This window comes from Carassius auratus, unplaced genomic scaffold (genome assembly GCF_003368295.1).
Source record: "Carassius auratus strain Wakin unplaced genomic scaffold, ASM336829v1 scaf_tig00030048, whole genome shotgun sequence".
In the NCBI taxonomy this organism is placed as follows: Eukaryota; Metazoa; Chordata; class Actinopteri; order Cypriniformes; family Cyprinidae; genus Carassius; species Carassius auratus.
This window is the reverse complement of record NW_020525822.1, coordinates 426-72,514: the sequence shown is the minus strand read 5'-3', so window position 1 is coordinate 72,514 and position 72,089 is coordinate 426. Positions and strand designations below refer to the sequence as shown.

Here is a 72,089-nt window from a genome sequence, read left to right as displayed (position 1 = left end):
TAAATGCAACAAATTAAATAATAAAATACACTTACCAGTTTTGGTCCATAAACAACACCTTCTCCAGACACAGAGGGAACTGCTCCATCTTTCAAGAATAATCTTTTTGTGAATCCGGCATTAAACTGATTGAGATTGAGGAAGTTGTCCTCAGCAAGCTGTCCTCAGCAGAAATGTGCTGCACATAGTTTTACATGTGGATTATAATTTTAGGAACCGAGTTAAACATAAATTGTAACCAATAATCTCCAAGTACAGCGTCCCTGGGAAGCCCAAACAAAGATGATTGGACCCCGAGATGAAAATAACAGCGTTTCAACGACATGGGAAACACAAACGCAGCTCTTCCTTATTCTCCGTCGGAGCGCAACAAGACCACGCCCCCTTTTTGTGAATTCATGTGGGCGGAGGCTAGTCAAAAAACTGTTTTAGTGACGTCATTACTGCAGGAACTAGAGGGCTGTAGTCCAAACGGGTCGTTTTTTGTAGGCGAATTCTGTTAAATCAAATATCTCGCTTGGCATTGAACTTTGAGCTTTAGAATTTTACAGATATTATTTATACTCTAACAACAACATTGCACACTAACTAAAGTTTAAAACATGGGATCACGAAGAAGGGGACCTTTAAGTGTACGGCAGATTTGTTTCTACAATTTGGTAAAAGAATGACTCATCCTACCATAAGTATGATAAAAATACAATTTTAATCCGAAAACATTATTTGCATTTTACTTTTCTGCAAAGTAAATGCTCAGTGAATATGTTAGGTATTCATACAGTATGCATGTCAGTTTGTATATTCCTGCCACTGCTACATTGTTGAGTCTAGATCTGTCACGGTTCATGAATGCACCGTCTCCTGCTCGTCTCTTGTTACGTCATGTTGATTGTTTCATGTGGGTTGCAGCTGCAGCTCATTCCACCTAGCCTACTTAATGCCCTGTCTTTCGTCTCTTGTTTGTCAGATCGTTGTTTGAGGTCCTCCGTGCTTCGTGTCTGTCTTCCACCTGTTCTAACTTCGTCGTGTTCTTTTTCCAGTTCGGTCAGCCTTTCATTACCAGTCATCGTCATGGATTATCACCACCACCACCTCCACCAGCGCACTCAAACACCTACTCATCTGTCTGTGCTGCCGTCGAGGTCCCTACGTCACCCACCATCATCTCCTTATCATTACTCAACCTAAATAAATATCCATTACTCGCATTTGCCTCCTGTCCTTACTCGCAGCCGTTACAGAATGATCTGACCTATGGAGCAGCGAGTAACCCATCATCTGCCTTGGAGGAATTGCACAGCACCATTGCTCGGAGGATGGACTCCCAGGAGAGGAATCTTAACGCGCGGTTCAGGCTTTGGTGGCGGAGGTGTCCGAGCTCACCCAACAATTACAGCTTCTACAAGTTCCCACTGCGCCGCTCATACCGCCCGTTCCTCCCACACAACCGGAAACCCCCTCCCAGCCGGAACCATGTCTCCCCATTCACCCTACTCGGGTGAGCCTAACTTTTGTAGAGCTTTCTTAACCCGATGCGATATGCATTTCTCTCTCCAACCTAGAACCTTCTCCAATGAACGAGCCAAGGTGGCTTTTGTTCTGACCCTGCTCACTGGGAGGGCAGCATTATGAGGAACGGCGGTGTGGGAAAATCAAGATTCATGCTGCGCCTCCTTCCATACACTCTCCGCCGAGATGAGGCGGGTCTTTGATCGGGCCGTCGCCGGAGGGAGGGGCGAGGATGCTAGCCAGAATTATGTCAGGGTGAAAGATCCATCTCAGACTATTCCATCGAGTTCCATACTCTGGCGGTGGAGTGTCATTGGAACGAGGAGGCGCAGTGGGACATGTTCCTGCATGGGCTGGCTGACCGCATCCAGAAGGAAATCTACACCCTGGACCTTCTCACTTCACTCAATGGGCTCATCGAAGTGGCGCTGAGGGTAGATGCACGTCTGACGCGAGTGGAGCGACGGAACCTACCCAGCTCCACACCTAAGGCCCAATCAGACGTGCGAGTCAGCGGCGGGGACACGGCCAGCCCCTCCTATGATCACGAGCCCATGCAGGTAGGGCGAGCTCGGCTTTCCCGGGAGGAGAAGGAGAGGCGGAGGTCCCTGGTCCTGTGCCTCTAGTGCGGGGGACCGGTCATCATGCCTACATCTGTCGGTAAAAGGGCCAAGCCCGGTAGTAAGTATGAGGCTACTATCGGGTGGGATCTCCGCCGAGAAGACCTCATCATCATCTATGCTCCTCCCGCTAAGACTAAGATGGCCAGCACAGATTCACAACTGTCAAGCACTACTGGACTCTTCATGGAAATTTCATGGACAAAACACTAGCACATAGACTTCACATTCCCCTCCGACCCCTCATGCACCACATCACGGTTCAAGCTCTAAATGGACAGAGACTACCGGTCATCTCTCACATCACTGAAGACATCGCCCTCATCTCATCAGGCAACCACTCGGAAACCATCTCCTTCTACATCCTCGACTCTCCTCTTGCCACCCCAACTTAAACTAGTCCTCGGTCACCCCTAGCTCCTCTTACACAACCCCAAGATAGACTGGCAATTAAATTCCATCGTGACCTGGAGTAACAAATGTCATGAGTCTTGTCTAGTGTCTGCTTGTTGTCTGTTTCTATGTCTGTGTTTCAGGAGGAGGCAGTGGATTTGTCTAACGTGCCCGCGGAGTACCTCCACCTGAAGGAAGTGTTCAGTAAGTCTCGTGCTGCTTCTCTCCCTCCGCATCGTCCCTATGACTGTGCCATAGATTTACTGTCAGGTAAGTCTCTGCCTAAAGGCGAATTATATTCACTTTCTGTTCCAGAAAGGGAGGCTATGGAGAAATATATTTCTGGTTCTCTAGCTTCTAAGTTCATCCGCCCTTCCTATTTTCCAGCGGGGGCGGGGTTCTTTTTTGTGGGGAAGAAAGACGGATCACTGCGACCTTGCATTGATTACCGGGGACTGAACAACATCACGGTAAAGAATACTTATCCTTTGCCGTTGATGTCTTCAGCCTTCGAGAGGTTGCAGGGAGCGTCGATTTTAACGAAATTGGACTTACGTAATGCTTATCATTTGGTCCAGCTTATCATTAGGGGCATCAGGGAGGGGGATGAATGGAAGACAACTTTTAACACCCCCCGGGGGCACTTTGAATACTTGGTCATGCCCTTTGGGCTCTCCAACTCCCCAGCGGTCTTCCAGGCATTTGTCAAATGACATGCTGCGAGATATGATTAATCAATTCGTATATGTCTACCTGGACGACATATTGATTTTTTCCTCTTCTCTCCCAGGAACACGTGCAGCACGTTCGACAAGTGCTTCAGAAGTTCCTAGAGAATGGGCTTTTTGTCAAGGCGGAGAAATGCGAGTTTCATGCACAGTCTGTTCTGTTTCTTGGGTATATCGTGTCGACTGAGGGAATACGCATGGATCCTGAGAAAGTTAAGGCTGTGGTAGAGTGGCCAAGTCCAGATTCCCGTAAGGCCCTAAAGAGGTTTCTGGGGTTCGCCAACTTCTACCGGGGTTTTATTCGCAACTCAGCCAACTAGCCGCACCTCTGACCGCCTTGACCTCCCCCAAAACTACGTTCAGGTCATCAGACACAACCGAGGCTGTGTTTGCCAAACTGAAGATCTGCTTCATTTCAGCCCCTATCCTGATCACCCCTGATCCATCACGTCAGTTTGTGGTGGAGGTCGACGCGTCGGAGGTTGGGGTAGGGGCGGTGTTATCTCAACATTCTCCCTCAGACGACAAGGTGCACCATGCGCGTTTTTTTCTTATCGATTATCCCCTGCCGAACGCAACTATGATATTGGTAACCGAGAGTTGTTGGCAGTCAAGATGGCATTGGAGGAGTGGTGTCACTGGTTAGAAAGAAGGATCGGGGGTTCCTTTTATAGTATGGACCGACCACAAGAATTTAGAATATATGAGTACTGCCAAAAGATTGAACTCCAGGCAGGCTCGGTGGGCACTTTTTTTTCGGACGTTTTGACTTTGCTCTCTCGTACCGCCCGGGTTCCAAAAATATTAAACCCGATTCTTTGTTCACATATTTTTGACCGTTCCGAACGCCTGTCCACTCCCGAGTGCATTTTTCCTGAGACATTAGTGGTCTCCACACTCACATGGGAGATCGAATCGAAGGTCAAGACAGCCTTAGAAGGGGTAACACCTCCGCCCGGGTGCCCACCGAAACGATTATTTGTGCTGGAGGGATTACGGTCCAACGTCATCCAGTGGGGGCATTGCTCTAATGTGGCTTGTCATCCAGGAGTTAACTGTACTAAATTCTTAGTCAAGCAACGATTCTGGTGGCCACTTATGGCTCCCGACATTCACAGTTTTGTTTTGGCTTGCTAGGTTTGTGCCACTGGTAAGACTTCCAATCGACCCCCTGATAGGTTAATTCAATTGCTGCCGGTTCCTTCGAGACCCTGGTCCCACATCGAACTAGATTTTATTACCGCCCTCCTGCCCTTCCAGGGCAACACGGTAGTTTTGACCGTGGTGGACAGGTTCTCAAAGGCTGCCCAATTTATTCCCTTGCCCAAATTACCCTCAGCCAAGGAGACAGTTTTGACCATTGTAGATCACGTCTTACGTTTACATGGCCTCCCGATAGAAGTGGTTTCCGGCAGGGGATCCCAATTTGTGTCCATATTTTGGCGTGAGTTTTGTAGATTACTGGGAGTGACTGTAAGTCTGTCCTCAGGGTTTCATCCCCAGAGCAATGGTCAAACCGAGAATGCCAACCAAGATTTGGAAAGGGTGTTGCTATGTTTGGTTTCCAAGAATCATTCCTCCTGGAGCCAACAATTGTCAATGGTGGAGTACGCCCACAATACCTTACCAATATCAGCTACGGGCCTATCTCTGTTTGAGAGTAGTGTAGGTTACCAGCAAACCTATTTTTCCCAGTCTGGAATCCGAAAGTCGCGGTCCCCTCTGTTCACACCTTCGTCCAGGAGTACAGGAGAATTCATCCCACTTTTCATGTATCTAAAATAAAGCCTGTATTTCATTCTCCTATTAATCTGCCTACCCCGGTTTCATGTCTGTCTTCCACCTGTTCTACTTCGTTGTGTTCTTGTTGCAGTTCGGTCAGCCTTGGATTACCAGTCATTGTCATGGATTATCACCTCCACCAGCGCACTCAAACACCTACTCATCTGTCTGTGCTGCCGTCAAGGTCCCTGCGTCACCCACCATCATCTCCTTATCATTACTTAACCTAAATAAATATCCATTACTCGCATTTGCCTCCTGTCCTTACTCGCAGCCGTTACAATATCAGCTGGAGATATATCTTAGATATCTGTTCAAATCCACAAAATCAAAATTGATTCAATTTTATTTAAAACAAAAGTTAAACCAAAATGAAAAATGATTTGCTTTGGTAACCCTCAATAAAATCTGAAAATAGATAAATAAATAAAAATCGCGGTGTAGAGATTTCAGTCTAATAAAGAGGAAGGAGAGTCGGCGTACGGGGCTCGTAGGATATTTTATTTACTTGACTAAAACAAAAATAAACAAACGTGGCAGGTGCACGCACTTCACGGACGTTTCAATCTGGCAGTCTTTGTTTCTCGCGCTCCCGTTGCAGACTTCGCTAAACCACGCCTCCCCCGCCACATACCCCAACCGCCCGACTCAGGCCGGGGAGCCATCTGGCCTGCAGCCCCCCCCCCCATTCCTGGAGAGGAAGTTGGCCACAGCCATCTCTGCCCCCGGCCTGTGAATCACCTTGAACTTAAATGGCTGTAAAGCTAGATACCAGCGGGTGATTCACACATTGGTATCCTTCATGCGGTGGAGCCACTGGAGGGGCGCGTGGTCTGAGCAAAGGGTGAACTCCCGTCCCAGGAGATAGTAGCGAAGGGTGAGAACCGCCCACCTGATGGCCAAACACTCCTTCTCTGTGGTGCTGTACTTAGTCTCTCTCTTCGAGAGCTTTCGACTAATGTACAGCACCGGACGGTCCTCCCCCCACCTCCTGGGACAGGACCGTGCCCATCCCCCTGTCCGACGCGTCAGTCTGCAAGAAAAAGGGGAGAGCAAAATTAGGAGAGTGCAGGAGCGGCCCGCCACACAGGGCAGCCTTAACTCGGGTAAAGGCCTGTTGGCACTGCTCAGTCCACTGGACCGTATCTGGCACCTCCTTTTTAGTGAGGTCAGTCAACGGGCTGGTGAGGTCCAAATAACGAGGAATAAACCTCCTGCAATATCCCGCCAGCCCCAAGAACTGCCTCACCTCCTTTTTGGTCTTGGGCACCTATCCACAAAATGGCTCGGATCCCCGTAACGCCAGCAGGCCGGCCCAGGCCTCCCCGCTGCCCTAGTGGCAGGAAGTGGGTCAGGGGATTGGCGTGGGGAGGCAGCAGAAGGCTCCTCACATCCCTCACGTTGAGGTGCAGCCATGGGGAAGAGAGAGAGAGAGAGAGACAGAAGGAAGGGGCTCGCCGACCCCGGAGCACGCCGCCAGCTGATCCTCCGCCAGTTGGATGGCCAGGTCCAGTTTTCTTTGGGAGACGGGAGATGAACTGTTCCAGCACCACCGTGTTGATGATGGTCTCGGTGTCGCTTCCTCCGGCCAACAGCCATTTGTGGCACGAGTCCCGGAGCTGCTGTGCCAAGACAAAGGGTCGGCCCGCTTCAGTCAGCTCCAGCGACCGGAAGCACTGACGATGTTGTTCGGGGCTGAGGCCGACCCTCTGGAGGATGGCTCTTCTAAGATCGGCATAGACCAGGAGGTTCGGGACAGGCAGTTGTTGGGCAGCCTCCTGGGCCTCCCCCAACAGCAGTGAGGTCACCCGGACCCGGACGGGTTTTCATGTCTGTCTTCCACCTGTTCTACTTCGTTGTGTTCTTGTTGCAGTTCGGTCAGCCTTGGATTACCAGTCATTGTCATGGATTATCACCTCCACCAGCGCACTCAAACACCTACTCATCTGTCTGTGCTGCCGTCAAGGTCCCTGCGTCACCCACCATCATCTCCTTATCATTACTCAACCTAAATAAATATCCATTACTCGCATTTGCCTCCTGTCCTTACTCGCAGCCGTTACAATATCAGCTGGAGATATATCTTAGATATCTGTTCAAATCCACAAAATCAAAATTGATTCAATTTTATTTAAAACAAAAGTTAAACCAAAATGAAAAATGATTTGCTTTGGTAACCCTCAATAAAATCTGAAAATAGATAAATAAATAAAAATCGCGGTGTAGAGATTTCAGTCTAATAAAGAGGAAGGAGAGTCGGCGTACGGGGCTCGTAGGATATTTTATTTACTTGACTAAAACAAAAATAAACAAACGTGGCAGGTGCACGCACTTCACGGACGTTTCAATCTGGCAGTCTTTGTTTCTCGCGCTCCCGTTGCAGACTTCGCTAAACACGCCTCCCCCGCCACATACCCCAACCGCCCGACTCAGGCCGGGGAGCCATCTGGCCTGCAGCCCCCCCCCCCATTCCTGGAGAGGAAGTTGGCCACAGCCATCTCTGCCCCCGGCCTGTGAATCACCTTGAACTTAAATGGCTGTAAAGCTAGATACCAGCGGGTGATTCACACATTGGTATCCTTCATGCGGTGGAGCCACTGGAGGGGCGCGTGGTCTGAGCAAAGGGTGAACTCCCGTCCCAGGAGATAGTAGCGAAGGGTGAGAACCGCCCACCTGATGGCCAAACACTCCTTCTCTGTGGTGCTGTACTTAGTCTCTCTCTTCGAGAGCTTTCGACTAATGTACAGCACGGACGGTCCTCCCCCCACCTCCTGGACAGGACCGTGCCCATCCCCCTGTCCGACGCGTCAGTCTGCAAGAAAAAGGGGAGAGCAAAATTAGGAGAGTGCAGGAGCGGCCCGCCACACAGGGCAGCCTTAACTCGGGTAAAGGCCTGTTGGCACTGCTCAGTCCACTGGACTGTATCTGGCACCTCCTTTTTAGTGAGGTCAGTCAACGGGCTGGTGAGGTCCAAATAACGAGGAATAAACCTCCTGCAATATCCCGCCAGCCCCAAGAACTGCCTCACCTCCTTTTTGGTCTTGGGCACCTATCCACAAAATGGCTCGGATCCCCGTAACGCCAGCAGGCCGGCCCAGGCCTCCCCGCTGCCCTAGTGGCAGGAAGTGGGTCAGGGGATTGGCGTGGGGAGGCAGCAGAAGGCTCCTCACATCCCTCACGTTGAGGTGCAGCCATGGGGAAGAGAGAGAGAGAGAGACAGAAGGAAGGGGCTCGCCGACCCCGGAGCACGCCGCCAGCTGATCCTCCGCCAGTTGGATGGCCAGGTCCAGTTTTCTTTGGGAGACGGGAGATGAACTGTTCCAGCACCACCGTGTTGATGATGGTCTCGGTGTCGCTTCCTCCGGCCAACAGCCATTTGTGGCACGAGTCCCGGAGCTGCTGTGCCAAGACAAAGGGTCGGCCCGCTTCAGTCAGCTCCAGCGACCGGAAGCACTGACGATGTTGTTCGGGGCTGAGGCCGACCCTCTGGAGGATGGCTCTTCTAAGATCGGCATAGACCAGGAGGTTCGGGACAGGCAGTTGTTGGGCAGCCTCCTGGGCCTCCCCCAACAGCAGTGAGGTCACCCGGACGGGCCAGCTGTCCATTGGCCACCCACATGCCTCCGCCGTCTTCTCAAAGTCTTCTCGCTGTCAGATTTTCCTGCCTCCCACTAAAACAGTGGGTAGTACAATTCCACAACGAAAAATGCTACTGTAAAGTTATGGTTTATTAACGTCTACACCTACCACAACCTTAATCATACTCTTACAGTACTGCAAATACAGTAATTATGTGTTATATTCGCGGTTGTAGCTAGAAGGGATACAGCCACAGGAAACCAACAATAAATATTATTTTCTACCAATTAGATTGCATTTTTATTAAAGTCTACACCTACCCCAACCCTAAACCTACCCTTACAGTAATGCAGATACATTAAATATCGTTGTTTAGCATGAGACAAAGGATGCGATATTGAAGTGCTCGTGCGCAGTAAACCCGGGTAGGAAAAAATGTCAGGACACCGGCACTGGGGGAGGCCGTCCTCATCCGCCCCTCCCGGTCCAGCAAGCTCCGGAACAGCTCACAGTCTTCCTGCTGGGCCTGCATCATGGCCTGAAACCGGCAGTCATGGTCGGCCCGGAGATCCAGCAGGGCTTTGTGTTCTTCCTGATGCAGGCCCGCGAGCGATGTTATGATGTCCGTGAATGGCGATGTTGATGATCCTGACGGAGTCTGCATGGCGGTATTGCTCTCCTTCCTCCCGGGTTTCGACACCAGTGTAGAGATTTCAGTATAATAAAGAGGAAGGAGACCGGAAGGCGTACGGGGCTCGTAGAATATTTTATTTACTTGACTAAAATAATAATAAACAAACGCGGCAGGTGCGCGCACTTCAAGGACGTTTCACTCTGGCAGTCTTTGTTTCTCGCGCTCGGCGGCTCTCCAGCTCGTCACTCCTATGAGTCCCCATCTCTCTCGTCTTCTGCCGGCTGTCGCACCGCTTAAATGATGGTTCCCCACACCAATCACTGCAACGAGATCCAGCTGTTAATAATTTCTCACCTGAACCACTTACCGCCGCTCGTCTCTTCACTCGCGCTCCCGTTGCAGACTTCGCTAAACCACGCCTCCCCCGCCACACGGGGGTGCAATGCTGTTTCATGCATTCGGAGTTGTTTAGACTGTTAAAGATTTGGATTCTCATGCTATCAAGGACAAAGTAAAAAAAAAAATGGACTTATGAAATTTCTTTACAAATCACCTTACTTTCTTGGGTTTGTATAAGTTTTGGTCGTGGCTCTTCATGATGTAGACAAGGGTGGTTTTGACTGTAAGGGAAATGTAACTTTGTTCAGCTTCCTAAAGAACCCAGCATTATGTAAAAAGTGGATACAGTTTGTTTTTCCAGGGCAGCAAAGGAGTTTCCCAAGTGTGTTTGTCAAAAAACATTTTATAAACAAGCCCCAGTTCAATAGTTGGATTTGCACATTGTTTGATACTGAAGGATGGAGCGGTCCCAGATATAAAAAATCATGGTCATGATTCAGAACTGCATACGGTAAGTGATACGTCATCAAATGTCTTTTTGTTGGCATTCTGTCACGCTGTCAGTCTCTGTTTTCCTGGGTGTTCCCTAGTGAGCTCACTTCTCCTTAGGCACTTCACCATAGGTACTTTAATTCCTCTAGTCTGGTTCTGTCTTCACAGTAATTGCATTCCAATTAGAATCGCACAGGTGCTGACAATCCTCTGTCATTAGTTACCCTATGTGTGAGTTGTCTTCGTCTCCCAAGTTTCCCTTTACCTTCTTGTTCCTCCGAGTTTCCTATCCGTTTCATCCGGTTCCCTCTTTTGTTTGGTTTGTCTCTCATGACTGTTTATTTTGTATTTTTACCCTTCTGTAAATAAAACCCATACTTGCAATTGGATCCTACCCTCTCCTTGTTTTTTCCCAAACCCAACCGTCACACATTCAGCGCTCAAGTGCTCGTTACTTTTTAGCTTTCCCCACAGCGTGCCTCCAGGAGCTTGGCTTTCTCCAGAGAGATTCGTAAAACTGTATCCTCTTTTATAAATATGATAAAACTAAAGACTTTTTGACATATGAAGGATGCAGTACTACTCTATAGGTACTCAAGATTACAATGAGTTTGGTTGAAACTGTGTTTGTTATGCTCCCTTTAACCATTCCCACTCAACCTTCCAAGCGAGAAATATGGAGAGGAGGATCAATAAAGTAAATCCTGGTCTATATTCAATATCCTGTTTCACTTGGAAATACGTCACAATACTTCAGTAAAGTTGGTAGGAACTTTTGGTTTGCACAGACTTTAAACAACACACAGTGTTTGTCAAAATGTTTTGATACCCTAATATTCAATATATATATATATATATATATATATATATATATATATATATATATATATATATATATATATATATATATATATATAAAACATATTTAATATGACATATTCCCACCTGCTGAAAAAAAAAATCTACAAGAAATGGAAAGAATTTGTTTTCATGACACAACATAATTTGGCCACTGGTGTTTCACAGGGCTCAGAACTCTGACCATTTACATTCTTCATTTACACCAAAACAAAGTAAAAAGTACCATCTATAACAGATTTCTCATTTCTACTTAGAAGATAAGTACAACAAGAGCTTATCATTTCTGCACTCTACACTCTGGATTATAATGTCTACCATATGTGATGTCTTAAATGTATATGGTGCAGTAAAAGTTATCGAAGATAAAAATAATTTGAATCAAACCATAGAGAAACATTTCTGATTGTTAAAATGTGTATATGGAATGAAGATAACCAAAGTAAGCCTTGATTAAAACCTCACACACCTCCTTAAAGCCCATATTTAGAAAATGAAGCAAATTTATTACCATGTAGGAACCCTGATATAAGGATTGACCAGACAGAACTAAAACTAGACAGTCACTGGATGTTTACATGTACTACAGTACATTCACCATTATGTCACATTATGTGTTGCCTTCGGCAGAGTTTTAATGGCATACGTATGTGTGTTTGATGTACGTGTATATGATAAAAATGCATACATACTTAGCTTGGCAAGCTGTATCCTGATTCTGGTTCTACATATGTGGTCTAAATGATCTTTAGGGAAGTGAGCCGCAATATAAAGTTTTTTTGAAGCAATTACATTTAGTGGTACTGGTTTTGAAAATCCAGACAAGGACAGGGACAGACAGTGTTACATAATGAGCAAAGATGTTTTGTTCATGAGTCAAGCAAAAATGGTTTTAATACCACCCATAAACTCTGTCCTTACGCAAGTGAAAATGATCAGGAAAGCCTTTAAAGAAAACATTTAGAGACTTTGAACAGTACATTTTAGTGTACATTTAAATGTTTTGTGGAGCCCCTTCACATCCCACACTTACCCCAAACAATAAGAACAGTTTTTCCTCTTCATCAACACTTAAGTTCTTCAGATGTTTGTACTAATGTTTATATTTTTATGCTTAGCAACAGATCTACATACCAATGAAGTGTCTTATTAAAAACTGGCAGTAAGCTATAACATTATAACAACAGTTATAACATAACTTTGTATTTCTTAACTGTTGGCCAAACTCCACCAACAATGTAATAAAATTGTGTGTTTCACACTAAGTCATCGTTGTGGTGATTAGAGTTCAACTGAAAACATAACCCTTATTTTCAATCCATTTACTCTAAACCAGTGTAAGAGTAATACAGAGCAAACGTATGTTTGTATATTTTAGAGGCACATACAAAAAAAAGAATTAATTTTAGTTATAATATAGTTTTCATTTCCCACTCGTGTCTCCCTAATCAGTTGTGTGACCACTCCCATATGTTCCAGACACACTGGCACTCCAGGAATACCACCCTTCTGTTTTTATGAATCAATGTACTTGTTCTTCAGTAGGAAATCTGTCATCCTTCTGGCTAGGATGCTAAAGAAGATTTTACTCTCCACACTTAGCAGTTCGAAACTGCTCCAACTTAGCTGAATTCTTCTCCTTGGGGATCCAGACTCCCTCTGCCTGCCTCCACTGTTCTGAGATAGTCCCTCTATGCCAAACCACTCTGAGTTACTTCCAAAGGATACGCCACAGCCCTGGGCAGCGTTTGTACTCCTTATAGGGTACTTGACTGGGCCCTTGAGTAGAACTGGCTCTGGCTGCTGTTACCACCTCCTGAACTTCCTTCCAGGTGGATTCTGAGATGTTAAAACCACTATGGGTTCTGGTACATCTAGGAGAGCTGTCTGCGGTCCTAGCTCTTGCTCTCTGTCTGGATCATTCAGGGTGTTTTGCAGGAAGTGATCTACTTCTACCTTAAATCAGCCCAGACGACTGCTGTGCTTCTCCCCTAATTGCTGCTTCATAAAGCCAAAGGGGTTGGCTAAAAAAAGGAGGTCTGCCTCCTAGCTCTCTCAATTCAAGGCGAGCGTGATTTCACCAAGCACAACATGGTCCTGGATCAACATCCTTGTTAATCCTGGAACAATATTGCAATCAACAAATCAGAATTGAGATAACTTTTCAGAAAATATCTGTTTCTAGGCTTACAACCCGAGTTAGGTGCTTCTAGACCCTTGTCAATCAGATATCATTTCCCACTAATTTTAGGAAAAAAATAAAGGGTATGGTTAGGTTTAGGGGTAGAGATTGGTTTAAGTCTATATTTTTGGACAATAATGTTGATCCAGGATAATCAGAAGATGTTGAACAAGGAACATGTCTTACTTGGCAAAATCACAGCAACCCTCAATCCTACATCTCCTGTGCCATTCAGCTCTTTGGAGGGTCATTAGCTTCTTCCTGATGGTATATCAAAGCTCAGCGAGAGTAGTATTCTTCTCTTCAGCTGCTGCCTTGAGCTGCTTCATCAGCATCAGCATCAGCATCAGCAGCTCTTTCCCATATTGCTGGATCTTATCTGCCCTACTATTCTTGGTGTAGGTAGACTTTAATCTATACAGATACAGGAAAGGTAATAGCTCAAGGTGACAGAAACATATGTGTTTCTAAAGAATAACTGACAGAAAACTGAACAGAAAGGAGACATTACATAGGGCATCTAATGAGGAGCAAACAGGTGATGGAAAATAAAACTAATAAACTTAAACTGAACGGGAACAAATCCATATTAAAAAAGGAAGAGCCAGATGTAACAGAAAAAACAACAACACTAGAGTTCATAACCCTAACAATAGTACACTAAATGTTTATTCGCTCTATAAAGAATATAACGTTTTTATAAATAATTTACAGAAATTAGTATTTCCAAAATTACTGGGATGAAGTCATCACTCAGCATACAAAACTCAACAATGCAATTAGTTTGAGTATTTTGCAATCATCAAACTGAATTTTAGTTAAATAAGAAGCAACTTAAAGTGGATGAAACAGCAACAGCAAAATAAAAAAACAAACAAAAAAAAACATTTATGCCAAAGTGCATGTTGGGAAATGTAGACATGGATAATCTTCTACAGTACAATGTTGTTACAATATAGTATTAGCCTGGCCCTGTGAAGGCTGGATACTATTTGGAACTACTTGTGTAAATAAAATTTGTATGATTTTGAAATGCTTTATGAGAACATCATGCAATGTCAATAGCAATAAATTTACTGCTTTATTTTTTGTGAACATTGTCATTCTTAAATATTTTTCAATAAATTATAATATAATGTGTGTTATCATGTTAACTAATTACAGTGTTCTGCAATAATTTCAGTTTGAAGAGAATTAATATAACAGTATGAAATTTATTCATATTACACCTATTAATCAAACATTAAATAGCTTTTTTAACAAGTACAGTTAAGGTCCTTTTGCGGTGAAACTAATGAGGTTGTTTCTTTAATGATAGTGTTGACTTAATGTTGGCATGAATGGGATTAAATGTTGGCCTGGCTGGACAAACTCACATTTCACAAGTCATTAAACTGAACCATTACTTTCAGATGACCACAGCAATGGCGCCTCAAAAATGAGTCCAACACTTAAATCAAAGTAGTCAGAAGGTTTTAAGCAAATATACTTTAGTAATACCTTTATCTAAAAGCATTTTCCGAATACTGACACTAATCTACTTCAAGGGTACTTGCAAACTGATACCCAAGGTCTTAAATTTGAATTATAGGCATTCCATCTAGTTCTATTGTAAAATGTTGCTTCAAGTTCCATTTAAATCTGTTAGTTTACAAGGTTCAGTTCTATTTGTTAACACATATTTTTCTGGTAGTAACACCCATGAAAATTATTGTAACAAACAAAAAGCAATGTATAAAAGTGTACTACTAACCTTATTCCATTAGTGTCAATTAAAAATAGTAGCTTCTTATGATTGGTAAATAAAACACAAGAGTGATCCTTATGACTGAAATGCTATATGGAGGAATGATTGGACTTAGGGACACAAAAAATTAAGGGATAATTCACCCAAAAATTAAAATTCTGTCATTAATTACTCACCCTCATGTCGTTCCAAACCTGTAAGAAGTTTGTTCATCTTCAGAGCAAAAATTACACACACAAATTAAGAGCCCTCTGACCCTCCCATAGACACCAAGGAAATGCTATGAAGGCTCAGAAATGTAGCAAGGACATCATTAAAATAATCGATGTGACATTAGTGGTTCAATCATAATTTTTACAAAGCTACGAGAATACTTTTTGTGCACAAAGAAAACAAAAATAATGACTTCATTCAACAATTCGTCTTCTCCACGTCACCCTATAGCGCCATTTTGTAGAGTATCACATGTGCAATGTATGTACACGGATATGCTGTTTACGCTTTGATCTTAACTGCAAACATACGTTTCATGCATTGTTTATGTATGTGATACTCTCCAAAATGGCTCTATAGGGGGACACGGAGGTTCCACATGGATTATTTTAACAATCTTCTTGCTATATTCAAATAGAAACAAGCTATTTTATAGTGAAAAAATGTTTCACAATACTGCTTTTGCTGTATTTTGGACCAAATAAATGCAGGCTTAATGAGCAGAAGAGGATTCTTTAAAAAACATTAAAAATCTGTTAAAATCTTTTTTGGATTGGTAGTGTATATTCAGTATGTTACAGTAAGTTCAAGACTTTGGAAGTGGGAACTTGCAAACTTAACTTTAATAACTAAATAAACATAACATTGTTACCAATCACAAACATAACCTATCACTTGATTTCTGTAACCCAGTGGCCAATCAGAGGAATTTCGCTAGCCAGATAGCGATAGTCAGTTAGCCAGAAACCACTCACCGCTCAAAACACCAGAGTTTTTGTTCAATCCTGAGTTCCTGAAGCCTGCGAATCCTCTCATTATAATGAGCAAAGTGTCGAAGTGATGTAAAAAGAGATTAATTGTGCCACGTTAAGAGATTAATTGATTATAATGGAATTTTCTGAGATTGCGATCAACTGAAAATAGTAACAGTTCTTTGCGTTTAGTGGGTCAAATCACTTTAGAAAGAAAAAATAGGGTCGCTTCTAAAAAAAGTTTGAAAACCTATGGTTAAGAATAACACTAAAATTTTCATTTTTCACAAACACATAGGCCTACTTATAAAAAAAGTACAAAAAAGAGATTAATTTTGCTGTGAACCTTTCTTATATACCTGACAAATATCTATCAGACTTTAGGTAACTATATATAGGTTATATAATATACTGTATATAATTATACAGTATAGTGATATTCTTAATTTCTGAGGTGCCATCTTCTTCAATGGATTTAACACACTTTCTTTTCCATGGAGAGGATGTGTACATTTTTAAACGTGCCTGGTTCCTACTGTTTCTTAGCCATATGCGGATGCCTCAAATCTGGACTAGTCAAATCTCATGAGAGAAGAATTGTTTTATTTAGTTTCCTTCAATTTAATTGCTGCAGTGCAAATAAAAACATAATAAAGATTTTTTTCTGAAGCTTTAATAAAGCAGAAAGCTGTAGAAGAAACATGAAGCTGTAGCCCAAATAGCAGGGTCTAGTCACACCCTTGTTCACCCCTTTAAGGAGAACACAAACTAATAACAATAAGTCTACAGGAAACAATTTATGCATTTTGAGGTGCAACATTAAACACAACTGAATCCAATTATGCTTGGAGTACTGTTTCCGGAACACTTGATTGTTTTGTACAGTTTTGTGCGAGTACAGCATTGAGTCATTCACTGTATGATAACAATTAAATAACATTTAAAACATGTGCTTCGTATTGCACATCCATTAGTAAAAATACGTTTTCCATTTTTTCCTTTTTTTTAGGATTAGGTACTTTTAAGAATGATGCATGAATCATTTTCACTAAACGGTTAATTTGGGATGTGCAAAAATTACTCCCTTTCAACATCTTATTCATGGTTACTCATCGTGTCTAATTATAAACTAAGCATTTGAGCAAGACACCATCCAAAAGAATCTTACCAGACAGGAAATGTACCTTCAATTATAGCCTATTTTCATCCTGGGTATGAAATGGTACAGACTGCGTAGGCGATACTTATGTCACTATTACTAACTTCCAGACACATAAGTTCAAAGGTTCTCTACATTCACAGTGTTTCTAAATGCAGATTTGTAGTATGTCAAACAAACCAGTGACATGTAGATCTTCAGCCTGAAGTCAGTGTAGTTCATTGAAACAGGAAGTATGGTTCTTCAGTCATGGTGGAAAATGGGGGTGGAAATCAAAATACAGCAGACGGTATAACATCCGTGCATACACGACCTGAGTACAGACATGTGGGATGAGAAAAACAACGGCTTCATGAAAGACATGTGCCATGTCACGTCGTTTTGACCAAAACACAGCGATTTACTGTAAATGATTTGGTTTTGAAAAGTTGTGGCTCACAAGGCTGACATAGCTATAGAGTTAAAATACAGCATTACAGACTTTTTACAGAATCTATCATACAGAACGTTTGCCTATTTAATATTACATATTTTATTATATTAATTATTCAATAAAGTTTTTAAAATATTGCCACAAATATATTCTTAAACTTAGGTAGTTAAAAAAAAGAAAGAAAGTAAAAAAGAAAATAATAATAATAATAATAATAATCAGAAAGGCTTTTTTGTCAAGTTAAAGGTAAACTATAAAACTGATAACATAAATGTAATTTGCAGGAAAATGCTTTTATGTCAGATGTGCTTTGACACTGCTGTTTGTTACAGATCACTGTGCTTAATCACCATAGAATACTGTAAAGTGTTCCTGTAGCTCAACTGGTAAAGCACTGCGCTAGCAAGCAAGCAAGCGCAAGGATGGGGGTTCGATTCCCCGGGAACACATGATATGTAAAAATTGATAGCCTGAATGCACTGTAAGTCGTTTTCATATTACCCATAGGAATTTTAAAAACTTCTTCAGTAACGAGGATCAAACCAACCAGTTACAATGTGTTTCAAAGCTTTGATTTGAATCAACTGAAAATTGGATAAAAATAAAAACCTACAAGGTGAAAAGATTGGTTTGTTGAGATTTTTTGATTGTTGGAGGTTTTCCAAAGTCATGGTTGTTGTGTTCTTCGACTAGGAATTCTGCAGTCGAAAAGTAGGAATTTTGCGTCGCAAAAACGCATGCTGATGGTTTCAACAAAAGCATAAACCATTGATTTATGTCTTAGAAGCTCTTCTGGGATGCATTGCACAGTATTTAAGAGCAGATCTTTCATGCTACAACATGCCCCACTGATAACTGATTTTCAGCCAAGTTTTGCATTTGACTCTTTTTATCCATTTTGATTAGCTGCTGTTTTTTTGTTTTTTTTGACATCTGTTGATTTCTCAGAGCTCAGCCAGAGTTGCGCTTAGAGCTGTCAATGCTATAGTAAAATCTAACTAGCTAAGTAGACCAATTTCCAAACAAAATTGTAGCTACACTCCACAAATGAGCCAGACCTTGTTTTCTTTATTTCTAGACATGACGTAAACATCCAAGAACAAATGCCTTAAGCTTGGTACAGTATTTTCCCACATAATCTGACCTGACCTGACAGCTACAAATAATAAATAAAGTACTACATAGAGAATCAGGTATATTCAAGGCAAGTATATCAAATTGAACAGGTACGTTTTTAATATACTGGCTCAGGCTTCGAATAATGCTCCTGGAAGGTCAATGTCCTGCAGAGTTTCGCTCCAACTTGTCCCACCATACTTGCCCTGAAGTTCCTGTCCTGAAGACCTTAGTTATCTTGGTTTAGATGTGTTTTAATTAAATAGAAGAGCTGAAGTCTGCAGGAAAGAGGCTCTCCAGGAACAGAGCTGTACACCTCTGTACTAGCTCAGTGATAGAATTTTGTTAATGTTTAAGCAAAAGGTTTTCTTTTTAAAACAATCTAAGAATAGAATGAATCTAAAACAAAAGAAAAGATGCATTTAATGTAGCCCAAGCATCATCAACTCACATCTTTATGTAAACACCACTTGAACTTTTTAGCGGTATATTTTTGTTCCTGAAGGTGTAAGTTGTTGGAAAAGGTAAACCAAAAATAATAAGAATAAGAATATTGTTTGTTCAGATTACTAAAGTTAATTTTCTGAAATGTTCAAAAAAACAACAACAACAACAACAACAACAACAAAAAAACAACTACAGAAAAACAACCCAGAATTCAATGCATTGATGTTCTCCTTGCCCCAGTTTTTGTCATCAAACAGAGCAACGTTGTTTTGTTGATGGAAGAAGTTCCTTTTTTAAGAGGTTTCCACAAGATTAATTTATTATTCTTATTGTGTTACTGTTGGATCTAGACAGTAAAAACTTTTGGGTGTTTTATATTTAAGCTGCATCCAAAGTGGGAAAACCAAGGATATAAATTATTTTTCCCTTTCCAGGCCCCAAATAACATTACATAATATACAGAACCAACTGAAAAGCTCTTTCAAAGCTTTGTCAATCTACAGTCTATACAGTATAATACTGTATGACCTTTAACATATTCTACTATGTCACTGTTTCCACATACTGTGTTCTTATTATTCTGTTTGCAGACTATGTATGACAACACTGTTGTTTTCGATATACCAATTATATGTATTTCAGTTTGAGTCAGAAGGCTGCTCCACAGTATGCTATGCTCTTACAGAAAGTTGTTGTATAACTTCCTGTTTGTGTTTTCCCATTACCTTCTCCCAATCCTTCCAAGAATTCCCAAAATGTTTCATGCCTAATTCGATCCAGGGGAAATTTAACGGAAGCCGCATGTACATTTGACATTTCTGCTGAAACTTGGGGCTTAAGAACCTACCACTTAAACCCACACACTTGGTGGTTAACATAACATGGCATTTTTTTAATGACTTTCACATATGGATATATATTGCCTAACATATAGCTGATGACTATGAAGTGCAGGCCAAAGTTTCCCATATTGACTGGCTTATATGGATATTTTATTGTCATAACCATAAAAGTGTCCAAATGGTTTGTAGGACTTGATCATGTTATTCCCCAGTTGTAAAACTGTAACGTGCAATCTAGACCACATCTGATATTAATGGCTTAATATAGTTTTAACAGTTCAGAAGCTGATACAGTATTTCAATTCAACAGTCCTTTAAAAACATGCCTGGGTATGTATAATCCATATAGGTAATGTGTTCCTGCAGAAACTTTCCAAACTAACTGACCTCAAAGATTAATGGTTTGGGGCCTATTTAATGGCATACAACATGGAACTACATTGGTTTAAGTCTTGTAAAGGGTGACATCAACTTCATAAACTAATGTTGTGGATCAGGACTGAATTGGAAGCCATGTGGCCTTTTTTTTAACTTAATTTCCAAAGCCACCAAACCACAGTACAGAGGCAAAGACTAGGCTGATTAGAATGCAGTCCTGGTGCATGCTTCACTAAGTTCATAAAGTCCAACCTGCATAAAACACAGACATTGTGGAAAGAAAATCACCACACACAGACTTTGTGGTAATACTGAAATGTCACTGAACAGTCACGATTTATGTCTTGTGTCAGTGATGGTTTCATCAGTTGAAGCAGGGTTTAGTTTAGTATGTAAACCTATTCTAATGTTTGCCTTGGCCCTGTTAGTAAATATTCACTCACATAGTGACAGTGACTTATTGGGATTAAAGTTTAGTCGAATTAAAGAAAAACAATTATGCGACAGTCAAACGTGCAAACTCAAAATGTTCACAAAATACTAACATAAAATGACATAGCCTTGCTCATGGTTCAAGCAAAAACACCTAAACAACTTGGCTTACAATGTGCTAGTCACTCAGATGGGTTTTGCAAAAGCTACACTTCTACACTTTAAGTCACCAGATCGTCCTGTCTACCAACTCTGCAAGTGTCATCACAGCGCTCAACTTAGAGTAGTCTCACCTCAAAGGTCAAAGTTACTTCAATCAAGGGGGTACCTCAGGGTTCAGTACTTGGCCCCCTCCAATTGAATGTACACAACACAACTAGGACCCATTATCTAGGGACATTAATTCCTCACTACTGTTATATAAGCAAGTATCTTGTTTCAGACACACCCTCCCCTAAACAAAAGCCAAGACAGATCTCCTTGCATTTCCACACAGCTAAGACATTCATCACATCTTCAAAATTGTCGGGATCACCTGTCACCTTGCCTATCACCTCTGCACACTATGTCTCCCATAATCCATTCACCTGTTAGTAAATAAACTGTTTCATCAAAGATACTCACCTTTGCCATTTGAGCCTGTGTTCACTGTCAACTATGAAGCTTTGTTTGTTAATGATAACAGCATCCAGGAAAGCCCATAATTCACAACTTGTCCTCTTTTCAATAATGCAGAGCATTCTTAAAAAGAAAAAAGGTTATTTATTGACATTGTTAGTTTCAAGAAAAACATTAAAAGGGATGGTTCACCCAAAAATGAAAATTATGTTATTAATTGCTTACCCTCATATCGTTCCAAACCCGTATGACCTCCATTCATCTTCATAACATCTTCTATCTTCTACCTTGATACCTGGACCTTGATCGTGGTAGTAGCATTGCTGTCTATGGGAGGGTCAGAGAGCTTTCAGATTTGATCAAAAATATCTTAATTTGTCTTATCGGTTTGGAACGACATGAAGGTGAGTAATTAGTGACATAATTTTCATTTTTTTTTTAGGGGTATGAACTATCCCTTTAAAATCGATTGAAACTTTCAATTGTACAAAAGTTTTTTTTAAAGTTTAAAAAGCCTCTATAGATTTTTCAGTAGTATTTTACACTTCTAATTTTTTTTTCTTTTACTTTTAAGAACTTAAATTTGTTTTGGGAATGGGAATACCATTTGGGAATACCACCACTTTCAACTCTCCCTCAAAAACTTTCTCTGTAAAATTACACTCCAAAACGCATAAGTGGATAAAATATTCTGATAAAATATGCTCTGATTTGCTGTATGTATTGTAGTATTTTCCTTTTCAGTGTAGACTGACAAAGTACTTATCAATTTGACACCTGTAGCATTAATGCCTTGCTAGGAAAAAAAGAAAACTCAATAATAAAGGACTCATTTATCACAAAATCAAAACACAGCCTTGACTGTGAATTATTACGTTGGGTGAAAGCACACCAGTCTGCGTGATTATTTCTTACAGAAATGAGAAAGTTTCTGTAATCTTGTGGCGTTGTGGTGGTGTCTCTGAGTTTTTTTGTTAATCCATCCGTGAGCCACAGGCAGTTTGGCCACCATGCATGACAGCAAAGCGCTTATTTTTACATTAAAGAAAATTCCAGACATAAACCATAGACTTCTTTTGTTCTTACAACTTCTGTCTGAGTGAAGAAATGAAAAACATTTCACTTCTTATATGAATGGTGGTTCAGTGCTGCATGTCTTAGCACGTGTTCTCAAGCTTTCTAGATGACAACCTACGATTAGCATGTCTGATGTAGCTTTATGTTTTATGATGTTTTCCCAATTTACTTCTACCTTTAAAGTCCCTATGACTATTTTGTCTCCACTCTCTATATAAGAATCATTCTACCAACTACTGTAAGTGATGTATAGTGCTTCAAGTCTATACACTGCCTGTCAATCATTAGCACTGATATTCACTCTCTTTAATTGCTGCCTGGAGGTACATCTCACAATCATGAATCATGAACACTAACTATCCTTTTCAGGGGTTTATTTATGTTCATGTGCTGTTTGTTAATGGTGAATAATTGTATAGTAAAAGTTATGGAATGCTAAATTGTCTGGTCTCCCATACAATATACAAGATAGCTGAACACTGTTAATGCACAGAATGACATGAAAGGCCCCGGAGAGGCACACACTTTTAAAATACTGTTGACTGCAGATTCTGAGCATCTGACTGCAATGTTACAAACAGACTGTGAATCATACAGACTGAGGGGAAATTCATGTGATTCTGGTATGACACACCATTATTCTACACAAATAAACTTTACAATGTTCTTCTACTTTTTTTTATGTGAAAAACACATGAAGATATACATATATCTTACCTAAATATCAGTGTGATTAACTATTAGACCTAGAGCTTATTTGTTATCTATTAGTTTAAACTGAAATTGGCAATACAAAAATAAGAACCTAGATGAATTTCTGAGTGGTGCTTGCCACAGATTTTATTTGTACATCTGGCTCTCAACCACTAACCCACAAACTCACATGCACACACTCACACACACAGAGGCATGTGGGCACACGCACACACATGCACGCACAGTATTAATATTGGCTTGTAACATGTTATTAATAATATACAGTGACTGGCTATTCAGTACAATTCATTCTATGAGAGCATGTTTATTTACAGTGCAGATATATGACTTATTCAGACTAATTCAGTTTTTTATTAATTTCAAAATTCCACTCATTTCTTCAACAAGACATACAATTTGAGGTTACCAATCATGTTTGTAGCACAAATGGAATTTTAATACCTAACCTTAAGTTTGCACAAAATTTTAAAGTAATTATGCCCAGCAAACACTACTATAGACTATATTTTAATATTTGTAACATAAACTGGACATTTTGTGATTTTGTGACACACTGTTCAAGTTTGAACCAATTATACACTTTACACTTCATTCCACTTTGCAGCCAAAGGCATTAAACCCCTGAATTGAAGCCATTAAATATTTATTTGCCCTGTTTTACAATATAATAACAATTAAAGAGGACATTGAGTCTTTCCATTGTAAATACATAATATTTTATAGATAATAAGCATGACAACATTATATCTAGGATTCTAATACAGGATGTTTAATTTTTTTCGGCTTGTCATGCATGTTGGTGAATGTTTGCTTTCCCTGGCCATATAAACCACAGGAAGAGTGGGAGCAAAAAGGTGGGACAGCAGCGGTAAACCTCATGACATCACGAGCTCCTCTGCCATTGGCTGTTTCCAGAGGGAACAGGGTTTAAAAAGCCAACCAGCAGCCATCTCTCACTAGCATCAAAACATAGCAAGATCTCAACTGCTAAACGGACCTCAGTCTATCCTCCAACTTAAGTCAAAGAACTTCAGATTTCTCAAAGAAAGAGAAAGAGGTAAGTCACAACTCTCATTAATTAGTATGTATTTTTTAGAATGTTGATGTTAAAAAACAATTGGTTTTAAGTATGCAGATGTTGGAATAAGCTTCGAGTAACTCATGCATTGTATTTACTTGATTGCAGTTTTTATCATTTTAGGAGTAGTATTGATTTGAGATCATGTAGCTACAGCCATCAAATGCAATTCTTGTAGAATAAGCATCAAAGTTCTGAAAATGCAGTCAATGTAAGTACAAGACTGATGTTATGAAGGCTTTTAATGATTCTGACCACAGTTTATTATAGGCAGAGATGATTAACATGAACTTGACAGACGGAAGAGGAAGTTGCGGCTATGGCACATAAAGGCCTTACTAATTTGTCAACTGACTCATTTATTCCAGCGACATAACCACTAAATTAAAGTTGCATACAAAAGAATAATAATACTGGCTGACTGACAGATGCCACCATTACTTCTGCAGGCAGCCCCAACAAAACATTTCCACACTTGTTGTGTTTTGCGCTGCACTTCACATTTCCTTTGACGCCACAAATTTTAGGCCTTGGCTTGCGAACAGTGAAGATTCTAATGAGAAACTAAGTCTGGAGCCAGAGGCGTGCTATTTCTCGGGATTGTGGCTGCTATATAGTCTACATATAACCTCTGGAATTATACACCAGAGGAGTTCATTATAGCTATAGCTAAACACGCACTACCTCAACTTATACTTTATGCAATTGCAGCTGAAAACAAACGAGATGTTTCATGGTGAGGATCGGCAGGAAGTCTTTTGGCATTTGCCAACATGTTTCAGAGCGCCCTCAAAAGGCATGCTTCCTTCCGAGTCTGTAAATGCGTTAATTCCAAAAATACAGACTAGAGGCATTTTATAGTTAGAACATTAAAGTAGAAGAGCACAGGCAATCCTCTCTGTAAAACTTTTCTTGTAACTGGTGTAGGCTGCATCAGCCTTACATTTATAAGGTCAAAACTGATGCTCTCTATAACTGTGTTGTTTTTCTTCTTTTTTTTAGAATACTTTACACAAAAATGAAGACTGTCATCATTTTAATGCTCCTCATCGCCACAGTTTTCTGTCTACCTGTAAGTTCACTGTCATTTTAATGGGCTTTAAAGTTGTACACTCCCATTTTTTTTTACTTTTTGTACACTCACATTTTCATTTATTTCTCAGGTGAAGCGCTCGGCTAGCAGTTCAGAGAGCTCTGAAGAACTTGTGGCTGCTCAACGGGCAAGTATCTTGTTTAATGTGGACAGAATGGACACTGCTTTGAAATTAATACTGCGCAGAAAACAATATTGTGATTTTAACAAAACATCTGTCTTATACAGCCACCTCCTATTATACGAAAAGCTGCTGCTGTTATGTTCAAGGCAGAAACTACAGAGGTAAAACACGTCCACTAGCCTGTATTTCATCTATAATTGAACAGTTCACCCCATACATGAAAGTTCTGTCAGTATTTATTCACCCTTTCTTTCATTTGTGGAGAAAAAAAAATGTTTTTTTTTTAAAGAAAATAAGGACTGGTGCTGTTAAGCTGCAAAATAAAAAAATAATATTTTTATGGTTCTTTTCAATTTCATTGCATTGAAAAAAAAATTACAAGTACATATTTAAATTGTTTTCCTTTTAGTATTCCACTGAAAAAAGGAAGTTGCACAGGTTTGGGTAAATGCAAGGGTGAATAAATGATAGATGAACTCTAGTAAACTGGATTGAACTTTTCCTTTAATCTCAAAATACTGATATAAGCTTGCACCTATGAGCTAATTAAATTCAAGGACGTGGTAAATGGCATGTAAATGAGAAATACAGTGAGTATTGTTATATTTATGCCAAGACATTTGATTGTGTTTCAGACCACGCCAGCAGAATCCAATGAAAGCACAGACAGTGCAGATGACAGTGAGGTAAATGAAAACTCATCTTCTAACCACATCACACGTCACTGCACTCCCACTATAGCCAATAAAATACAACAAGCTCTAAAAATACCCTTCTGCTGGTCTAGACGCACTGTAAGTGATCATTCTGCGAATCTCAATACTGTTCCTTTCATTTTCAGGATGCAGATGAGGAATCTGAAACAGATGGAAATGAAAAGGAGAATGTGAGTCACTCTGATCATACTAAAATACTTATGTTTTCTGTCATGTAGAACCATTGCACACAACTGCCAAACAATGGACTAAACCAGTAGTTTTTAACTGGTTGTGGTTCAAAACCCAGAATTGATCACTGGTACCAAGTGCTGGATTCCAGTAGTAAAGCATGTTTGCTAGCAACACCAAAAGTTATGGTTTTGAGTTCCACAGAAAGCAAGAACTCTGACTTAAATTAAAATAAAATTAAATTAAAAATATGATTGGATCTAAGCATCTGCCATATGCATTCATGTAAAATACAAAAGCAAACAAAGTACCAAAACTATTTATCATACAGCAGTAAAGAAAATTTTACTAAAAATAAAAGTAAAAGTGAAAGTACTGTGGCCGTTATAAGGAATAGGAAGTTTCTCCTAAAATGTATTTCTTTTAAGATCCTAATTATTGCATGGTTACATTTTATGATGTGCATTTGCCATATTTCATGCTGTTTTGGGTCTTAACTCATCTGTTGACACTGTATTCAAAGGTGCTGTATGTGTTTTTGACTCTATTAAAGCATAAAAATGTTTGCAGGTATTTAAGAAACATGCTAAGTTAACATACTTGTTTATCTGAAAAACAATGCTACAGTCAGTTGTTCTCCTTTGAAAATGTGCCTTACAGGCTGGAATTTGGTTTGTGAAACCCGCCCACTGCCAGTTTACCCAATTGTAGTTTGGCACCCCTGGTTGCCAGTTGGAGAAAAAAAAGCATATTTAATTTAATTCATTACCATATCTGCCCGTTCCTGTTGGTGTCATCAATCTGGCAACCAGCATGTGTCAAGTCTGAGGAGGAGGGGCCGAGTGAACAAAACCCCCCTCCAATGTTTTTCAACTGGACTGCAAGACCTAGTTCAAACACTCAGTGTCAATCCTACATTCAGAACCTTTAACAGAAGAATTTTCCATTACCAAACAATTAGCCTGTCAAAACTGAGTGCAAAACTGCTGTAGGATGAGAAACAGTCTCAGTGCTATTTGATGTTTAACAAACAATTAGAAGAAAAAGGATTTTGGACCAGTGAAATTTCATTGTGTTACCCAGCTTGACGCCGCAGCAACTGTGACCACCATGCCAATTAAATCGACAAATATTGTGTGAATCTTGAATCTTGAATATTATCCATTTAGGACACTGACTCCAGTGAGAGTGAATCTGGAGAATCTGCGACCACCGTTGTCCCATCCACAGTGGAACCGTCGCTGGTCCCCATCATCAACACAGGCCGGGGAGACAGCATGGGCTATCCCAGCGACTACAAAAAAACCATCATCTACGTGGACGCTAACGATTTGGAAAAAATACCTTCCCCATACAAGTCCTACAGCAGTGACAAGTTGGGCGGCTTGACATTCGTGAGCAAGAAGTCCTCTGCCTATGATGACCAGAGCATCAGTGATGTGGAGAAAGAGATTAAACTGTTCAAGGTACATACATAGGTTACTTTTAAGTCTGTAAAGTTTGACGATTAATAGAAAAGAATAGGAAAACATACATGTACAAATGTTAAGAACACTTACCGTACAAGAATACTGTGGCAGAACATGTTATCAAATGGTACTTATTTAATGGGGCTGAGTGGTCGGTTGTGATCAAGAAACTTTGTTTCAGTACCGTGCAAGAAGTTCAGCTGTTTATGTTAACAAGCTTCATTTCAGGGAATAATCAAAAGCAACCACCTGAACAGTCCTCTCTTTCTCTCTCTCTCTCTCTCCTCTGTCTTATAGTGTAAGGAATGTGTGAATCAATTATTAAATCGATTAATCTTAAATGGTTCACTGCCATACTGTATGTAGAATTAGCATTGGGAAGTCCGATTTGTTCTAGTAATGTTGGAAATCTCAATTTTCCTCAATGTTCTAGGGAATAGACTGATCCTAAACTTGGCTCTTTGCTATATAATATTGGAAAATCTGATTCATTCCAGCGAATCGAGTCACTTAAGATTCCACGGTTTTATGCGATATTCCAAACTATTTCCAAAGTTTAACTTTGGATGGAAACATAGCTAGTGTATCTGAGATCTTCTTTTTGTTTCTCAGGCTCTGCAGGTGCATGATACTCCTCTGGAGGAGGACGACACCAGCACCCCAGAGATGGAGAACATGGAGCCAAACGACCGCCAGGCTGCTCTGGGAACCCACGAGATCGTTCCCACCGGAAACCAGGACGCTACAGCAGAGACAGACAGCGAGGGGGCAAGTGCTGGCGACACACCCAGCAACAGCGAGAGCGCCAGTGCCAGTCAGGAGCAAAATGAAGAGGAGTCAGACAGCAGCCCGGGCAGCGAGGAGACCTCAGCCACACCTGGAGCTGCAGACAGCGAGGAGAGCACAGAGAGCCAGGAGAGCGAGGAGAGTGAGGAGACCACCCAGACCACCGACGCCACTGTTATCACAGCAAAGTAAACACACCCGAGCACAAACCCTCAGCGGGCTGTCGACAGAAACGAATGCAAATGTATTAATTGCATGGTGCTTGGTGACTCACTCCACCTGACGTTAGTGTGAGTTAGACGAACAGCAGAACACAAAGATACGATTCATACAAGTCCTTGAACTGCTGCCGAACCTGTTTGAGATGCAGTTTCATCTCAACAATCTCTTCCTGTTCATTGCACAATTATTTACGAACTTAATGTAAATGTAATTTTGTACTGCTTTATGTATGTAATGACTGATCATTTATGAATAAATTTTGACCTATATCAGTTTTGCAGTGTTTCCTCATGCAGTAAACCATTCACATTATCAGTTTGTCTCCTGGAAATGTGCAGCTTCTTACAACGAAATAAATCTATGAGCTAAAATCCTCATAGATTTATGCTATAGAAATGCCTTGATGCAAAATAAATAAATAAATAATACCAACAAAACAATTCTTACCCTGGCTAAACTGGTTTGCTGGGCTAAGTTCCCTTGGTATGTTGAGTGATTTTTAGAGGGGTTTTGGCTACTTTTCAGATGATCGCATTGGGAGGTCAGATTAAACCAGCTAAGACCAGCAAACCCGCATACGTTTTTTTTCACCAACCCAGCCATATTATCAAGATCCAGCACAATATCTAAAGGCTTCCATATTGGCTAAGATGGTATTTCTGCAATAACTATGACAGACTAACTGAAACAGGGAGTGCTGATTTATTGAAATAATTACATATGATTAATTTTGTGATTTCAGATTCCAGCATTCAATTCTGTATGTTCTTCTCTAAAACAACAGTTATTGGGGGGAAAGTGTTTTTGTGTGTGTGTGTGTGTGTAATATAATCATCAACACTTTAGCGTCTACACCTGTAAGAAACGTTACGATCTAGAACACTCTAAACCACATATACACTGTAACCACTTTTGTCAAATTTACTTTGATATAATATATTAATTATTATTGAAATTCCTTTCAACTAGTTAGAGCAATACGAGTGTCTAAATCACAAGACTTACCTTTAGATATATCAAAACCCTTTTGATTTCTGAAAGTGAACCTTCTTTTGCCAGTGTCTTGATGTGCAGGCTCCAGACAAATATTTGTCAAACTTTGAAGTTTGGAGGAGTCTAGTGCTCTGTAATTAGCCTAATGTGGGTGTGTAGATTGTCTGGGACATTTTTTATGAATATAAACACTATACTAAATAAAATGTTTAATTCTTTACCACAAATGACATTGGTGTTGACAAAGTAACAGCATGGTGCACATTAGTTCTGCTTCACTAATCTGATGCTCTTCGCGGCATATAATTTGTTTAATTAAGTCTGGTAATCACAGAGCTATCAAACCAAACCAAACTACTGTGTTCCTCCACCGTCTGGTAATGGTTTGCAGACACTTTTCATATATAATTAAACTAACAACAAAAATAGACATTTCGATTCGAGTATGATGTAAAATCAAGCAGTCTACTTGCTACTAAAAACCAACCAAACAAACAAGCAAAAATGGTAAGAAACAAAGTCCAATACTGGCAAAATTGTTTATGATTCCTTTAAAAGCCATTTCACATTTTTTCAATTTCAAAGATTTCACATTTTAATTATGAATATTAATAATTAATAAGTAGAGTTATAATTTCAGCTAATACTGTTCATTCAGATCATGCTAAACTAATCTATTGTGATGTAAATTGTTGAGACAAAACTTTTCATAGGATGGTCTTACTTTTTTATCAACATTCAGTTGAGTGGTTTACCTCATATTTAAGTCTAAGAGATCAGTGTGTTAAAATTGAGGATACAAAATCATTGTCTATGAGAAATAAAATGGGGTTACCACAAGGCTCAATCTTAGGCCCCTTGCTTTTTAGTTTGTTTATAAATTATGCTGATGACACAGTAATTTATACATTGGCTAAGTCATCTGCCAAGGTTGCTGCAGTTTTAAATAAACAAATGGAAAGGATATCTATATGGCTCCAGGAAAATCATCTTACTCTGAATGTTAACAAAACTGTCTTTATGTGATTTTCTAATAGAAAGCAAAAAGAAAAAGGAATAATTCAAGTAAATAATTAAGAAACAGAGGAGGTAGATGAGCTTAATTTTTTAGGTACTGTTTTAGACTCACAACTTAAATTTGATAAAAAAGCTATCAAAAATGGTAAGGAGTAACCTAAACTGTTTTAGACTTATTAGAAAATATATCTCAAATGAGGAAGCTCATCTTTTTATGCATACAATAATCTTGTCCCGCATCTCATACTGTATAACAGTTTGGACTCAAACAAGTGACTCCTTAATCAAAAAAATTGAAATGTTGTATAATCATGCTCTAAAAATAATGGATAAAAAGCCAAATCGATGGCATCATTGCAACGTCTTAATCAAATGTAATATGTTAAGTTTCACAAATTTTAAAAAGCTGTCATATATAAAATTTATTTTTAAATGTTTGCATAATAAGGTACCATCATCTGTTCTATGTAAATTGATAAAGAGACCGGATGATACAAGTAGAATTATTAGGAGCTCGGCAGGTGGGAATTGTAGGATACATTTTTGTAGAACTACACAAGGGCAAAGAGCCTTTTCTTTTGAGGTCTCCAAACTCTGGAACCTGTTGCCAAATGAGTTTAAGGCAATACTTGAAATAAAGTCCTTTACATTGAAGGTAAAGCGGTGGTTTGAAATAAACCAGAATTGCACACATATTTAAATGTAAGAATTTTTGTGTAAAGTGTAATGTAATGTAAAGTTTTAGTTTTTTTCTTATATGTATAATTCAGGGAGGTATTTGAATGTCTGTAAGGGAAATATTGTGGTAGTTTTATTCTATGAGTAGTAGTATTATTCTTTGTTTCTATTTAACTTTTTTTTTTTTTTTTTTTTTTTTTTTGAAAAGCCTTTCTAGAGACCTGAGATGCAAATTTGCTTATGCTATACTCTCTATGTGCAATACATATTTTCCAGTTTTGACTGGGATAATGCTTCTTTTGTACTGTCCCTATACAAATAAACTTATATTAAAAAAGTCATTAAAACTAATGCTATAATTAATGATAATAATAATAATAATTATTATTATTATTAGAAAACGAGGGCTTATTTCTTCTTTCATTATACTGAAAGATTTGAAATCATAAAATTTTTATGACAATTGCACTTGAAAGATTTTTATTCTGAATGAACATTTAAAACCATAATGGGGACATGCAATTTAAAAGTAATTTTACATCACATTTACATCAAGTTACATCATTCAGTATCAAGACCTTTATTATCAGTACATAAATATGACTTTATACTGTAAAATACAGTACACCATTCAACTTTTGTTTGTTTTGCAAGAAAAGATGATTAAATAGTATTACTGCAAGGTATTATATTGACATTATCATTATCACCCCTTCTTACAGTTGTCAGATCCACAGTAACACAGTGTGTGATGTCTTGTGTTGCGGTAGCTGATGTTGTGCTTGACACAACTCTGATAACTTCTTCCGAAGATTCAGATTCACTTGATTTAGACTCATTTGATTCAGAACTCTCATCGGACTGTGAATCCTTCCTGTCTTCTCTGCTTGAATCATTTTCCTCTGAACTGAAACTAGATCGCACAGAGTCCGATGAATCAAATCTTCTGCGCAAATCAAACTGAGGATTTAAACATTTGATCATTTAATTTAATAATAATACACTGTATGTTATTAACAGTAACACTTTATTTAAAACAAACAAATAAACCATATTACTTGATACTTACCGCTTTTGAAAAGACTGATGCAACAAACAGCATCAGAAGCATTGCATGTAATGTCTTCATCCTGAAAAAATAAATGTTATACATTATATATAGTGTTTGCTACAGATTAAAAATGGTTTTAATAAGTTCTGCTTGCTTGTATTCATTGTTTATTCAGTTTTTACCAGTAAAGATACATTTAAAAGCCATAAACATTACATAACATAACATAACATGATTACAACATGATTATAACATAACATAACATAACATAACATAACATAACATAAAAAAGAGATTACCTTGTGTAGATGTTCGTGTCCAGTTGCTGGAATGTCACAGTCTGTATTTATTCTGGCATCAGTGATACCGTTTCTTAAATACTGGATGGATGTGAGTAAACCAGGGCTTGGTCCAGTAAATTCCCATGATCATGACATGACAAGTAATCATTAGTGCAACTTCCAGGTCTCTACCAAACCTTTCACAATGCCTTGCAAAATCATAACAAGCTTGTAAATCACACAACACAACTGCCTCACTGCATTGTTTAGAAAAACCACACACTGCTATTTGTTTAGTTTGGTAACAGTGAAAGGCTCAGAATTTAAACATAATCTGTATAAACATATGTACAGCATTTACTATACAGAATTGTCAGATCCACAAATGTGAAAGTATGGCCTGTGACTGTATTTTTAAATTTTGGACACACTCCAGTGCTCTAACAACAGCTTGAGAGAACTCAGTGGACCACAGGTTTTATACTTTAAAGTATGACGCATGCTCACAACTGAAATGCAATATAAAATCAGATGTAAATAAGCCAATTAATGGTTAACACGTCGGTCAATGACACATAAGAGAGTCCCTGATCAAGAAAAGGAAAAAACTCTATGTTCAGATATCCTGTTTTTGATGTCGGGTAACAGCTCATATGCCCAGAGCAAACAAGTTTAGCTGCTCAGACAGATATTTCACCAAACCCAAAGACGTCAGTGATGACTGAGGATGTGAAACAGTCAGAATTGTAATTTTCCAAATGGATCATCTGATAATCTGACATCATCCTATATACCAGCCTCTACATGAATGGCAGAAGTTATGAATGCATAACAATGAACTATAAGCTCCATTTAAAATAAGTTCTATAAAAACAAAATTCATGCTTACATACTGTAAGTATAAAAATATGCATATTTTTTGTCCACTCATTATATATTTTACATGCAACATCATTTGGCTAATAAAATGGTGAATTTTCTAAATGCACATAGTACAGTACATATGCTATGTACTACAGAAGCTAACTATGACAGATTAAATTCACATTCAGTAGTTGTTGAGCTAGTGTTAGCATCTCTGTTCTTTACTTTAACAACAATATATTAATGGTTAGATGCTGCATTGTCATCTGTGATTTATGTAAATTACTCTGATACCAGTGAGTTTTAGAGAGCAGTCTACGCAATAATTATTTCTCTTATCTGAACCACATCAAAGAAGCGACTCGAGTGTTACTACTTAGCATTTTTTTTCCATCACCAAATCTTCCCACCTTGTTTGTGTTGTATTGTGACTATTATGAGTAAAGTATTCTTCTGATGAATCATATAGCATTCAGATGACTATTCACAGACCCGGCAGCTCAGCGGCAGTACAGCAACCATGGCGACGGGACGTGGCGTCTCCGTTCCCTCCTTCGGGGAACGAGGGTTACCATAGGTAACCAAGACGTTCCCTTTCAGTCGATCACTCTCGACGCCACGTCGGTGACCGACGCAAAATGGGATCTACCAAAGTGGCATGGGTGCTGACTCTTCCAGTGCCCTGTGCGAGTCACCTGGGTCCCTATTAGGTGTAGGCTGGAGCTCAGAACAAGTAATTCCACTCACCATTGTCAAAGCACTACCTCACTGGGTGAGATTGGATAACACTGGGAAAACGTACCCGTTCTGCTTCAAACAGGGAAGCTGCAGAATCCCCATCCTTCCCTAAGGAGGTCTCGGGGACAAATACATATATAGCATCTGTCTAGGAGTATATAGAGAAATTTGAGGTGATTAAAACCCTCTTCGGAAGGCAGAAGTCGACTGGGGAAACACAGGCTCTAGGGCAATACCGTGGACTATACACATATGAGTAACGCTTAGGTCTCAATATGGAACCCACCCTTCCATGGTTCTCACGGATACATCATGAAGGCCTGGCACCGGATGTTCTGCCACGTCCAGCTGCTTAGGGTGATGGAGGATCTCAACAGGGTCTACAGTACGGACACTCTGGAGCAGTTTAAGCAAGCCGACACTAACCAGGGCCTCTCGGTGCCACTGCCCTTTCGAGGTGAGAACACAGGAGGATACTGGCTCTACACAAAGGCTATATAACCTAGCGAACGTGTTAGGGGCCGCCCAGCCTGCAGCTCTACAAATATCTGTCAGCGAGGTGCCACGAGCCAGCGCCCAAGAGGATGCAACACTTTTAGTTGAGTGAGCTCGCAACCTGAACGGGCAGGGTACACCCTGAGCCTGATAAGCCAGGGTTATGGCATCCACAATCCAGTGGGCCATCCTCTGCTTAGAGACGGCACTCCCCTTCTGCCAGCCTCTGTAACAGACAAAGAGCTGGTCTGAGGTCCTGAAGCTTTGTGTCTGATCTACGTTGCACCTTAATGCTCGGACGGGACAGAGCAAAGCCAGGGCTGGGTCTGCCTCCTCCAGAGGCAGCACTTGCAGGTTCACCACTTGGTCTTTGAAGGGTGTTGTGGGAACATTGGACACGTAGCCAGGCCGGGGCCTCAGAATTACCTGGGAGTCAGCCGGCCCAAACTCTAGGCACAATTCGTCGACCAAAAATGCACGCAGGTCCCCTACCCTCTTGATGGAGACCAGTGCAAGCAGGAGCAGAGTTTTCAATGTAAGAAACTTCAGTTCAACTGAATGCAAAGGCTTGAATGGGCCCTGGTATAGTGATTTAAGCACTGTCGCGAGGAGCACTAGTTCGGGGAACCACGTCCGAGTGGGCCAATACAGTGGCACTAGACAGACTTGCTCCTCATCGTTCCCAGACTTTGCACATTGTCTGTGCGAGAAGGCTCACTGGGGGAATACTTGTGTAGGCCCCGTGGCCAGCTGTGTGCCAGTGCATCTGTACAGAGAGTTCCTTCGGTCAGCGAGTAGAACATCTGGCAGTGATAGGTCTCTGGAGAAGCAAACAGGTCTACCTGAGCAGCTCCAAATCATCTCCAAATCAGTTGGACCATCAGGGGATGGAGTCGCCATTCTCCCGGGAGCATTGCTCGAGACAGCACATGGATTTATATTATATTGAGTACTTTTGTTGAATTAAGATTAATCAAATGTTTATTCCTTTTGGAATAAGTTTTATGTAGATTTTGCTGTTATTTGTAGCTTGTGTAGAAGTGTTGTTGTTAGTCTTCCCCTGTGTGTTAAAATTGGTCTGATCAGCCAATATATAAGTCCCCGTTGTTTCTTTGTAAGAAGTCAGTTGTATTTTTTGTTTAGAGCTTTAGTTAATGTTTGTTTATTTGACTTTTGTTTTTGGGCCCAACTCTTTATTTTTCATTTTGTTGTCATGATTTTTGGGTAATAAAAATCCTTATTTTTGAACTCCCCTTGTGACTCCTCTTGCTTAACTGCATGGTCCCTGACATCATTAAACGGCATCTTAAAGGGTGCTCGTCTGCCATTTTTTGCCAAAACCTACATGACCCTCTGAAATAGCTTTTATATACATATTAATGGTGGGGAAAGCCTTCCCTTTATCTACAAAATGTTAGAGAAAGCATAAAATGTCCCTCTTTGAGCTTTGAAATAGGACAATATAAGGGCTGGATTGGTAATCTGGAATACCGGGCATTTTCCTGGTGGGCCGACGCACTTAACGGGGCCGACAGAATGTTTTTTGATTTTTCACTCACAGACAGCGAGCAGCCAGTGGCCCACTGGTTTGTCTCCTGTATTGACAGTGTAAACATCCAATCACAATGCGTTATAGGCAGAGCGTTGAGGTATTTTGCTCCGCCCATATAAAGAATTCGCTTCACCCCAACTACTTCTTTGTTGGCTTTTCCCACGTTTTCTGTGGCTTGCTGTGCGGTGAGTGATGCAGGCAAAGAGCCAGGCAGGAGGAAAAGAGAATAGTTGAATCAGTAAAGTGCTTGATAGGGACTTGTGTATTTATTTATTTTTGTACCTTATTGGAATAAAAATTAGGACTTGACAAGAATCTCGGAGTCATGAAAATTCTAACAATGACCAAACTTACACAAACTTACAGATACCTCACATACCTCACATACCCAAAATTACACATACCGCAGGGATAGGTAGTATGTTCGCTTAACATAGCTTCAAACATGACTATTTATGAGACTAATATCATGCTTTGATCCAAAATCAGCATATATCATCAGTCATGTTGCTTCGTATCAGAGTTTGTAAAACATTATTTATAAAAATCTTTACTGTGATAAAAGTTATTTCAGTTAGTGTTACATTGCAATTATACAATTTAATTTAAATTAAAACTACTTTTATTTAGCAAAGAGGCTTTAAAGACATTTATAATGTTACAAAAAATATATATTTCAGATAAATGCTGTTCTTCTGAACTTTCCATTCATCAAAGAAACCTGAAGAATTCTAACTCTATCTGTTTTCAACATAATAATAATAATACATGATTTTGAGCAGCAAATCCGAATATTTGAATGATTTCTGGAGGTTCATGTGACTGGAGTCATGATGAAAAAATCAGCTTTGAAATTGCAGGAATACATTTTATTTTAAAATAAATTCTAATAGAAAATAGTTATTTTAAATAGTAAAATATTTCACAATATTACTGCTTTTGCTGTATTTTGGATCAAATAAATCCAGGCTTGGTGAGCAGAAGAGTATTCTTAAAAAAACATTAAAAATATTGATGTTCAAAAACTTTTGACTTTTCTTTTTGGTATATATATACATATATATCGATATATTGAAGTGGTGGAGGGCCGCCTGGATCAAAAAATGCCAGGTTCGATTTTTTGTCCCAGTCCAGTCCAGCGGACAATGCATTCAAATTCCACTTATCCTATCTGGGTGAGGATGGTGCGATAAAGCATTCTTAGTCAATTCATCCAAAGTGAAATGTGTTTGAAAACACTGTTTGAAAACACTTACAAGTAATACATAAAAAAATCTGTCCTTCCGATTTGACATATTTAGCCATAGAATCTCTCACCTGACACCGCTAAGTCCATCCCATGGCCAAGGCCCTGAACCATGTTGCGGGAAGAGTGCATAATCAAATTCATCATCACACAGATTTTGTCCTAGAGTTTTGGGTTTGGCGCTCCCAAATCTAGCTGTCCCCATCTCCACAAAAATGTCTGCTTGGTATGCTGACAGTAAAGTCACTGCATTCAGTGAGCACAAGGACTGCCCAGTATATTTATACATCCTCTGATTGTCTGATGCAATCAGCCATTCCATTTTTCTTGACAGCAAAATCTGAAAGGAGGCAGTTACAGAGTGGGCCACTGAAGACTATACCCAACCCCAACTCTCCCATACCTTGAATCTCCAAAATGGAATACCCCTTGGTAAGGAGCTTGCTCTTAAAGCTACAAGACTTCCTGTTTGTTGCTGCCGTGTGCTTTGAGTTTGTGCTCTGTCAAGTTAATTCTAATTTTTTTAATCTTAAAATCAATTTTCTACACCATCATTCTCATCTCTATAACGTGTGAATATATCCTCTATCATATTCTACCACAAAAACAATCTGAGGGTTCCTTGTTATCACTAGTTTAATATTGATTTCCCGTGTCACCTTTTAGCTCAAAGCATCGTCAGCTTGGTTGCTGCTTACCTTGTGTTCATCACTAGTACTCTATTCACACACTTTACCATTGTTTTACTCACTGTTACTTTTAACTTGTGTTCTTCACCGGCAGCTGTTTGCGCCACTTTACCCCTATTTACTCAAACAGCGTGAGTCGTTTGCTGCGTGAGGAAAGTGATCCGTTCGCCGAGGAAAATGAGTCGTTCGATGCACGGCCTGTCAGTGGTAAACTCAGTGGCTACTGGCAACTGTACAGTGAATTCCCTCGACAAATCAGAAGCCTTATTTTTGGACTGGATGGCACGCCATACTCAAGAAGAATATGCCTTGATGTGTCCACTGTTTACAGTAACTTACTACTGACGTGTCAGTATTATGGTTTACACATGTTAATGTTCATGTTGTTTTGTAATGTTCATGCACTTTTATCTGTCTAGATGTACAGTGTTTACATTTAAGACCAGGAGGCAGTGAGTTATTATGCAAATGCATATTTCTTTGCACAATGTTGGAAATGTTGGCATTAATAAATGCATAAAATTTTCTTATTTCCTTATTCCTTCTATTTCTTTTCAGTCACATATATCGTGATATATCGTTGATGAAATTTCTCCCAATATATTCAATATCGTAGATATCGCGAATCGTGATATTATCATATCGTGGACCACATATCGCCACAGAATTGAATCGTGAGGTACCTGTATCGTCCCACCCCTAGTGTGAAGAACAGAAACAGCTCTTTGTCAATAATTGGAACCTTTTCTGGGAGTGTCCTAGGCTTTTTTGCGCTGATGGCATGCACCCCATCAGAGCCGGAGCAGAACTCCTGTTGGACAACATCTCCAGGACGCCACGCTCCATATGACCTAGTAGGCCAATTCTCAAACAACTGCTATGATGGCTTTTGACCTACCTGCTTTAATGATAGAAGCACTTGCACTGTCCAATCTATTAAGAAGATATAAATTTAATGCAGGATCTAGAAAAGATCTGATCGTAATTAGCCAGAAAAATGTAAATTAAACGAAAAAAAAAAAAGTTTTTACGTTTGGGCTCATAAACATTAGATCACTCACACCCAAAGCAGTTACTGTAAATTAAATGATTACAGATAATAGTTTGGATATACTCTGCTTGACTGAAACCCGGCTAAAACCAAATGATTATATTGGTCTAAATATGTCTACTCCACCAAACTACTATTATAAGCATGAGCCCCATCAGACTGGTCGTGGCGGAGGTGTTGCAATAATATATAGTGATATTCTCAATGTTACCCAGAAAACAGGATACAAGTTTAACTTATTCAAAATACTTCTACTTAATGTTACACTTTCAGAAATGCATAATAAATCTATCGTATCTCTTGCTCTAACTACTGTATGTAGACCATCAGGGCTGTATATAGAATTCCTAAAAAAAATTACAGATTTCTTCTCAGACCCTTTGGTTAACATTGATAAAACGCTAATTGTCAGAGATTTTAACATTCTCGTTGATAATACAAATGATGCATAAGGACTTGTGTTTACTGACCTAATAAACTCTTTTGGAGTCAAGCAAAATGTCACCGTGCCCACTCACCATTTTAATCATATGCTAGACTTAATTATATTGCATGGAATCAATCTTACTGATATAGATTTTGTACCTCAAAGTGATGATGTTACTGACTATTTCCTTGTATTGTGCATGCTGCGTATTACTGATATTAACTATATGGCTCCCCGTTTTTGGAACTATTGTTCCTGCCACGAAAGACATATTCACAAATAATCTGTCTGGGTTTTCTCAAATGCTCTGTGTACCCATAAACACATATGAACTCAATGAAATGATTAGCAACATGGGAAGGCTCTAAAAACTGCCAGGGCTGAACATATCCACAAACTCATAGAAAATAACCAAAAAAATCCAAGGTTTTTATTTGGCAAATAACCATTCACCACCCGATCTAAATATTTCCTCACAGTTTTTATCCGAAGCAACTTACAATTGCTAATTATGTCAGAGGTCGCACACCTCTGGAGCAACTAGGGGTTAAGTGTCTTGCTCAGGGACACATTGGTGTCGCATCACACCAAAGTCTCTCACACCAAAGGCATGTGTCTTATCGACTGGGCCTACACCACTATAAGTTTATCCCAACTCCATTTCCCATAATCCCGTTCTCAGGGCTAATCACAACCAGGTGTTCCCCATTACCACTCCCCTATATAAACTCTGTTTGGGCTCTCAATCATTGCAAAGTCTTGTTTAGCCTGTCTGACATTTCCGAGCATTTTTCATTGTGTTTGTTCCTTCCGTGTCTGACCTTTGGATTGTTTATACCGACTGTGATTCTCTGCTGCCTGCCCTGATCTCCACTTATTATTGTTATTACTGACATACCTGACGCCGTTCTGGATTACTGCCTGTCTGACCATTCCTATCATAAAAGTTCTGCATATGGATCTGAACGTCTTTGTCTCCTTGTTGCAGAAGACTTCGCCAAACCAGGATACAGCAGCTTTATTAAGCACCAGACCAGGTATGGAGCCAGCTAAAAGTACATTCAACCCCGCAAGTGTGCTTTGCTCCATTTTTCAAGATGGCCAACCCATTGAGCTTTATGTGGAGAGTCAGGTCAGTTCCCCATTGATCTTTCAGAGTCAGGTCAGTTCCACGTTGATCCTTCAGAGTCCTGTCAGGTCCCCGTTGATCCTTCAGAGTCCAGTCAGGTCCCCTTTGACTTTCCAGAGTCCGCTCAAGTCACCATTAACATCCATGAGTCAAGTAACACCACAGTTAAACTCCATGAGTCAAGTTACCAATGATTTCCATGAACAAAGTCAAGTCACCAATGATCTTTGTGAATCAAGCCAAGTCACCATTAATCTCCATGAGTCAAGTCAAGCCACAGTTGATCTTCATGAGTCAAGTCAAGCCACAGTTGATATTTGTGAACAAAGTCAAGTTACCAATGATCTTTGTGAATCAAGCCAAGTCACCATTAATCTCCATAAGTCAAGTAAAGCCAAAGATAAACTTCATGAGTCAAATCAAGTCACCGTTGGTCTTCATGAGCAAAGTCAAATCACCACCGACCTTCCAGAGCTTTGTCATGTCTCATCAGCTCTCCCAGAAATTCAACCCATCTCAGCAGGTCTTCCAGAGCTTCATCGTACCACCACAGATCATCCAGAGCCTCGTCACATCTCAGCTGAACTTCCAGAGCCTCGTCACATCTCAGCTGAACTTCCAGAGCCTCCTCACATCCTGTCTGCTGCACCCAGCAATGTTCTCTCATTCTGTTGTGTTCCTGTCAAGGAGACTGTTACTTCTGTGGAACCTCCAGAGGTACCAGCAACTTCTGCAGAACCTTCGGAGGTGTCAGTAGCAGCCATCAATGAACTCTTGTCCTGCTCTGTCACGGCTAAGGAGGCCGTCTATGAACTCATTGCCTGCCCTATCAGGGCCACAGAGGCCATCCAAGAACTCTCGTCATGTCCTGTCATGGCTATGGAGGCCATCTACCAACTCACTGTCTGTCCCGTCACGGCCACGGAGGCCATCCATGAACTCACCGCCTGCCCTGTCATGGCCACGGAAGCCTTCTACCATATCATCATGGCCACGGAGGCCACCATTAACCTGTTTATGCTCTCTGTCTATGTCACGATCATCAGCTGGAGTGCCCATGAACTCCTATAGAGGGCACTTCACTCAGGACTCTGGCATCTTCTATTTCCAATCCCATACCTTTTCAATATAATTTAGCAGTCACCCCTCTTGACTCAGTGTTACCATGTGAGAACTATGCCACACAAGACGTACATTTTTTAAATTAATTGAAGTTATTTTGAAATGTTATAGAATGGTGATGTTAATCTTATTTATATTGATCTCATAATAATAATAATAATATTAATAAATGTAAATTATTTTGCTGAATTAGAAAAATAGATTATAGTGGGTTCCATGCCATTTACACAAATGTTATAATAATAATTATACCCATTATAATTCATTTGGTTGCTGAAAAAAGTTGCAAAAAATGTATTGAACTCTCATTTCAGTATGCTGGTAAGTAGTATTTTATTGCTTCAGACAAAGTATAACCAATAATAAATCCCATCGGAAAACAGTGTGTTAAAGGGTGTTAAATCATAAAACCGTTGTGACAATTGTATTTGAAAGATTTAAAACCATAATAGTGACATGAAGTTTAAAAGTAAATCATTTTAAAAGTTACATCATTCAGTGCCAAGACCTTCATTATCAGTACATAAACATGACTATATTGTAAATTGTAATGAACTGTACATCTTTAAACATTCAACTGATGATTATGGAGAAGTACTACAAGATATTATAACAACACTATTATCACCCCTTCTTTCAGTAACACATTGTGTGATGGCTTGTGTTGTGGTAGCTGGTGGTGTTGTTGTTGTCTTGCCAGCAGTCAATGGACTTGTTGTGCTAGCTGGAGGGAATGTGCTTGACACAACGCTGATAACTTCCTCCGAAGATTCAGAATCACTTGATTTACACCCGTTTGATTCAGAATTCTCATCGGACTGTGAATCATTTCCCTCTGAACTGAATCTAGATCGCACAGAGTCCGATGAATCAAATCTTCTGCGCAAACCAAACTGAGGATTTAAACAGTTATAATTACAATTATTAATAGATAATTGCATTAATAATAGTACTGCATGCTATATGTGATCAACAGTAACAGTATTTAAAAAAAAAAAAAACGTACTGGTTTTGAAAAGACTGATGCAACAAACAGCATCAGTAGCATTGCACGTAATGTCTTCATCCTGAAAAAAAAGAACCTAATGTAAAATTATTATTCTCTGGTTAACTGAAATTATGTTTACCATAGATTAAAACTGTATTTAGAAGCTTGCTTTTATTAATTGATTATTAAGTTACCTCTAATAAAGATACAGATACAAAGAGATACAAAGTCATAAAAATAACATAACATAATATAAAACGGAGATGAATGGTTTACCTTGAATAGATGTCTTGTCCAGTTATTACAATGTCACAGTCTGTATTTACTAAGGCATCTGTGGTACCGTCTCTTAAATACTGGATGGATGTAAGTAAACCGGCTTGGTCCAGTAAATTCCCATGATGACGATGTGACAAGTAAACATTTATGCAACTTCCTGAATCTACCAAACCTTGCACAATGCCTAGCAAATTCCCTACTACAATCAGTGCATAGTAATCCAAACAAGAGTTTAAATCACGCAATACAACTGTCTCACTGTATTATTTAGACAAACCACACTGCTATTTGTTTAGTTTGGTAACAGTGAAAGGCTCAGAACTTAAACATAATCTATGCATACTTATTTACAGGATTTACTATATTGTACTTGACAGATCTGTGACTGTATTTATTTATAAAAAAAATTTTGGACACGCTCCAGTGCTCTAAAAACAGTTTTAGGGAACTTGATGGACCACTGTTTTTTAAGCTGGTTAGGGTTAGGGGAAGGGGACAGAAAATACTGGTCGTACATTGTAAAAACTATTACGTTTATGGAATGTCCCCAGAAAATCTGGAAACCCAACCTGAGTATCTGTGTTTTCAAAGTAAAAAAAATAAATAAAAATAATACAGATACTATGAATTGCATTATCCATTGCATTTTTTAGAAGTTGTACCTTTATAACATTTTGTAACAGTATACAACCTGAATCTTGTCTTGTCATAAAATGCATAAACACTTATAAGATTCACAAGGGCCTATGAAATCATTTACCAAAGTTAAAGACATGCTCATAGATTTTAGACATATACTTCTTTCCCCTTTGATTTTGTCTTGCAACAAAATCAGTATAAATCACTAACCTACATGACCATCGGTGTGTAAAACATACTTAAATGGAAACAAATGTGAACAGAATTTCATTGTTCTTTATTGTTGATTGCAAATCTGATGATGAATACGCACATTTTTCTGTGAGATTTCCTGTTTTTGATGTCGCGTAACAGCTCATATGCCCAGAGCAAACAAGATTAGCTGCTCAGACAGACATTTCACCAACCCCAAAGACGTCAGTGATGACTGAGGATGTGAAACAGTCAGAATTGTAATTTTCCAAATGGATGATATAATCTGACATCATCCTATATACTGTCCTCTACATGAATGGCAGAAGTTATTAATGCATAACAATTAACTATAAGCTCCGTTTATAATGTAAAGTTTTATAGATACAAAATTCATGCTTATTTAAGAATAAAAAAGGCCACTCATAATAATACATTTCACATCCAACATACAGGCAAATAAAACACATAGTAGTACATATATGCTATGTATTACAGATGCTAATTATGGCAGATTAAATGCGCATTCATTAGTTGTTGAGCTAATGATAGCTTCTCTGTTCTTTACTGTACATTAGTAGCACAATGACTATTATGATTATAGTATTCATTTGATGAATTGTATACGATTTAGATGACTGTTCACAAAAAAACTATGTTCCCCCAGTTTGTAAACTTTTCTCCTGAATGCACATTTGAGGAAAAATTAATTCAAATTTACAGCTCTAGGACCATTGACTGTACTGTCAGCTCAATTCGTCTAACCAAATAAGGTTTGACTTTGTATGTTATCTCTCCCCTCTTGCCATGAGAGATTTAAGCCAAAACGTATGACAAATATGTGGCAGTTTTTGTCTGCTTGCCAGGTTTGGCATGAACTTTGAATAGTTACTAGCCCTAGGAATGATCTCAGCTGGCTTACGTTCTTTGGAAATGGTGCATCCACAATAGTGTTTACCTTTGATGGTGCTTTGTGGAGACCAGCACTTTCAATTACATGTCCAAGATATTCAGTAGTGGGTTGGAAGAATTCACATTTGTCTTTCTTTACCCAAAAGCCAAACTCTTTTAGCCACTGCATTGTTGCATTAAGATTCCTGAGATGATCCTCATCATCTTTTCCTGTGATTAACAGGTCATTGAGATAACACTGTGCTCCATTCAAGCCACTCAGGATCTTGTCCACTGCATGCTGGAACAATGCTGGAGCCTAAATTATTTCGAAAGGTAGCCACTGATATCTACAGTATATACTGGAGGCCCTTGTGTGTCATGATGTTCAACAGCTCTTGGGCAACAGGATCAGCTAGTATTTAGAGGTAAGTTTGATGTAAATCTATTTTGTTGAATTTCCGTCCTCTGGTTAATCCAACAAAAAGATTTAAATAACAGAAAGAGGTACTATTCCACAGTTAAAATGGCATTGACTATAACATTTAAACTGCAGAATGTTGGTACTAACAGTTTATTTTTTGCTTCATTATTTTTGACAAAATAATTAAGACACTCATTATACAAGCACCAATGCTGAACGGTTGATTTGACCTGCTATTTTGGTCTGTTTCTACTCTTTTACTGTTTATACTAGTTGTCTCTTTCCTCCCACAGTGTTTTGTTTCATCTTCTGTCAGGAATCATATGACAGAATCCAGTAGCGAGTAGTAATAAGGTTTAATGAAACAGTCAGTAGACCAAATAGAATTGCTGGCAGACAACGGGCACCAAGCAGGTCCTAGGAAATACGACAACTGCAGTGTAGACTCCAAGCAGGGCAGACGAGAAATGTGATGTGTTGCGACTATCCTCAAACATAGGCAGACCACAGTTCAAGCAGACATACAAGCTGGATCTCCGTGTAAACCAAGAGCAGGACCAGAACTGCACAGAACAGAGATCAGAACAGAGACAGCAAACCAAACGATCTGACACTGAACCTGACTGACACAGCCCTACATACAGTATAGGGCTAATAAATGAGACACACCTGCGACTGATCTAATTGCTTGTTAGCGCAGCTGGCGCTGATAGGCAATAAGATCAGTGCAGTACACACAAAATGAGCAAGCAAACCTGCGAACCATGACATTACCCAACCCTCTAGGAGCGTCACCTGACGCTCTCAGAGGGTCCTACCTGGAGATTGTAAGCATCGATAAGGGAATGATCCAATATGTCCCGGGCAGGAACCCAACTCCTCTCCTCCGGACCGTAACCCTCCCAGTCCACTAAGTACTGGAATCCACGTCCCCTCCACCTTGAGTCCAGGATATGATTAACCGAATAGGCTGGTTCCCCATCTATGATTCGCGTCGGTGGGGGAATTGGGACAGGCGGATTAATAGTCAAACGAAAAACTGGCTTGATTTTAGATACATGTAAGGCGGGGTGAATCCTCCGGAAAGCCGGAGAGAGTTTAAGGCAGACCGTCACTGGACTAAGCATCTTGGTGATGGCAAACAGGCCAATTAATTTAGGAGCTAATTTTCTACAAAAGGAGCGGAGAGGAATATCAGCAGATGAAAGCCACACTTTTTGACCAGCAATGTAGGCTGCAGGTTTCGACCGGTGGCGATCGGCCTGGACCTTAGTGCGCAAACCCACCTGGAGAAAGGTCTCCCTGGCCATTCTCCAGATGTCTTTGCACCCCTGGTCGAATTCGTGAGCAGAGGGGACCGTGACTTCAGATGCCAGACTAGGAAAAATTGGTGGCTGGTACCCTAAACTACACTCAAACAGAGAAAGGCCCGTGGACAACACTGGTAATGAGTTATGCGCATACTCAACCCATGAGATATGCTGACTCCAAGAGGATGGATTCTGTGATGCTAAACATCGCAACCCTTGTTCCAAATCTTGGTTGGCCCGCTCTGTCTGACCGTTGCTCTGGGGATGAAACCCAGAAGAAAGACTGACATTCTCCCCCAGCAATCGACAAAACTCTCTCCAAAATTTGGATATAATTTGGGTCCCTGTCAGAGACCACGTCTGTCGGGAGGCCATGGATACGAAACACATGGTCTATGACAGCAACTGCTGTCTCTCTGGCTGATGATAATTTGGGCAGAGAGATAAAACTGTGCAGTCTTTGAGAACCTGTCCACCACAGTTAAAACCACTGTGTTACCCTGTGAGGCAGGGAGGCCCTGTAATGAAATCTAGCACAATATGTGACCATGGTCTCGAGGGAACTGACAACGGTTGAAGGAGCCCAGCAGGAAAGCAAGTGGAAGACTTACAACTAGCACAGACCGATCAGGCCAATACAAAACAACGAGTGTCGCGAGCCATGGTTTGCCATCAGAACAGTTGCTTAATAAGAAAAATGGTACGATTGACTCCTGGATGACACGCCACCTTGGAACAATGACCCCACCGAATGACATTGGACCTCAATTTCTCTGGCACAAATAAACGACCCGGTGGACATCCGGGCAGAGGCACTAACCCATCTAAGGCCATGCAGACCTTCAACTCGATCTCCCAGGTCAACATTGAAACCACACAATTATGTGGAACGATGGACTCGGGAGAAACCGGGCGTTCAGATTGGTAAAAAATGCGGGGCAATGCATCAGGTTTGAAGTTCTTGGAACCTGGACGAAAGGAAATGAAAAAAAAAAATCGAACTGACCGAAAAAAAGTGCCCACCCAGCCTGCCTAGAGTTAAGTCGTTTTGCGGATCTGATGTATTCAAGGTTCTTGTGGTCAGTACAAACAATGAAAGGTACCCCCGAACCCTCCAACCAATGACGCCATTCCTCCAAGGCTTACTTGACTGCCAACAACTCTCTATTACCAATGTCGTAATTATGTTCAGTGGAAGACAAACGATAAGCGCACGGATGAACCTTGCCATCCACAGAGGAGCGCTGGGAGAGAACCGCACCTACCCCCACCTCTGAAGCGTTGACCTCCACCACAAACTGACGAGAGGAATCAAGAGCAACAAGAATGGGGGGTGAAACAAAGCAGTTCTTAAGTTTAGAGAGTGCAACATCAGCTGCACTAGACCACCTGAAAGTAGTCATGGTGGAGGTCAAGGCTGTCAGAGGCGCGGCTAGTTGGCTATAGTTGCCAATAAAACGCTGGTAAAAATTGGCAAAGCCCAGAAACCTCTGCAGTGCCTTGCGGGAATCTGGAGTTGGCCAATTATCCAGAAGGACCGAAAGGCAAAACCAAGTATTCAATGTGCCCCCTCTGGGAATTAAAAGTATTCTTTACCGTGATCCTGTTCAACCCTCGGTAATCAATACAAGGATGCAGGGAACCGTCCTTCTTGCCCACAAAGAAGAATCCCACCCCTGCAGGAGAAGAGGAAGGACGGATGAGTTTGGCTGCAAGAGAATCAGAAATATATTTCTCCATGGCCTCCCTCTCCGTAGTGGAAAGAGAATATAATCTGCCCTTAGGCAGAGACGTACCTGGCAATAAGTCTATAGCACAGTCATAAGGACGGTGCGGAGGAAGAGAAGCAGCCCGGGACTTACTGAACACTTCCTTCAGGTCGAGGTACTCCCCGGGCACGTTAGACAGATCCACCTGCTCCTCCTGCAACACAGAACAAGACACAGAAGAACACGCAGACACCAAACAAAATGCATGACAGTTCTCACTCCAAGACATGACAGAGTTCTGACGCCAGTTTATGTGAGGGTTGTGCAGTGTGAGCTAGGGGTGTCCTAACACCACAGGAGCCAATGCGGAGTCAATGAGGAGAAAGTGTATCTCCTCAACGTGGTTACCAGATGTGATCAGACTCACCGGTCTGGTGAAATGTGGGTGACCGATGACAGGAGTTGTCCACCCAGTGCGTTAACTGAGATGGGGTGAGTGACGGGTATTATAGGTACTCCCAGATGAAGTGCCAGGTCACGGTCCATAAAACTCCCCTCAGCACTGGAGTCCACCAGAGCCTCACATCGATGATAAGAGGAGGCCCACTGCAGTATTACTGGAAGGAGTGTCGCTTCACGAGAGGGTTCATCCCAGGATATGCGACCCGTCAGTAACCTCCGTTCTATTGATGGGTGCTGGCTTTTACCAGGCACTTAGACGCAAAGTGACCCCGGCTCCACAGTATAGGCACAGTCCTTGCTCTCTTTTGCGCTCCTTCCCCTCCTGGGAGAGATGAGCTCTGCCCACCTGCATGGGTTCTGGATTGAATGAGTCACCAACCGCATCACCTGAAGGAAAGACCGGATGGACCTCCATGTCTGGAACTCGACCTCGCTGCACCAGAAGACTACGACGTTGTAACCTTGTGTCTACTCTGATAGCTAGATCAATCAACTTATCCAAAGTTGCAGGTAACTTAAAGGGTGTATATCTCATTTTAGATGCGGTCGGCCAACCCATGCAAAAACATGTCCCACTGTACCTCGCTGTTCCACTTACACTCTGCAGCTAGTGTCCGGAATTCAATGGTATAGTCAGTAACCGATCTGTGGTTCTGACGTAAATCTGCCAACACTCTGGCTGCTTCCCTGCCTGCAACTGCCCGATCAAAAACTTCCTTGAGCTCGGAGCTGAAAGTCTGGAAAGACTCTAAACGATCAAATCGCGCATTATTATTGTGAAGGGCTTCTCTCAGTTTGTTTACACTCGCTGGATCTATAACGTGGTCAGATCGTTATGTCAGTGCGATGAGTTCCGCACATGCGTTTTGCCTATTTGCCTCTGATGAACTTTCTAGGAAGATATGAGAATGCTTATCCTTGTTGCCAGTTTTGTTATATCTTCATGAGATGACTGTGTTCTGTTTTAAACACTGACATTACAATTTTCTTATTAATCACTTGTATACACTTAAAATAAGCTTATTGCGCATGTGCCATAATACAGAAAAATAATACAGAGTGTCGTAAGGACAAAATGTGCAACTCTTGGAATGCAATACACAACACTTAAATTGACTTGATGTTACTGCCTCAATTCGGCGTGGCATAGAGGTGATCAGTTTGTGGCAGTTTGTGGCAGTTCGTTGGCAGTGGCCTTCAGCTCATCTGCATTTTTTGGTCTCTTGTTTCTCAATTTCTTTTTGACAATACCCCGTAGATTCTGTATGGGGTTCAGGTCTGGTTAGTTTGCTGGCCAGTCAAGTACATCAACACTATGGTCTTTTAACCAACTTTTGGTGCTTTTGGCAGTGTGGGCAGGAGCCAAATCCTGCTGGAAAATGAAATCATCATCTTCAAAAAGCTGGTCAGCAGAAGGTGCTCCAGAATTTCTTGGTAAATGTGTGCAGTGACTTTGGTTTTCAAAAACACAAAGGACAAACACCAGCAGATGACATTGCACCCCAAATCATCACAGACTGTGGAAACCTAACACTGGACTTCAAGCAACTTAGCTATGAGCTTCTCCTCCCTTCCTCCAGACTCTAGGACTTTGGTTTCCAAATTAAATACAAAACTTGCTCTCATATGAAAAGAGGAATTTGGACGACTGGACAACAGTCCAGTTCTTCTTCTCTTTAGCCCAGGTAAGATGCCTCTGACATTGTCTGTGGTTCGGCAAATTCCTTGAAACATCTTTGTGTGGTGGCACTTAATGCCTTGACCCCAGCCTCAGTCCATTCCTTGTGAAGTTCACTCAAAATCTTAAATCGATTTTGCTTGACAATCCTCATAAGGCTGTGGTTCTCTCAGTTGGTTGTCCATCTTTTTCTTCCACACTTTTCCCTTCCACTCAACTTTCAGTTAGCATGCTTGGATACAACACTCTGTGAACAGCCAGCTTTTTGGCAATTAATGTTTGTGGCTTACCCTTCTTGTGAAGGGTGTCAGTGATTGTCTTCTGGACAACTGTCAGATCAGCAGTCTTCGTCATGATCGTGTAGCCTAGTGAACCAAACTGAGAGACCTTTTTGAAGGCACAGGAAACCTTGTGTTTTGAGTTGATTAGCTGATTGGCATGTCACCATATTCTAATTTGTTGAGATAGGGAATTTGTCTGATAGGGTTTTTGCTAAATGGTAGCCAAAATCATCACAATTAAAATAACAAAATACTTAAACTACTTCAGTCTGTGTGCATTGAATTTATTTAATACACAAGTTTCACAATTTGAGTTGAATAACTGAAATAAACTAACTTTTCCCAACATCATAATTTATTGAGATGCACCTGTACACCTCAATTTTTTTTTACAATTATTATGAATTTTTATTTAAGAAATACATTGTATTTTGAGAAGTTGTATCACATGATATTTTAGAACTTGAACCTCATTTATCCAGCCTCATTAACCAACAGCCACAAGTGTCTATGACATCATTTAACAAAATTAAAGACATTTCCTTTGTATAACTAGTTTTGCAGTGAAACAAACTTAATCCTATATGTCAATCGGCTTGTATCATTCACTTAAATGAAAAACAACTGTGAACAGAATTTCATTGTTGTAAGATCATTCTGGCTGCAAACATGATGATGGATATGCAGATTTTTCTGTGAGATTTCCTGTTTTTGGTATCATGCAAACAGCTCAAACAAGTTTAGCTGCTCAGGATGGATACTTCACCAACCACAAAAACATCAGTGATGTATGAGGATGTCAAAGTCATAATTGTAGTTGTCCAAAGGGGATGATATATATATTAGGATCCTAATACACAGATGACAGGGACACTATACTGTCAACAAGCACCGTCTTTCGGATGAGATGTTAAACTTAGGTCCTGACACTCTGTGGTCATTAAAAAAAATTCCATGGCACTTCACGTAAAAGAGTAGGGGTGTAACCACAGTGTCCTGGCTAAATTGCCATCCTGGCCTTAATCAGACATGGCCTCCTAATAATCCCTACCACTTGACTGGCTCTATGACTCTCTCTGCTTTCTTGTAGCTGGTGTGTGGTGAGCACACTGGCACTGTTGTCCTGTGGCTGCCATCGCACCATCCAAGTGGATGCTGCACACTGCTGGTGGTTGAGGAGAGACCCCCACATGATTGTTAGTCTCTTTGGGTGTACAACAATACACAATAAAGCGCTAAATAAATGCATAATTTATTCATTCATTCATCATAAATATAACATCCCATAATAAAACTACATCTTTTGCAAGAATTCACATGTTCAACATATTTAGCTAGCTTGATATGGATGGATCACTCAAATCAGAAAGAATGTGAAGGTTATGATGATGGCAATGGATAAATTATAGCTCTCAAGGAATTTGTTTGTTTGTTCAAGATACTGAATATTCTCAAGTGAAAGCATCATTTAAACAGCTACAACACTTATTCACACACAGTCACTCTCTTAATAATGCATTAAAACAAATGCAATCTCAAAGTGCTACTTCTTCTGTAATACTTGTCCGATTTTGAATGAGCAGAAATCAGCGCTCCATAGATGAAATAGCTGACAAAAACATAGTTATTTTCATCCTTCAAACTAAATTTCCTCAGAGAGCGAAGGTGGAGTGTTGCTTCTGATATCAGTGAGCGAGGAGTGGAGCAGGAGTGGGAAATGTTGAACCCGGAGCGGAGCTGGAGTGGAGTGATTATTGAATGCTTGAAGCACAAAGGGGAAACTGTTGCCACTCCGCTCAGATACTCTGGAGTGCTTGAGTGATGTAAGGGTGGTCCAGGATTCATCAGATGGAAATGAACTGGACTGGAGTAAGAGTTGGTTGAAAATCTGGTTGAACCCTGATAGGCCATGGGGATCTCATCTACAATACAATGGGAGATCCTTTGTTTGGAGACAGCATTCCACTTCTGCTGACCTCCAAAGCAGACAAAGAGCTGTTCAGGCATTCTGAAAGTCTGTGTGTGTTTAAATAGATGTGTAGGGCTCGCCCTGGGCACAGCAGAGACAGGTTAGGGTCCCCCTTCTGTAAAAGGATAGCTTGCAAGGTTACCACCTTATTTCTGCAGGGCACATTTCCAGGCCGGGGTCTCAGAACAATGTGAGAGTTTGCCTGTGCGAATTCAAGGTATCATTCGCTAATGGAGAGGGTTTGGAGCTCGCCAACCTCTTGATAGAAGTGAGCAAAGTGAGGAAGGCCTTCTGCATAAAAAGGGCACTTAGTTCAACTGACTGAATGGGCTCAACTGAATCTCTCTGCAAGGCCTAAAAGACCACAAAGAAATCCAAGATGGGATGAGGTGCAGCCTTAGAGGATGCATCCTTTGGGTGCCTATAAGCCATCTACCAACTACTGGTCTGTCACCATATCAGCTACATAGACCTAAGGTATGGAGGCAGACAGATGCCTGTCCAGACACTCTTGGAGGAAAGATAGCACAGATCCGATTCCACATCTCTAAAGATTTTTAACCTGGGAAGAACACCAATTCATGAAAATGCACGAGCTGCTAGAACAAAGTCTGTAGCCTTATTGACTAGTGTTAGTATCTCTGTTCTTACTTTAAGTACAGATACCATAATGATGATGGTTGGATGCTGCACTGTCATCACTTACACAGATTTGTGAGTTTTACTGAGTGGCTTAAACTATAATGAAGCCACTTGGTGATCTCTACACTAGATTTTCTCTGTCACTAAGTCTTCTCAACTTATGTAAGACTTACCATAGTTTATGCTCATTTTGTCTTTGTTGTCCTTTTTCTCTTCTGCCTTGAGAGCTTTTCTGTTTCTTTGGTCACACATGTACTGATTCTCATACTGCCTCTGCTGGTAATGAACAATAATAAATCTGTTTCATTGTAATAATTTTCGCTTAACACTTTTAACAAGCAATACTATGCTTCTAGCTTATTTTCAGATGTGGCAGCCAACAGGACCGGGAACATGACGGGTCATGTTTTTTTTTTTTTTTTTTCACTGTGGTAAATACATTGACATGAGTGATCCGCAATATGCACCATTAAGGAAAATATAAATTAATATTGAATGTGAATGTGGCGAGTGGGGCGGGGCCGAGAGGCGTGGGAACGAGGAGTGAGGCCAGGTGTAGTGATTGGAGATGAGCTACACCTGCGCCCCACCGCCGGTCTTGAGTCCTTCACGGTCGTCGCTCCAGTTTTATATCCTTCCATCTCCTAAGTGGGACTCAAGACTGGCGGTGGGGCGCAGGTGTAGCTCATCTCCAATCACTACACCTGGCCTCACTCCTCGTTCCCACGCCTCTCGGCCCCGCCCCACTCGCCACAGTGAAGTTCCTTTTCCGGAACTCCAGCTGCATGGGAGGATGCTTTGGGAATGCCCTTCAGCGAAACCAGTTCTGAACCGCATGTGTAATCAGTCCAATGGATGGGCGAGACATCATTGGCGGGCTTATGTAGTGACCAGGAAGCTTAAAAGCATGTGTGTGTGTGTCAATCACTATCTGTTTGTAGAGTTGGGTCCGAGTCCACCTTTGTCGAGTACGAGTCAAGACCAAGTCCACAAACATCGAGTCCAAGTCCGAGTCCGAGTCCAAAAGGGGCCGAGTTGGACTCAAGTCCAAGTTCTAGTGATGTGTCGTTCGTGAACGAATCGTTCTTTTTGAACGAATCTTTTAGGTGAACGAATCGTTCTCGTTCACGTAATCCACTGACTCATATTTCTCGTTCAGTGAAGTTCCTCCCTCCACAGCAGCGCGGCGCTATAAGCAGCGCATGCGCAGCTCAGTGAACCGGGTAACAACTGTTTCATCCTGTCAAAGAATTACTCAACCTCGAGCCAATAGCCTTCGAGTATGAGATGTGACAGAGTATTTGATTTGTTGAATGTAGTGAACGAATACGCCCTTCAATGAACGAGTTTCATATGAGTCTGAACTAGATCTAGAGATTTTATCGTTCGTGAACGAAATTACTGAACTGATACCCATGTCGTTCGTGAATGAGTTGAATGAGCTGATACATAGCGTTCGTGAATGAAATGACTGAACTGGCACACATGTCGTTCGTGCACGAGTTGAATGATACATCTCGTTCGTGAATGAAATGACTGACCTGATGGTCAGGGTATATTCTCGCAAACAGTTTACCAATCACGTTTCTCAGTCGGCAAAGCACATGTCGTTCGTGCATTAGTTGAATGATTTAGTAAATCTCGTTCGTGAATGAAATGACTGAACTGGCACACATGTCATTCGTGAACGAGCTGAATGAACGGATACATGTCGTTCGTGAATGAAATGAACTGGTACATAGCTTATCTCGTTCGTGAACGAAATGAATGAGAGTAAACCGGGTCAGTCTGCCATTTAGCATGTCAATCTCGCAAAAATGCAAAGCGCAGTTATAGGTACTGTATTGTGCACATACGCTTGTTTTGATATTTAGCAACTCCACGTTTAATCCACGATTGATGAATGTGAATATATAATAAACAAACTGTCTGGCCAAACAATTAAAATGCTATTTAGGCAAGAAAACCTTGTGCTTTGTTCATCTAAACAACTTAATTAGACTTTATATATTGAATGCGATTATACACACATTTTAATAAAGCCAGATCAGTTTTTGTAACAAGTGAATACGTTCGTTGACTTAAGACATAACAACACAATACACTTTTTGCTATCCGCTGGCTTATTTTGTGTAATACGAAGAAATGGTCACTGAACGAATCAGTGAACGATTCTGAATGAATCATTTTGGTGAACGAACTGAAAATGAACGAATCACTAGAAAGAATCATAATTTCCACCACTACCAAGTTCTTAAAGGCCGAGTCCGAGTCGAGTCCGCCCGAGTCCAAAAAGTAATTAAATTAAAAAAGATTATAAATTGGTATTGTACATTTTTACATTCTATTAATATTTTAACCTTTCAACACATTAAACCAATGGCAATATAAAAATGTAATAAAAAAAATACCACTGTTACATCTAGTCATTGCCATTGAACATTTTTATTTTATGTCAACAGAACTAGTTTCCTATCAAAAAAGGTTTCAAAGGTTTTATTGTATACAAGTGCATGAAAATACAAATGAACCTATTTTATTATTGGATCACACTATATTGTCCTCCAGTTAAAGATGACATTTCAGTTATTTAATGCCTCTCCCCCACATTTGACAGAGGTAAAGTGCAGCCAATGAGGAGATCCTTAATGATGACATTATGAATTTCTTGTTGTCTTGGAGAACTTGCATAATGAAGTTGCACTGCTTGTTTGGTCAGGTCTGGTCTTGCAAATCCTGCAATGCTGAGCTGTGCAGCATCTGTTGGTTGCTGCTGCTGTCTCTGGTAGTCGGTTGCATCGGTTTTCGGATCACCAGTACACTGAACCGAAAACCGTTTCTTTCGGAGGCATCCGATTTGAGAACCGATGAACTGATGATACTGCACATGCGTGTAATTTTTCAAGTATTGTGTTAAACATCGGAAAGTGTGATAAAACTATATATATATATATATATATATATATATATATATATATGTGTGTGTGTGTGTGTGTGTGTGTGTGTGTGTGTGCGTGTGTGTATATATACGTTTTTTTTTTTTTAAGATAGGGGCTACATGTTTCTAATCTGTATATTGTAGATTATGTATGGGCCAAAGGGGTTTTCAGGGAAGTTGGACAATAATTAAGACTCTAAAGACTCCATGTTTAATATGAGATGATTTATGAAATATCTGTACTGTATTTATAGTTAATGATGAGAGATTCACTGAGTTTGTAGTAAACAGAACATGAACACGAGTAGAGCAGCTGATGATGCTGAACTGCAGCATGTGCCGGTGTCCTGACATTTTATCCTACCCTGTCAGATTTTCCTACCCGGGTTTTGAGCGATTCTCGTTCTCGAGTCAAGAACCGGTTGTATCAGTTTTCAGATCATCAGTAAACTGAACCGAAAACCGTTTCTTTCGGACGTGTCCAATTCGAGAACCGAGGAGCTGATGATACTGCGCATTCGTGATTCAGCATGAAGTTCATTTAATAACAAATACATCGCAATGGATTATGTATCCGGTGAACTGTTTTTTTTTTCAACCGGTTTATTGAATCAAACCGTCCGAAAGAACCGGTTCGCGGAAAAGAATCGAACTTCCCATCACTAATCCACATTGATATCCAGTGAGTTGTGCGTGTGTTTCGTCTGCAAGCATGAGACTTCTGCCTGCCGGTGTGGTACTGCGGTGCAGTAAAATGACAGAAGGGGAGACATTCATTAATTTATCATTTCAATTTTATGCTGGTTTTATTGTTACACATGACGTGGACTCGACTATACTCGGAATATTTTCCGAGTCCAAAATGTTCAAGTCCATGTCAAGTCCGAGTACAAATTCACCCGAGTGCGTGACAAGTCCGAGTTCATTCAAAATTGGACTCGAGTCCGGACTCGAGTCCGAGTCCAAGTTCGAGTACCCCAACTCTATCTGTTTGTGAGTCTTATTTAGTTTTGTGTGTCCACTGATGAGCTCCATTATGTCAAAGCTTCAGTCAAGAGAAGTTTTGGGTGAGAACAGGCAGCGTTAAGGCTGTGTGTTTTTCCCTGCCCGGGAAAGAAAAAGATATTGGGATAGGGACACACATAGTTTGTGTGTTGTATGCTTGAGAGTGAAGCACGCAGAATCAACACTCGAGGGAGTTGACGGCCAGCGATGCAAGCATTTGGTACTGCTTTGCTTCACTTTCAGAAGGCTCTCTTTGAGGAGGGAGTCTTCACTGGTGGAGTGGTGGCTGTGTTCGCAGATTTAGCTTCCAGGTCCTGTGGAAGGAATGTAGATGAGCGAGTCGATCCTTACTGCAGTCACGAGAGTCAGAGAAGGCCAGTCACTCTCTGTAAAGCAGTTCCAGAGCACGTTGCTATGCCTGTCTTTCACTGAGGATATGGACGGTGCTGATGAGCTCACAAGTTGCACAAGCATATTATGCTATATATTATAATGAGCAGCATTAATGGAGAGTGGAGCTCACAGTCGACTCTCGGGGGGCTGATTGTGCTTTTTCCGCTGTTAAGTGCTCTGCTCTCGTTGGGCACGCTCCGAGGTAGTGTCTGTGCATGTGATCTTGTGATTGCGGTCCCGCTGATGCTGAGGCACGGCGGCGACCAAGATGGATGGGATCACACATGATCTGGTGGACAGGTTGGAGATGGCTCTTCCTATCTCCAACTTTGCCCATGCTGCAGTTTCTTCCCTCTCTGAGTGAGGGCTTGCTGCAGCGGCCATCTTTCTCTGAGGAGACTGATGTTGTTTGTGTGACTGAGCGTTCGTGTGCTGCAGAGGCATGTGTAAATTACATCATTTTGGTTTTTAAATTAAAATAAATAAAATAAATAAATTTATGCATTTAGCAGACGCTTTTATCCAAAGCGACTTACATTGCTGTAATAATAAAACCTTCATATTCATCCGGAAGAATGAGGCGGGAACCGCCAGACAATCAAAACAAGACTTTAATAATCAAAATAAATACAAAACAGCGCATCAGCCCCTCACGGACAACTGATGCGCACAAATAAAAACCAAACACAACTAAAAGCCCAGGCCTTGTCCTCTATCGTCCTTCACTGTCGTTGCTCCAGTTTTATATCCTTCCATCTCCTCCGTGGGACTCGAGACCGCTCATCTCTAATCACTCCAACGGCCTCGCCCATTCCCACGGCCCTCGGTCCCGCCACACTCGTCACAATTGCATTGCATTCAGGCTAACAATTTTTCCTAACATGTGTTCCCTGGGATTAAGTATACATGGGCTCTTGGGATAAAAATTCTCAAGTGAGAGCACTTGTTTACCTGTCTTCCTGGTCAGCAAGGCCTGCTGGGCGGGAGCAGTTCCAAACCTACCGTGTTCCAGCCCCATTCTGGGGGTGTCTCTTCTCATACTCTGTAGAGTCTAGAGTCAGAGGCAAAAAGGCTTCTAGTGGAAGTCGGTTCTGCGGACCGTAATTCTCGCTGGATAGCTCCCTCTGGGGAGCGCGGTGTACATCACATTACACGGTGCCCATCTCTTCTCAGTGCCCTCTGGAGATTGATCTGTGGTACTAAGAGGCTAGCTACTTCTACGGAGACCTCTAGAATATTTGGCAGCATGAAAACTACTGCAAAACGTGTCTCAGTGGGTCCTGCACACTGTAGTGAGAGGCCACAGAATCCAGTTCGGTTCTCTTCCGCCTCAATTCAGTGGGGCCTTTCACACACTGGTTGCCCCTGAGCAGGCTCTGGTAATGAAAAAGAATTAGACACTCTCTGAGGATGGAGGAAAATGTACGCTTTGAGCTTTGAGGTGGAAACTTTTCACCTCCTGGTGCGGAGACAGCCAGCTCGACCCAGTAAACAGCCTGGTATGTACAGTTCTGGAGTTCCTGCAGGCTGTTCTCTCCACAGTGTTGACCAACTCCACCCTGAAGCTCTACATGGGGGCCATTGCGGCCTACTGTGCCCCTCTCGGTAGCCAGTCAGTGGGCAGACACCCTCTGGTTACATGTTTCCTGTGCAATGCGCTAAGGTTGAGGGTGAGGCCTCCGGCCGGAAAAAGCTTATGCTAAGCGGTGGATCAGGATGTTATCCTAAAGCATTGAGTCCTGTGATCTCCCCTCTCTTGGGGGTCAAGACTCACTCCTTCTGAAGTTTGGCCATGGGGCGGGATGTCCTCAATTACTTGTCAGTCTCCTGGCTCTTTCTCTAACTTTAGCTGTGCTCTTCCACACCAGGCAGAGATTTTAAAGTCTGGCGTCGAGGGCATAGTCATTCCCAAAGCATCCTCTGACACAGCTTGAGTTCCTGAATGGAACATCTCAGGTTACGTGTGTAACCATGATTCCTCGAGGGAATGAGACACTGTGTCTCGTGGCCATACTTTCAGAATCCCTGCAGGTGCTTTCTTCATTCCTATAGAGTAATGCCAGTTTCACTGCACATGCTTGTAAGCTTCCTGGTCGCAAAGTTATCCCAACCGTGACGTCTTGCCCATTCATTGGACATATTACTTACGTGGTTCAGAGCTGGTCATGCTGAAGGGCATTCCCAAAGCATCATCTGATGCAGCGGTCTCATTCCCTCGAGGGACCATAGTTACAAGCATAACCTGAGACGTTTTCCTACTGTGAATAGAAAGCAGCAACTCTCTGGTTACCAGCTCTGAGCTTTCTGACATCATGTCAAACCATAAAGGCTTAATCAGTCTGAGTCACACAAGAAGCCAAGGATTCAAGTCAAGAATAATCACTTCAAGAGGACAAAAACACTCCAACCCAGATTCACGTGTTGACTGTGCTTACAAAAGCACAATTAATCAATAACTAATGTGATAAGAATGGACTATTTCATACCTGTGTTTGTCACATAAACAACATGGAGTTTAAGGAGAGTTTCTTGAAACTGCTCACACAGTCTCATTATTGTCTTAAAGAAAAAGTTAACCCAAAATGATAATATTAAAACACTCTATTTGACTTTCAGCTTCGATGCAACAATATTTATTAATTTTTTTCTTCAGAAATTGTACTGCTCTCTCTATTCTAGGGATTGATAAAAGTTTCACTTTATTTTAAGGACCAATATTCACTTTTAACTAACTAACAAAACCAGTCTAGGAGACCAGTGGAAATGATCATCAGTAAATAAGAATTTCAGTCTTTACAAAGTGCTACTGAATGCCCTGAAAAGACCTTCCATGCAGTGTGTAGCATGGTTCTAACTGAATGAAAACATGCAAAGTTTTGAATCTGAAAGTGCACCATGTATAAAGACATTGTCTCTCAAAAGAAAGTCAACATTGAATCACTGAAACAAGTCGCTTTTAAAAAGCCGTTTCATGTTGAAATCAATTAAAAATATTAGCATATTGCCTTCACACTTTGTTGGCCTTATCACATTAGTCTGAATGAAAATGCAAATTAATTCTTTGCCACTAGGTGCAGCTTTTGGAGTGGTAAAAAATAGCTGTCATTTTCCAGGTAACGCTGTACACAAAGCAGCACAGCTGCTCACAGACAGTGCTTTATCATGCATTACAGACATGATCCAATCGGACCAATAACTGCAGATTAGCATCACACAAAGGAGCAGTTTGGAAAAATGTATCATTGAGCGAATCGATTGGGAGTCGTTGAGCAAATAAAGTAGAAATAAATGCATATCATAAGAAAATGAGAGTGTTTTTGACCTTGCATGCATACCAACCTGTTGTTGGGGACTCCCAAAACCAAAATATGAACCTTTCATAATCCATAAAAGGGGCACTTCAAAATAAACTCAACCAGTCATTTTTTGATGTGCTGTTCCTTTAAAGAGTTCATACATTTCCTCAGCTGTTTCAAAAACTGAACATCTTTACAAACAGTTAATGAAACATGATAAAGAAAAGTGAAAAGTTTCTGTCATCTAACATTCGGCTGGTACATTTCCTCATTGGTGTGAACTTGATTTTACACTATAAGTTTTATTAACTTTAAAGTGAAGATCAAAATTCACCAGGTACCATTTCATTATTTTATTTTTATACACTGTGACCAAAAATATTTGGAAACTAAAGACACACCTAAAACTGTAAATGTCTTTGTCTTACATAACCACCAAGTGTCATTTGTTTTAAAGTCAGATGTTTTAAAGCAAAGTATTTCACCATGTTTGAAGTCATGAAACAATAGAAATACTGTTGAAAATTAAGACAAAGGGTAATGTGACATTTTCTGGATGTCAAACGTCTAGTGGAAAACTACACCTGTGGTTGCTGCCTGAAAACTTGAAATTTTACACATCCACTAAAACAAAATCATTTAGAGACCAGCAGGTTAAACGTAACTGCTTGGCTGAGAAAAGTCAATCTCTTGCAGCAAGCTTAGATAATGTACTATTTTGTTACCTAATATTAAAATCTTAAGTAACCACAACATTTTTTTTCTCAAACAATATCTGGCAAAGACATGCACACTTTATATAAGTAAGTGGTTAAATGGATCAAAGACTGAACAAAATTAACTTGATATCCTCACTGTTAGCACTTACACTGTTGTAAAGTCATGAGATAAAGGTTTACCTCAATGTTGTTGCACATTACCAGCTCAGATCAGCAGAAACAAATGCATTGTATAAGCACACATATATCAACATCATAAATGGGCTTTTAATTACTACATTGTGTACATATTCGGCCCCACTTTATATTAGGTGGCCTTTACTACTATGTAGTTACATGAAAAAATAAATACAATGTACTTATTGTGTTCATATTGTATTGTAAAACACTTTTGCTGCTATTGAGGTGGGATAGGGGTAAGGTTAGAGAGAGGGTTGGAGGTATGGGTAAGTTTAAGGGTGGGTTAAGGTGTAAAGTATAGGTCAACAGTGTAATTATAAATTTAATTACAGAAATTAAATAGAGATGTAATTACATGTAGTTTTTTTTAAATATAAGTACAATGAAAAAACATGTATGTACACAGTAAGTACATTGTACTAAATTATTAATTAAAATGTAAGTACATAGTAGTTAAGGCCACTTAATATAAAGTGGGTCAAAAACATCTATATTAAATTTGAAGGCCTAGCTGTGAACATCACTTGTTCTGTTTGTTTGTGTAAAAATTCCAGGTCCTAAATAAAAAAAGGCTGAAATGCCTGTGGTTTCAGATCACCACAAACCACATTGAAAAAGAAACACTGTATTTAAAAAAAAAAAGGCATGTAAGTGTTCAGCACCATTTATTTTAAATGATCTTGAGAGATCATGAGTGAATTTTGTAGCATGTTACACAACTATTTTCTATACAAGAATACCTATTTTTACATGAGATTTCATTACAGGTGCAGATTATATGTTAGAATCTCAAATTATTGATTGAGGAATGTCTATATTCAAGTTTCAAGGCAAAGTTTAATCCACATACTAGAAAAATCCATTAATTAACCACTACTTGTAGAAAACATCTGGTTAGTTACAGCACCACCACCCATTATTACAGTACCTACAGCACCAGTGAAAGTATGCAGTGACTAGAATGAACAGTAGGAAGCAGTAAAGAGTCTTAGAGAGGTGTGATAGTGTGTACTGGTCATGGTGTCGATGGACCCTTGAGCCAAAGGATGCCAGATGAATCTGAAACTCTGTCATGTACAGAATGTTTTTTTCTTTGTGCTATGCAGTGCTGTCTTTTCCTTTTCCTTTCACAATGAGATGGTCTGTCAACAAATTACAGTACAAACAGTAAAAGCGTAAATGTGAATCTTGTGCAGTCTCTTGCAAACAAACTCCCACATACACTAACTTGTAACCTACAATTTACAATAATTGTCATCAAAACTGTTGAGGTTTCTGCATACAAGAAGTCTTTTCAGCATAAATTCTTTCTTGTTTTAGTTTAATTTGAGTCCTGAATGTATGAATGAATGATCGAACGAATGAATGAAAGGATGAAAAAATATATAGAGAGATGGATAGATAAATGGTGTTAAATGTGAAAACTCCCAAAGAGAGAGATGCTGACCTCTATTGGTACAAAAAAAAAAAATAAAAAAAAAACACACACGCACAGGACGGTCTATATATATATATATATATATATATATATATATGTGTGTGTGTGTGTGTGTGTGTGTGTGTGTGTGTGTGTGTGTGTGTGTGTGTGTGTGTGTGTGTGTGTGTGTGTGTGTGTGTGTGTGTGTGTGTGTGTGTATGCCCCACGACGAGGGACAAACTATATTACAAATATAAAATTATGTTTATCTGAAAATGTCTGCAAACAGAGGTAGGTTTAGGGTTGGGTTAGAGGATAGAAAATATAATTTGTTCTGTATAAAAGTTATTCAAGTCTACGGAAAGTCCCCACAATGTACAGAAACAAATGTGTGTGTTTGTGTGTGTGTTATTGTAGTTATAAACTGAAGTATAGACAAAAATGTATATCTTCATCAAGTGAATTAAACATGTTACATAAGAGCTTTGGAATGCAAAGATGCTGTATTACAGGGCAGCAGTGTTTTCCATAATTACTGAGGAAAGTCTTGACAAATACACCTGCAGTTTTATAGAGACATTAACAAGACAGTAATGATGTCTAGACTTGACAATTTAAAACTTTCTTATTTCTTATTCATCTTAAGATGTAAATTCAATAAACAAAAGATATGAACCATGTCAATTTTCATTATACAACATTCAAGACCTACAGTAATAAACTGATGTTGAAATTTAATCAGTCCTGTGATTGCTTCATTGTTGTCTCATGTATTGAGTAATCTGATTGGACAGATTTTTGATGTACTACTGCATTTAAATGTACCTACTGCAACATTTGTTCTGAACACGGTTTTTGACACAGTTTTTTACTCATTTATTATTGTTTTTTTTGTTTTTTTTATGTAAAACCTTCTATGTTGAAAACAATACTGAAGCAATCATCTTATCTTCCACTCTTAGCCATATAAGATAAAGTGCATACTTTTAATGTTTGTATACCATACGGACATTGGAGGATTTATCTTGCTGCCTTATTTTGTACCAACTGGAGTTTCAGCAAATCCTTTTTTGTAGCATTAGCCCATATACAGTCCAGCTGTGAGAAGAAGAAATTTCTGGATAAGTGTTTTTTTATATATAATTTCAGTTCCAGTTTGGACCGTAGAGAATAATTAGACCCAAATACCATGCTCTTTGTTTTAGATGTATTTAGTATCAACTTGTTTTCTAAAACCCACTTTTCTATACTCTCCAGCTCCTAATTCAAAACAGCCATCAATTCAACCGACATTTGTGCAGATGCATAAACTGCTGTATTGTCTGCATACATTGTTAATTTGGCACTTTTTAATACCAGATATAAATCATTTTAAAAATGGAATACAAAAGTGGTCCTAAACAGCACTCTTGTTGAACTCCACATTCAGTTCGCCTTCTATACGAATAACTTCCTTTAAAAAAAAAAAAACTCAGTGGTCTATTATCCAAATAGCTTTCCATCCAAGCAATTACTGATAGTCTAAATCTATAATTCTCCAATTTACAAAAGGAAGCTTATGATCAATAAGGTCAAATGCAGCTGTAAAATCTAATAAGACATTATCTTTTTTTTTTATCCAACCCTCGATCCAATCATCTATCATTTGTGCCAAATCTGTACATGTGGAGTGGAGCTTTTTCTAAAAGCATGCTGATAATTTGATGTCAGATTATTCTGTGATACATAATCATGTATTTGATCAAATACTGCCTTCTCAAGGATCTTACTGAACAATATCCTTACCAGTATCCCTGAATAAAAGCTTCCTGGGTAAATCGTCTATATGACATTTTATACAAAATTCTTTGCTTTGCTTTGGATATTTCCCCAAAAAACACAAGGTAGCCCCATAGGCGCCACCGTCCTTTACTTCACTCCGCTGCGCTTCAAAGTGATACAAATTAAATGTCTATACCTTGATGTAAAATGTCTGTAACTTTTAAGTTAATATAACTGATGACACCATATCCCCATATCAGACAGCTTTGAGTTAGGAATATAGTCGTTTGAAGTAAAGAACATAGGCCTTTGACCAATTTCTTTCTTTATTTTATGCTTTGTTAATTACTTTGCAAGGATATTATTATTATTTTTTTATTATTTAAAATGTGCTTTATGATAATAGCAAGTGCTCTGTGCATTTTAGGGTAGATTTGAAGACAGCCATTGTAGTGTTATCCTTGGTCTTTGTCTCAGTTCTCCAGTAAAAAAAAAAAAAAAGAATAAAGAAAAAATGGAATAAACTTTCATGAAACATAATAATTCTGAACAAAGTTCTCTTCCTCCATTCAGTTCTAAGTGAACTTTTAAAATTCAGCAAAACCAGAGGATTACTTTACAGCAGCAACAAATGCACATACTCAGCTATCGAAAGGTGACGACAACTTTTTTTTTTTTTGTATCTCACAATTCTGACTTTTCATCTCAGAATTGCAAGTTTATATCCAGCTATCTCTCCACTGTAATTTCGAGATTGGCATATTTACAACAGTGAAATACACTCACCTAACTGCAGGGGGCTCCAAAATAAAAATACAGAAAATGACATACAGTTGATACAGTACAGAAATGCCTGTGATTGTGAAAATAAATGTTTAAAAGTTGAAAAAGTCAAACAGGCAAAAACATTTAAAAATATTTCAACCTTGTTTTTAAATGAAAATGACATTATGAGGCTTTGTTAAAGCTCAAATAAACTCAGGGTTAGGAGGTGTTGAAGTGGAGTGAATGCTGGGGCTTTGCTAGCACAGTTTGATGCTCGATCATGACAGCAATTAGCTCTCAGCTGTGTGTTAATGACAGGCCCACTCATTATCAGCCTCTTACAAGAGCACACTGAAAAACACTCCATGCTCGTGACACCACCATCTGAGTAAGAACAGCATGAGAACAACCTGTCTGCTCAGCCCTGCTGTTTTACACCAACAGACAATCAGATAATGAAACTGCTGAAATGGAGGAGAAATTAGGTATAAATGTGATTTAGCTTATAATGTTAAAAATGCTAGACAATTGATCTGAAAATGGGAAGCATTCAATTTCACTTCAATTATTAGCTGGAATCACTGTTTTATGCATTATATATAAGAAGCAGTCAAGAACACACAGGTCTGTCAGATTTTAGCTTCATTTCTTGAGATTTAGATTTAGTTACTGTATGTGAACGTTGAATGTTTAATATGTGATTTTAAATTTAGTAGAAAATTATGGTTTGTCCTGTATTAAAATGAGGTCAGGTTTCTGATAATCATAGCTATATTTGGGAGGGCACAAACTACACAGTCTTTGCATAAAATGTTCAAATTGAAATTTTCCGGACAAAATAGGGAATCGTTAAAGGTATAGTCCACAAAAAATGTATTTAAAAAAATCCTCATAAAGATGTTAACTGATGGACTGGAGTGGTCCTTGTGGATTATTGTGATGTTTTTTTTCAGCTCTTTTGGCTCTCATTCTGACGGCACCCATTCACTGCAGAGGATCCACTGCTGAGCAAGTGATAGAATGCTACATCTCTCCAAATATGTTCAGATGAAGAAACAAACTCATCTACATCTTAAGTGGCCTGAGAGTGAGTACATTTTCAGCAGATTTTCATTTTTGGGTGACAAAATGGAAATCAAATGGCCTGAGAGATCAAGTGCATCAAAAAATGACAACTGTCGACCTCAGAAGGTCAAATTCAGTTTTATATGAGCCGTTTTATTCTCCACTCATTTATTCATATGAGTTTTGCCATTTCTGCAACTAAAATTTGGGACACCATCTAAATATAGTTTTCTAAAACATCTTCATGAAAGTGGCATGAAACATTAATCACACAGGAAAAAGTACAACACACAGGAACTCCTCTGATTTTAAACAAATGTTCTGTCCAATAAAGTACTCGTGAAATAAGAAGAAAAAAAATCTATTATATGATATATTAGTGATTTTTAATACTTTTACATAGACATTGACCTTTTTTACAATCAGTTGCTGCAGCTTTAGACCAGAGATTTAGGCAGTGCTCCTGTGGTTTATACCATTCTTGAAACTAGAGCATTTGCAAAAACAGGAAACAGTGGTTTCTGTTAAACAGGTAGCAAAAAACTAGGAGAGGAAACTACAGAAAAGGGTTTAAACATTCAAAAACGCATATCTGGACGTGGCAAACTGCTGTAGCACGACTAACTAAACCCCATCTCAAACAGCCAAGAACACCAGATGTTTCGGTAATGTGCCTCAATTTGCTTGATGGCTTATTTTTATGTCTCTAATAACAGTCTTGACGGTTTAAATGCTTAATTGCATGCTGCTTGTGAGTCCCTGCCATTATAATGACAAGGGGAAAAATCTGTTATTGTTGAGGTTACAGAAATGTTAAACGGTCTTCACTTTTAAAACAGAGACTGTCTTTGGATGAATAGTGGGAGGCCACAGCTGAGGCCAGAGCTGTAATTATGGTATATGATAAGGTCACTCTTTGAGACCAATAATGATCGCATTTTGGCCTGTTTGAGAGATGAGGCTTCGATAAAAAAAAAAAAAAAATCATCATCATGAGACAAACAGAGCAAGCAATATGAGGAAGTTAAACAATATACCCAAGATGATACATTACACAAACATTACATTTCTAGGACATCACTTAACATTTTCTTTTAACTGGACCAAAATGCCCCGTAACCTGCCTTCATACTAATACTCACAGGAAGTGTTGCCTACACTCTGAAACGTCCTGATGATTCTGGTCAGTGCATCTTATTTTAGATCCAAAATACTGAATCTGATGTTACCATAAATTGCAAGAGACGTGTAGGATGTTTCCTTTAGAAAAAAAAATGTTTCTTCATGAACACTTCCCCATTTAGCCATCAAACACGGGGTTAAGAAAATTCCCCAAAGAGCTGTGTTCACTATCATCCAAGAGACGTCCGTAAGTAGAGCGTCTGCAACAAACAAACAAATCATAAGGTACTGACAATAATCAGGAAAATGAACACTCTCTCTGTTATACCTCAGTATTTAATTTAACGTTAAGGAGGCACAAACTCATTACAATATTTACCACAAAATTTATGACAAAAACAAAGGTCTATTTTAAATAGTGCTGTCAAATAATTTATCATGATTAATCGCATCCTAAATAAACGTTTTTGTTTACATATATATGTGTGTATTATGTATATTTATTATGTACTGTATATATAAATACACTCACGTGCATGTATATAATTAATAAAAATATGTTATATAAATATATATATATATATATATTTATATATATATATATATATATATATATATATATATATATATATATATGAATAGAAATGTATAAATGTAAATATTTTCAAAATATATGCAGAATGTGTGTGTGTGAATATATATATATATATATATATATATATATATATATATATATATATATATATATATATATATATATATATATATATATTTTTTTTTTTTTTTTTTTTGTGTGTGTGTATATAACAAATATACACACATATATTATGTAAAGAATAGGGTCACCATACTTGGCTGTATGTCATGTCACTCTTTTAAAGTCATACATTTTTATAATAATAATAATAATAATAATAATAATAATAATAATAATAATAATAATAATAATAATAATAATAATAATAATAAAATGCAACAGTCAGACTATATTTGTAATTTATTTGATCAACTTTGTGAAATTCACCATAAGATACTTTGGAAGTAAAAAAGGGAAGGAAACTGCTTGACTCACCGCATTTTGAAGTAGTATGCACCACCAAGTAAAATTAGTACAATGGCAATAAAGCAAATTACAATGGCAGCAACACTTCCTAGAAAAGAATAAGGAAAATATGTAATTTGATGTATCATACACGACATATACAGACGTCAGTCATGAAAGCCATTTCAGATATATGACTAGTAAAATTACATGCTTGTATGCAATACAAAATATCAATTATTCAGTTTAATGTAAAGGCTAATCAACTGCAGCTGAGCGAAAAAGCTGTTCTTTTCACATACAGCGGCCAAAAAATGTACAAGACATGCTTAAAGATGTCAATGCCACCGCATTAACAAAATATAAGACAAGGTGTAATTAATTTTGAGAAAAGATAACAGAAACCTTTCAAGTTCACAAAAAAATTCACGAAAAAGAAATCTGTCAGATTTGAAACGAAAAACAAAAATATATTCTTTATATAAGCTAGTGTTCAAATTGAAGACAAACACCAGTTTTAACTAAACTTCACTGAGCAAAAATGAGTTCTTCTGAGAAAAGCTCTAACGTATTGTTTGCAGATGACACTTGTTATTCAGTGCTAAGACATTCAGACAGTCTTAAGTGTCCAGATTACACTGTCACATTCAGCCACAGCTTTTCCAGTAAGTTCTCATTCAAACTCCAAAACATCTCAGTGACACTTAGCTGTCACCAAACATAAGTCATCAACGCAGCACAAAGTGCAAACATCATAGATGCCAATGAAAAGGGCGAGGAACAGTTTAACCTAGTGAACTGTTAATGATTCAGTCACTCAGTTACTGTATTAAATATTAACACTCCTAAAGTGTTTGGGAATCAGTGCTTTGGATGTGTACAGAATAACAAACCCGGTTTTTTGAAAACACTAACCTGTTGTGACCAATCTCTGACCTTGATTGATACCCAAGAACTTTGCATTTGACAATATAGTTTTATTACAGGCTTTAGGGTTGTCATTTTATAATTTTCAGCAAATTAATTTCATGCTAGACATTTCATCCTAAACCTATTTTAGGGACGCATGGTTACACATTTCAGCTTAAAGCAGCTACGCTTTGGAAAATACTGAAGTGCCTTAAATAAAAAGGTTGTATAAAGTGGCCAAACTTCCCAGAACTGACCCCGTTTATATAACCATATACGCATCAATATATAAAGCCTTAAGAGGAAATAACATACATACTCCTTGACCTGCTTAAGATCTGGAGCAGAAGGTCAAATAACCATCAAAAGGTTACGCTTATTTAATCTATATGTAAACATGCCAAAACCTGCATGAAACACACTGTATTAAAATATGATATTCTTTGAAATAAATGAAATATTTACACGCATTTCCAAAAAAATGCATACCTGAGCTCAGGGCCTCTGGATGCTTCTTGTCTTGGTCAGAAGCAGCTGGGGGTTTGGTTGTGACCGGTTTTGAGGTTGTTGCTGCTGTTTGTGTTTGTGTTTTATTTTTTGTTGTTGCTGCTGTTGTTTTTGTTGGTGGTGTAACACAGAAGTAGTGGGCACCGTTTAGTCGTAACAATGATTGTTGAAGAGTTAGTTGTGTTTGTGGCAGTAGTAATCGCCCGGTTTTGTGCTTCCCAGAGTTGTCTTCTCTGAAGGTTATGGTTCTCTGAGGAGGGAGTTGTCAGCGTTTTTAGTCGCCAAACCCGAAGTGACTGTGGGCGACGCGTTGGTCGACGCGTTGGTCCGCGTTGCTGGTCGCGTTGCTGAGCTCAGTCGCTGGAGAGGTAGCGTTATAGTAAAGAGGTTGTGTTTGATGTTTTCTGGACAGGTGTGGAGCTGTTCGTAGTGCTCATGCTCACATTATGTGGGGACTCAGTGCTTGTCTGACTTGTTATTGTGGACGGTGGACACGGATCCATTCGTTGACTGAGTCTGAGAGGAATCTGCCGGTGCTGTGTGCGTTAGTGAAGGAGATGTCGCTACATCTGAGGTAAATGTAGTCGCAACTGTAGTTCGTGTTGTTACAGTGCTCTCTGTGCAGCCTCCAAACATCACCCAACTGCCACACACACACACCACAAGCCACGAGAAGCCTGTATTAACTCACGCACAATATACTGACAGGCTAGTGAATGCATGCATTTCTGGACCAGTGTCAAACAAAACACACCTGCAGAAATAAAACTGAAACTGTTCTGTAATACAGGAAACGCTTTTGTAAATGTTTAGTAGTTAGTTACACGTTAGTTCATTCATTTATAGCTTTTACCTTTATTACGCTTTAACAAAAACTAAAGTAACACGCAGTTACACATACTTTACAGTTTCGTCAAATGATTTTAGTCGCACAAGTGTTTTGAATTAATTAGTGTAGGCTACTTTTTAACATTACACATTATTACACGTCACATATAATATAACTACAACAGCAGAAGCAGTGTAATTTAAATTTAAAGGCCTGTTAAATAACTTGGATGGATATGAGCAGGCTATTCGTTGCCTATAAATAATAAACAGCTATAATAGAAAATACATAGGCTAGGCTATAATATAAAAATGAACACTTGAATTTGTGTCTAAAATCCATTTTAAACATACCTGCTAATATGACCAGCGTCGGAAAGTGCATCATTTTCCTTCCTCTTTCTGCGTGCACCGCTGCGACTGTTGAACAGTTTCTCTATCGCACTCGTATGAGTGACGAGGACATCCTCACGCGCAGGTGCACTGTGACCATCTATAATGGTCAGTAAATAAGATGAGCAAATAAAGAGACGGCAAGTGTGCTTTCTAGGCAGACAGTGTTATTAATATACACAAATGTTGGGAGGGAACCAAATATAAACATTAAGGAAGTATATGCAAACATATGAGACTAGGTGC

At 39.7% G+C, this 72,089-nt stretch overlaps 1 protein-coding gene and 3 long non-coding RNA genes across 4 annotated transcripts; 1 reads left to right on the top strand and 3 right to left on the bottom strand.

The window, feature by feature from the left end:
- The first annotated feature begins 24,019 nt into the window (after positions 1–24,019).
- Positions 24,020–28,964, top strand: LOC113079978 (dentin sialophosphoprotein-like). The gene is made up of 8 exons (XM_026252222.1): positions 24,020–24,104; positions 25,128–25,197; positions 25,289–25,345; positions 25,447–25,503; positions 25,978–26,028; positions 26,184–26,228; positions 27,399–27,695; positions 28,311–28,964. The coding sequence occupies exons 2-8, from the start codon at positions 25,144–25,146 to the stop codon at positions 28,674–28,676; spliced, it is 927 nt and encodes a 308-aa protein (XP_026108007.1). The 5' UTR covers positions 24,020–24,104; positions 25,128–25,143; the 3' UTR covers positions 28,677–28,964.
- A 3,027-nt stretch (positions 28,965–31,991) lies between these two features.
- LOC113079977 (uncharacterized) lies at positions 31,992–32,824 on the bottom strand. The gene is made up of 3 exons (XR_003281784.1): positions 32,745–32,824; positions 32,464–32,524; positions 31,992–32,354 (listed from the first exon to the last, which is right to left on the bottom strand). It is a non-coding gene; the product is annotated as an uncharacterized LOC113079977 (long non-coding RNA).
- Positions 32,825–42,361: 9,537 nt separating this feature from the next.
- On the bottom strand, positions 42,362–43,386 carry LOC113079979 (uncharacterized). Its single transcript, XR_003281785.1, has 3 exons — positions 43,304–43,386; positions 43,046–43,106; positions 42,362–42,932 (listed from the first exon to the last, which is right to left on the bottom strand). It is a non-coding gene; the product is annotated as an uncharacterized LOC113079979 (long non-coding RNA).
- Positions 43,387–67,174: 23,788 nt separating this feature from the next.
- Positions 67,175–70,740, bottom strand: LOC113079980 (uncharacterized). The gene is made up of 3 exons (XR_003281786.1): positions 70,605–70,740; positions 69,237–69,315; positions 67,175–68,424 (listed from the first exon to the last, which is right to left on the bottom strand). It is a non-coding gene; the product is annotated as an uncharacterized LOC113079980 (long non-coding RNA).
- Positions 70,741–72,089: the final 1,349 nt, after the last annotated feature.

Coding starts and splice junctions, on each gene's coding strand:
- LOC113079978 (XM_026252222.1), top strand. CDS start 25,144: ATGAAGACTGTCATCATTTTAATGCTCCTCATCGCCACAGTTTTCTGT. Junction 26,229..27,398: donor ATGGAAATGAAAAGGAGAAT/GTGAGTCACTCT, acceptor TTATCCATTTAG/GACACTGACTCCAGTGAGAG. Junction 27,696..28,310: donor AAGAGATTAAACTGTTCAAG/GTACATACATAG, acceptor TTTGTTTCTCAG/GCTCTGCAGGTGCATGATAC.